The sequence below is a fragment of the Chenopodium quinoa genome, unplaced genomic scaffold (genome assembly GCF_001683475.1).
Source record: "Chenopodium quinoa cultivar QQ74 unplaced genomic scaffold, ASM168347v1, whole genome shotgun sequence".
In the NCBI taxonomy this organism is placed as follows: domain Eukaryota; kingdom Viridiplantae; phylum Streptophyta; class Magnoliopsida; order Caryophyllales; family Amaranthaceae; genus Chenopodium; species Chenopodium quinoa.
Window position 1 is genome coordinate 5,311,898 of NW_018744502.1, and position 72,089 is coordinate 5,383,986.

General features: G+C 33.5%; 4 protein-coding genes across 6 annotated transcripts in view; 3 read left to right on the plus strand and 1 right to left on the minus strand.

Annotated features, from left to right (window-relative positions):
- The window catches only part of LOC110698033 (adagio protein 3-like), a 5,419-nt gene extending 3,763 nt beyond the window's left edge, over positions 1-1,656 (minus strand). The window contains exon 1 of the mRNA XM_021875439.1: positions 1,194-1,656. Coding sequence (XP_021731131.1) covers positions 1,194-1,513 — 320 coding nt within the window. The 5' untranslated portion in view covers positions 1,514-1,656. The remainder of the gene's footprint in view (positions 1-1,193) is intronic.
- A 35,385-nt stretch (positions 1,657-37,041) lies between these two features.
- On the plus strand, positions 37,042-49,955 carry LOC110698035 (AMP deaminase-like). Of its 3 annotated transcripts, none has more exons than XM_021875442.1 (19): positions 37,042-37,871; positions 38,258-38,361; positions 41,806-42,019; positions 43,383-43,555; positions 43,693-43,744; positions 43,832-43,959; positions 44,051-44,230; positions 44,454-44,521; positions 44,602-44,744; positions 44,875-44,936; positions 45,556-45,669; positions 46,410-46,550; positions 47,074-47,226; positions 47,619-47,672; positions 47,754-47,864; positions 48,330-48,503; positions 48,579-48,659; positions 49,524-49,622; positions 49,708-49,955. In XM_021875442.1, the coding sequence occupies exons 1-19, from the start codon at positions 37,364-37,366 to the stop codon at positions 49,777-49,779; spliced, it is 2,631 nt and encodes an 876-aa protein (XP_021731134.1). In that variant the 5' UTR covers positions 37,042-37,363; the 3' UTR covers positions 49,780-49,955. The 3 variants fall into 3 exon arrangements, with proteins under 3 accessions (XP_021731134.1, XP_021731133.1, XP_021731135.1); XM_021875441.1 differs by having other exon boundaries at positions 37,043-37,871; positions 38,255-38,361; XM_021875443.1 differs by having other exon boundaries at positions 37,044-37,871; positions 38,255-38,361; positions 41,812-42,019.
- An 8,516-nt stretch (positions 49,956-58,471) lies between these two features.
- On the plus strand, positions 58,472-64,276 carry LOC110698036. Its single transcript, XM_021875444.1, has 4 exons — positions 58,472-59,319; positions 59,420-59,622; positions 63,490-63,564; positions 63,648-64,276. The coding sequence occupies exons 1-4, from the start codon at positions 58,617-58,619 to the stop codon at positions 64,035-64,037; spliced, it is 1,371 nt and encodes a 456-aa protein (XP_021731136.1). The 5' UTR covers positions 58,472-58,616; the 3' UTR covers positions 64,038-64,276.
- An 841-nt stretch (positions 64,277-65,117) lies between these two features.
- Positions 65,118-66,004, plus strand: LOC110698037 (thioredoxin H2-like). The gene is made up of 3 exons (XM_021875445.1): positions 65,118-65,373; positions 65,458-65,580; positions 65,678-66,004. Exons 1-3 carry the CDS (start codon positions 65,269-65,271, stop codon positions 65,807-65,809), a joined length of 360 nt encoding a protein of 119 aa, XP_021731137.1. The 5' UTR covers positions 65,118-65,268; the 3' UTR covers positions 65,810-66,004.
- Positions 66,005-72,089: the final 6,085 nt, after the last annotated feature.

Consider the following 72,089-nt stretch of genomic DNA (forward strand, 5'->3'; position numbering starts at 1 on the left):
CAACTATGTATATTTTCTTTGAAAGTTTTTTTGCTCCAACCGGGATTGACACTTAGCTTAGTAATTCCCCCATTCCAATAATATTATAACAAGAATGAGATTACGCATCCCAAACCACATTTTATATGTTAAATATCTATAATTGTAAAACAGTAAAAAGTGATATTGTGAAAGTATTTTATGAGACAAATCTAAGAAGATCCCACGTGACAATATTTTGCTTAACATATAAATCATATTATACGGTCAAACAAGAGGAAGTATATGTTTATTAAAATTGATCATTACACACTTAGCTTAGTATGTTTATTGATTAATTTATAATAACAATGTAATAAATAAAAATTGATTTAACTATCGCCAAAAAAAAAGGGAAAAAAGTCAATTAAATTTGTATAAACATTGTGCCGGTACGGATGGGGTTTATAAGTACATTGTACGGATAGTAATTAACATAAATTTTCATTCTTATATAAAACCTATGATCATTAAATAAAAACGTTTAACAATGATAAATAACTTTTGACATCAATATACATATAATATTTAAGTTTTTTTTTTAAAAAAAAAACAAATTCAAGTTATTTTGTTTCAATTGAAAACATTCGGTTTTTTTTTTCAAATTATTGTTAAAAATTAACATTGTAATTCAGGTTAAAAAAATCGACGGTACTTAAGCTAGTAATAATAATAAAATTTTAAAAAAAAAAAAAAAAGACATATCTTCCCCTGCATTTTTCATATTTAAAATACTTCCATTTGAAGCATAAAACACTAATTTCAGCATAATACACAGCGCACATTACAACAAACAATTAAATCAAACACCAACTAAATAAATCATGCAATTAAATAACCACCAGCTAATACATTAATTTAAAAATTAAATTCATAACTATCCCATAAAATAAATCAAAGAAATTTAAAATCCACTAACGAAATTAAGAGTATACTTCTTCCGTTCTAATAATATTAAAACAACAATGAAATTACACATCTCAAAACATATTTTATATGTTAAAAATCTATAATTGTGTAAGAGTAAAAATTATAGGAAGTTGATATTGTGAAAGTATTTTATAAGAGGAAACTAATAAGATCCCACCCACGTGACTATAATAATTATATGGTCAAACAAGACTAATAACTAGTGCAAAAAAGTATAACATAAAAGCGAAAAAAAAAAGACTCACCAATTGTGGCCAAGAACTTCATTAGCACGATAGCCAGTAAAGATCTCGAAGGTAGTATTAACATAAATGATAGGAAATTCAAATTCAAGCGCATCACACACAACAATTGAAGATGGTGTTGGTGGTGTAAAATAATAATAGTTATTATACAAATAATCTTCATCATCTTCATCTTCATCTTCATCTTCATCTTCTTCATCATCTTGTTGTTTGATTTTCTGGGTAAATTTTCTGGGTTTTTTTGCAGAGCGATTATTGGGTGATTGTGGTTGTTTATCTGAGTCTTCCAACATAGCCATGGAAGTTAGATGATTATGCATCTTGTTTGTGTGTTGTATGTTGTGTTTCTCTCTCTAAAAATAAGGATTATTTGTGTTTCTCTCTCTAGGTGGGTATGGAGAAGAGAAGTGATGGTCTTTTTTGGAGTTGTAGTTGTATCTTTTACTAGAGTATATGATATTGTTGACAAATGTGTTGGTGGAAATGACCTCCTTTGGTGAGATATTTACAACAATGCCTAACAACAGTTTTTTCTTTGATTTAGCATAATTTTTAGGTAGGGTGTGCTCCAGTTCTATTTAGGATCTATTTGGTCATTTTAATTTTACTTCGACCCTTGTAGGTAGGGTGTGCTCTAGTAACACTAATTTTTAGTGAAAATTTTAAGGTACAGCCGCCTATATTTTGCTTGGTACAGACAAAAAATGCGGAAAGAACATGTACTGTTTTGTAAATAACATACGGCTGTTTTGTAAAGAACAAGTTGTTTTGTAAAGAACAATCAATTTTTATGTTTTTTTTTAATATCTAAAGAACATGGTAATATTATGTAATGAACATTATTAATATATACCCATCATAATTTAAACACAAAATTCAAAGAACATTTCACAATTATCAATTAACATTATATAACAAATAAAAGAACATTACACTGACAATCAAATAACATGGACATATGTTCTTTTCACTTTTTTTTGGTGCAAATATTTTTTTTTACATTAGGTATATGTTCATTACATTTTAATAGTATGTTCTTTTCACTATAGCTGTATGTTCTTTACATTTGTATAATATGTTCTTTCCGCAAAACGTCTATACGAGGCACGGTACAAACGCATGTAGGAACCACACACTAAGTTTTTAGGTCTAAGTGTTGCTCCCAGATCAACATATCTTCATTGATTAAAATTTACTTTTACAAAAAGTAATATCTAAAATTTGAAAAAGATTAACATGCTACGTGATCTCTAATGATTATAGTAAACCATTGATATACTAACTCACGGTCTCACGGTGTATACTATCAAAATACTTCATATATACTCCCTCCGTCACTTGTTTTTTGGCACATTTTCCTTTTTAATCCGTTCTTTTAATTTTTGCCCCATTCTATTTTTGAATATATAGGAACACAACTTTATTCTCACAACCACAGACCACCTCAACCACTTTTCACTCTCATCGTTTTTTTTTCAACCATAAATTAATAAAGTGACATTACCTCTATACGGAGCTAAAAAATAAAGGATGGATGTATCAAAATGAAACCTACAAGTTGGTAGATTGTCTAGACATTTTACACATCCTCTAACAACTTGGTATGTGTATGCTAACAAGTAACAACCTACCTCCCATGTGGTTTGGCTAATTCCATAGGTGAGAATTGAATTGAATTTAAACCTCTCTTTAGCTTGTTCAAAATTAAATTCTACATTTTCTTATTTATTGTGTTCAACTCTTTTTTATGATTTTGGGAAGAATGGATCAATAATCTTCATTTTTTTAATTGAAGTTAAATACTACTATGATTATTATTATAAGCCCAATTAACACCAATCACTTATTTCAAGTCATATATAGGTTCTTCTTTTGCATTGTATGATAATTGATACTCATGATTTTTGCGCATGTGGTTCTTAACCTTAACATTTAAGCAACATGGATGATTGATGGATTGTATTTGTAGCATGTGACATGCATGGGTCATTTGCCTACAATATCGCAATAGATACTATTTTTATCTTTTGTTTTATTAATTAGAATTTAATTGTCGCATATATGATATATTATTCATTATTTCTTAAAAAGCATTTATTTTTATTTTTTTTTTAAGTGGTATACTTTGCTCGGGAGTCGGGACATAGGTTTAGGTGAAGTTGAATATAAAAGGTAGAAAATTGATAATTGGGATATTAAAAAATTATAAGAAAAGATAGTAAAGTTAATATTTTGTTGAAAATTAAGTAATGTGAGAGGAAAGAAATAACAAAAATAGAATAGAACTTGAGAAAAAAAAAATAGTATAACACTGTAAGAAAAAAAAAAAAAGTGTTATAAATTATAATGTGATAATGAATAACCTGCTCGTAAATCATAATAATCAAGCACTTGTAGAATTGTACTTCGTATTTAGATTTTTTTTTTTTTTTTTTTTTTAATATCACAAGTTAAAAAGGTTAGATATTTGAAGGAACATAGACTACATAGTTAAAAGAGTAATTAAAAGCAAAGGTAGAGGGTAAAGTGGGAAATAAGCAGTCCACGGTGTGTGTAGTGACAACCACGTGTAAAAAAGGATATTTTGAGAGAAAATATCTAATCTCCTGATGAGCCACGCAACAAAGTCCACGTCATCGGAAGGAAGATATTTATGAATTAGCAAAAATGGGACGGTGCCCTAAAATAGAACGAGACTTGTGAATATGAATAAAGGGAGATTGCACTTTTGCCCCTTAACAAAGCCGCAATCTAATAATCTATCATTATCTGCAATTTGTCATATGGACATCATTTTATTTTTCGACTAGATTATAAGCCGATAGTAGTAGTCTTTTTTCTCATAATTAATTTATAATATAATACTCTCTCCGTCCCCGAATGATAGTCACTATTTTCATTTTTGGACACCATAAATGTTAGTCACATTTCACAATTTTAGGTCCCATACAATAACACAAAATGACCTATATACCCTCATTTTTTTGGATGTATTATATGTGCTTCCCAAAATACCCTCATATTTGCCTTTGTACTTGTGCCTTAATTGAATGAGTTGTCTCCCTTTTTAATGACAATGAGTTTCTCTCTCTTCTTTTTGTTTTGCAAATGATTGAATTTTAGTTCCCATGTACTTTATTTATTTCTCCTTAATTCCCGTGATTTTCACCCAAAAGTGACTATCATTCGGGGACGGAGGGAGTATATCTATTAACTATTACTAAAATAAAACGTTGTTGATGTCTTCACCGTCCATGTGCCACTCTCATAATTAAAAAATTTCCTGTCTAAATGCAAGGATGGTGTTTTTTTTTTTGGGGAGCTATTATATTTAACAATTTTAAAATTATATTAGAAGTTTCTACATTATAACTACAATCTTTCAATTTATCCATAAAAATGAATCAATTGTAAATAGCACACTTATAAATGAACTCTTACATTGAAATATATATTAGGCGACGTTGAACATGTATTATATCATAATTTTGATGAAAATCTAAAATTTTAAAATTACAAATATTTTTGTACAGGGTGCATAATTTTTATTTTTATTTATGCATTTTTTTTTAAATGTACAAATTATAAAAATAGATTTTATATAAATCGTGCATCACACGGGTTCTAACCTAGTATAAAAATGAGGCAACTCATGTGGAATAAACAAATGTAATGCATATAAGAAAGATGAAATCAAAAGGCAAAGATTATTAAAACTACAATTGAGAAAAAAAAATATTATTTTTGATTAATTGTGTTGAAAATATTTAAACATAATATAGTATACATTATATTACATTAATGATGAATGTAATTCCCAATAAAACTATACAATGTAGAAGCCGTATGATCTTTTATTGATGGATTAATTTAGTTTGAAAAAAAAAATATATACTATAAAATAAGCTAAGTAGATTAACCTGTTTTTCAAAACAAAAAATAAAAAAATAAAAAATATATAAATAAATAAATAAAATAAAAAAAACCCTTAAAGATGACATCATATATTGTATTGGCGAGAAATTTTTAAATGATAGTTTGACATATGCCTAAAATGATCGATGTAAGCATGACCTGTTTTAGAACGATTTGCCAAATTGGTGTTAAAAAATAAATAAATTACTAAAATAGTGTTCGCTTAAAAATATTTCTCAATGTAGTGTCCATGTAGGTTCGGAAATTACAAAGCTAGGAGTTAAAAATTAATGGCTAATACAATCCAAATATATATGTATACCATCAAATTCTTTATCTTTAACGCTTACAGTATCTTGACTAGAGTGAATACGAAGTAATATAAATGTTTAAAAATTTTCTAGCATTTTTGTTATGGTATAACCTTGTAAAAAAATGTATATGTAACATGATACATAATGCATTATTTAGTCGAATTTAAATTATCAAAGGGCACTCAATCACCAGTCTTGAAACCAACTGCTAGTTCTACAATGCAATATCAATTTGGAGATGATATTACTTTATTACAAAATAACTCAAAACATGTCATACTAGCTAAGTAAGAAACTCAATTTAGCACCAATTTTTATGAATTCGGAGATGATGATCGGACAGCCTTCAAGGTACAGATGTGTGCTCATGCTTCAAATGAAAATTTGAAGAGTCATGTTGGCGAAGAAGTAGAGTTGGAAGCTCCATTTGATCTGTTAAAGAGTAGACATGCAACATTGTTAGTAAGAAAAGTAATTCCGTTTGAACAATTATATATACATATAAGAAAATTATCTTAAAAAATTAGCTAACCTTGATGAACAAGTTTTTTATTGTGTCCCTTTTGTCGACAAACACTACATGTCACCCTTGCTCGATTACCTTCATCCATCTCATTTTGTAACCTTTGGAAAGGAGGTCGTCCAGGACTACGCTTGTGACTAGCATGGGCAACAACTTTTGGTCCATTATAATGTGTCCAATAGTCTTTGTCAGGGATAGGATGAAATGTAGCTCTATATGTTCCCATATATTCACCACTTGAATAAAATGGGTCAACAAATTGAGCTAGTGACAAACTATATGACCTACATACAGCAAGAACATGGGAACAAGGAATTTTGTATGTATGAAGCTTCTTACATGCGCAAGTTTTACGACTAAGGTTGACTGTATGGGTATGAGAACTCTTTTTTTTCTCTATTGCCACATCCAGTTGTCACTTGGTAGATGCCATCGCCTCGGTGATACATCTCAACCTTGTGATGAACTGCTTTAGCATCATTAGCTTCTATGTCCTTCGTTGTTTTATCGCTATACAAATGTCCATCAAGAAACCTTTTTTTTCGATGATTCACATCTTTGTACAAAATATGTATTCACTCGAAAGAATGTCAATTTGACTAATGCTGTAATAGGTAAAAAAAAAACGAGCTCCCTTAAGCACATTATTGAAGACTTCAGCTAAGTTGGATGTTTTTAGCCCATATCTAAAACCACCATCATGGCAAAGAGACCACATACTAGCATCAATATTACCTAAATATCGACGAGCTTCTACATTCATCTCACCTATTTTTTGCAATCCATGGTCAAACTTTTTCTTTTGATGTTGGAAAGCTGTCCAACCAAATATTTTCTTCAGCTCTTTGTTCTTAAATTGAGTATGAACATTTGAGGCCAAGTGACGAATACAAAATCTATATATGATACGCATATGGCTCTCTCCATCCGGTGTTTTCTTCCTTCATTGCTTTCATAATGCCACCATGTCTATCTGAAATAACACACAAGCCAGATCGTTGTGTAACAAATCTCCTTATACATGCCATAAACCATGGCCAAGTGTTGCCATCTTCACATTCAACAATGGCAAAGCAAGTGGAAAAAGCTGGTTATTAGCATCAACGCTCATTGCAATTAAGAGAGTCCCCTTATATTTTCCATATAAATGAGTCCCATCTATGGTGATTAGAGGGCGACAATGCTGAAATCCCTCTATAGAAGGACCAAAAGCCCAAAAAACTCTCTGAAAAATATGAAGGTTAGGATCCGCGGTTTCACGATTGGAAAAGTGAACAATGGTACCGGGATTTGCCTCCACCATAGCTTGCATGAATTGTGGAAGAACTTCATATGACTCTTCCCAATCACCAAAGATTTCAGCTATAGCTATTTGTTTTGCACTCCAAGCTTTTTTGTACAAGATAGTGTAATTGAATAGATTTTTCATCACCTCAATCAAAACACGAACCTTGACGGATGTATCAACCTCTACAATGTTGTGTATATGATGAGCAATAAACTTAGATTTCAAGTTAGAGTGATCCTTTGTAAGAATGTCACTAACACAAGTGAAAGTATGAGGACCCTTGTATGTGACAATTGTAAATTTATCGGAGACTAAAGTCTTGCGTGTAGCTCTTAACTTCCAAGAACAATTCACAGGTTTCCTATCACAAATAAAGGTTATTGTGGTTGGTCTTGATTCACTCACTTTAAAACTTTGATTTCTTTGTACAGAGTAACTTGTCATTGCCTCAATCATTGCATCTTTGTTTGCAAATTCTTGACCAATGCAAAATTCAACCCCTGACTTGTAAGAAGCCACGGAAACCCATGACACCCACTTATTAACTTTATCTTCGTCAATTTCGTTAATTTGTGTAAACTCAGGGACTGGAGCACTAGAAGATACTACATCACTCTGCTTATCTTCGTTACTTTCGGCGGTTATGTCACCCTTATTCACCATATTTAATTCCTCATTAGCTTCATCACTTTCTCTATCACCCTCCTCGACGTCAACATCATTACAAGTGAGAGATTTATATTGAGAATTATGACCATCCTCTAATGTATGGGCATTAGTAACTTGATCAAAAAAATGTTGGTCATTTGTGAACAACCTAGTATATGTACTATTTGATGGATTTTCAAATGACATTTTCCTACAAATTTGAGTAAAAAAAATTACTATATAATCATACATATAAAAAAAAAAAAAAAAAATCAAACTAGCTACTCCCAAAACTCAATACATCTAATGTCGTCTACTCCTTTTCACAGTACAATTAGTCGTTAATATTGTAAGCATTATTTAATCATAGCTAAATTAATTACATCATAATAAGCAATAACCATTGGATTAAGTAGTAAAGATATTCATACAATTGTATATTAAGTATTGTGACTCTGGATCTCAAAAAAAAAAAAAAAAAAGTATTGTGACTCTGAGCACTTGTAAGTGGTGCATGTCTGACATATTCAATTGCAAAGTCTAATTCACCTACCTTATATGAGTATAATCAGACGATACCCACGAATAATTTTTCATAATTAGGTTAAATTTTACCAATTTACATTGTTCCATTAAAGTTTAATCTACTTGTTATGTAAGCCCATAGAAATTTCAATTGAATTTTAATTAGAAAAGAAGGAAAACATACCTGATTATAGTGATGCCAGAGATTGACTATGCTTCCTTGCAGATTTTGCATCTACCATCAACATCTATAACAATAGTGAAGTAAAACCTAAGAGAACTAGTTTTGCCCGAAAATAAATAAATAAATAAATAATAAAACTAGTTTTGAGACTCTAATTTTTAATTTAGACTTTTAAAACGAAGCAATACTATTAACTCCTAGCTTTGTAATTTCCAAACCTACATGAACACTACTTTGAGAAATATTTTTAAGTGAACACTATTTTAGTAATTTATTTATTTTTTAACACCAATTTGGAAAATTGTTCCCTGTTTTAGTAATAATAAATAGATTTTTTGAAAAAAAAAAGGTAGTTGGTAAAATTATTACAGAAAACTAACTCAATTATTATTATTTCATAATATTTCAAATCAAAACCATGAATAATTTTTTTTCCCCATTGAAACCCACTATTGTAAAACTATATAATGATAATTTAAATGTTAATATTGTATTGTGCAACTATTTTAAGTAAATATATAGATTACGAAATGAAAAGGAATATAATTATTATAAAGATAATATATAATATTAGGAATAATGTATTATTATAGTTGTATTATTATACAAATATTCATTCCAAAAATAAAAGATTTTTTCTAAAAAGGGAGGGGGAGTTTTGGAGGGAAAAAACAGCATCCATGAAGTGACACGTGTCATTCCTGGTGTCTGTTTTAGTATTATGTTATTGATTGATTGATTAGGATAGATTTCATGTCATACACGGTAATTTCACTACTTTTAATTAGAAAAGTAAAAATATTTTTTAAATAAAAATATCATAGACGAAATGTAACACTCCCTCCGTTATGTAATAATCGCAGTACTTTCTTTTTACATCCGTTTCATAAGAGTTGCAACACTTTCTATTTTAGTAAGGACCCATTACTATTTTATTATTTCTCTTTCCCACTTAACCCACTTGCATAAATATTTTATTACTATGTATTTCTCTCTCTTACAAACCCCACTTATACTATGGAGTACTTTTTTTATTATTTCTTTCTCCTATGAATAATAAAATATATTTCCATTAACTATACTTTGGCCCTGTTTGGTGGTAGCGTTTGAGGTAGCGGTTAGCGTTTTGACCAGTCAAAACACTTCTAGAAAAAATTTGAGAGTGTTTGGCAAAGTAGCAGTTCTAGTAGCGGTTAGTGATAGAGGTAGCGTTTAGGTAACTTTTCTCAAACGTTAAAAATAGTAGTGTTTAGAAGTAGCGGATAGCGTTTAGCAACTTTTATTACTTTTTAAATATATTTATATGAATTTTGATATATTTTAGTATTGCAACCGCTACTTTTGCCAAACACTCATACTATCAACCATTACTTTGACAGTTAACCTCTACCCTCTACTAATTGACACTACTAGAAAACAGTTGATTTACGAGGGAAATATTCTGTCGGTAAACCTTAAAAATCCGTCGGAAAGTCCAGTTTTCGACGGAAATCCGTCGGAACACGCTGTCGAAGACCCCTTTGTAGGAAATTTGGGTTATACCAAGGGATTTTCCGTCGGAAACTTCCATACCGACGGAATTTCCGACGGATATTAGTTTCTCGGAACCTTAGTTTGACCAGAATTGGAGGTTCGTCGCAATCTTCCGATGGAATAAAATCCCTCGGAATATTCCCCTGTTCCGACGGAATTTTCCGTCGGAAGGCCCCACCTTTTCGAGGGAATTTTCCGTCGGAAGTGGGGAATGTTACGAGAGATTTATTCCGTCGGAAGGTCCCCTTTTCCGAGGGATTATAATTCCGTCGGAAGGTCCCCTTTTCCGAGGGATTATAATTCCGTCGGAAGGTCTCCTTTTCCGAGGGATTATAATTCCGTCGGAACTTTTCTTCTTTGCGACGAAATAAATTTCTATTTTGGCTATATATTTTCCTTCGGGACAAACCTGTAATTCCTGCTTCTTATATTATATTACTCACTGAATAATTTGTGCAAATATATATATATATATATGTATATATTTATATATAGATATGTATATATATATATATATATACATATGTATATATATATACATATATATATATATATAATTCCAATGTTTACAATAAACACTAAGTTAATATAAAATTACAACTAACAAGCACTAAGTTCATCAATGCTATACAACAGCGCGAGAGCCCTGGCCAGCTCCACCAAAACCCGGGTCGTCGTCCCTGGGATCTCAAAATGGAGGTCGCACGTTGGAACATGGGTCATTGGCGTAACGACCCATCATCCTTTCTTCCAGCCTCTTCTCCATTTCTTCCATTTGGGCTTGTAGTTGGGCTTGAATTTGGGCTTGAACTCGGGCTTCCATGTCGGCTTCCATTTATTCCCGAAGAGCCTGGACCCTGGTTCCATCTGAGAAACAAAGGAGGGCGTGTATTGCATGGAAGAGGTGGAAAGTCGGCGACCTATCTGGCTGCCATAGTACATGTCAGCACTTTCGCCTAGTCCCTTCATACGTCCTTTTTTGTTCCGACCACCCACTGTCTCCCAGTACAGCTCATTCGGACTCTTCTGAGTCCTTTGAGTGCTAGCCGCCTCAACCCTCTTTTGGTAGGCCTCCTACAAGATAAACATATAAAAGGGAACAAACGAGGTAGTAAGTTATACAAATAAGCTAAACCAAATTGAGCCAACTATGGCCTATATGACCTATTCTTTGCCCATTTTCTATGTTTTTGACCAAATAAACAATTTCTTTCTCTAAACATGCATATTTTACGTATTGTAAGGGGTGCAGGCCTTGAAATCACAAAAAACTACAAGTCCCTAAGGTTTGGGACGCATTTTGAGCCAAATGGAGCCAACTATGGCCTATATGACCTATTCTTTGCCCATTTTCTATGTTTTTGACCAAATGAACTATCTTTTTCTCTAAAAATCTCTATTACAGGTAGTTTAAGGGGTACATGCCTTGAAATTCCAAAAAAATAAAACTCCCTAAGGTTTGGGACGCATTTTGGAGCCAAATTGAGCCAACTATGGCCTATATGACCTATTCTTTGCCCATCTTCTATGTTTTTGACCAAATGAACTATTTTTTTCTCTAAACATCTCTATTACAGGTATTCTAAGGGGTACATGCCTTGAAATGCCAAAAAAATACAACTCCCTAAGGTTTGGGACGCATTTTGGAGCCAAATTGAGCCAACTATGGCCTATATGACCTAATATTTGCCCATTTACTACATTTTCGACCAAATGACCTATTTCTTTTCTCATAACATGTCTATTATAGGTATTCTAAGGGGTTCATGACTTGAAATCACAAAAAACTACAAGTCCCTACGTTTTGGGACGCATTTGGAGCCAAATTGAACCAACTATGAAGTATATGACCTATTATTTACCCATTTACTACATTTTCGACCAAATGACCTATTTCTTTCTCATAACATGTCTATTATAGGTATTCTAAGGGGTTCATGACTTGAAATCACAAAAAACTACAAGTCCCTACGTTTTGGGACGCATTTGGAGCCAAATTGAACCAATTATGACCTATATGACCTATTATTTACCCATTTACTACGTTTTCGACCAAATGACCTATTTCTTTCTCTAAACATGCATATTTTAGGTATTGTAAGGGTTTCATGACTTGAAATCACAAATAACTACAACTCTCTAAGGTTTGGGACGCATTTGGAGCCAAATTGAACCAACTATGGCCTATATGACCTATTCCTTGCCCATTTACTACTTTTTCGACCAAATGAACTATTTCTTTATCTACACCTATTCATGAATAATGAACCAAGGAAAAAAGTTTAGGGAATTTGTTACCGCAATTTGCTGAGTTGTGGGGTTTACTAGCACTGTGCCTTTCCCAGGCAGCTCCTTGAAGTGTGTCTTCAGAAACAGCTCAGGAGCTGCTGGTAGCTGGCCCTTGTTCTTCGCCGCCTTTGATACAAAAAAATAGGAATAATCGTTAACCATGTCAAATCCTTGTTACATTGAAATACACAAATATGTCTTGTAATGTAAGATATTTTTAAATAAACTTACCATCCTTTTTGCATGTTGGGTAGCTGCCAACGAACCCTGCAAGTGGGTCCCTCGGACGGGATTTTCCATAGAACCGCCCCTTCTATTCTTCTGGTTTTGCGCCGACCTCTCCTTGTAAGTTGGATCGTTAGCAACAATGTCCATCATCTGCTTGTGGAGCTCCGCACTCAACCAACTTGGCCTAGCGCCTTTCATCTTGTGCGTGATGGTGTGGAACATGTCACGTAGGCGTGTGGCTACCCTCCTCCGAAATGTGATCTTCACTAGCTCGTCCATCTGAGGTGTCCATCTGTATTGTGCCTGCAAATGATAAAATACAAAAGTTATACACAAAACTAAATCAACACAATAGCTAAAACATGTATTAACCAAGACCCAAAAATATCATACGGTGAACAAGTTCCACCAGTGTTTCTTCGTAGCTGGAGGCACTTCGGAGAAGTTCCTCCAAGGGGCTCGGTAGGTACCAGTAATCGTACCGGATACCGCACTCCGAACCTTAGGATCATCAAACCTATAACAAAGGGGAAACAAAAATGTTAAACAAGTTCGAAATATGTAATATAAGCCTTGTATCTAATCATCCATATCATGATATTTACTTACCACAGCGTAGTAGGGTCCAAAAACGGGAGCTGTGACTCATCCTGTGGCTCGTCCTCTGACTCATCCCGTGGCCCATCTTCTGCAGGAGTGGATGGCCCCGTTTGATCCTCACCCAAATCGATGGCCTCCGCTTCGTGCATCTCCTCATCCTGGTCGTCGGTGAACAGGGTGCGGGCGGTCTCTTTCTCTTTCCCCTTTGCTTTCTTCGACGACTGCCCACTTTTTCCACCCGCCATGACTACCTGAATCAGATGTTAGTAAAATGACAAGATATTATAAATAAGGAGTGTAGTGCAACGTAATATGGCCTTTATACAAACACTAAATTTTTTTACATAAGCCTCATTAATATTTTGATTTTACAATAAGAAGCATACGTTTAAAGGAGATAAACATTTTCTCCTATTCAGTACTCTCATCACTACTTTCACTACTAGAGTCATCACTACTATCATCTAATACTACATCTATGTCATCATCATCGTCACTATCACTGGAGCCGATACTAGATTCATCGTCTTCATCGCTTGATATCACAAAGCCATCGTCATCGTCTTCATCATCATCATCCATAGCGTAGTCTGGAATGTCACTCGGCGGGCAAAGCGTTGCATGTAATGTTGGGGATGGTGATTGCAGAAACTCTAAGTCCACCGGAGCATCAACCACTAACCTTGCATGTGTTTTAAACACAGACCACCATTGAACTCGGTCCCGTTTCAGGCTAGGCTATGATGCGTAGTACACTTGAGTCACTTGATAAGATAAAACAAATGGATCATATTTGGGGTATTTCTTAGTATGATTTACTTCGATTAGCTTGTATTGTCCGTGTATGTTCATTCCCCTACCACAATCCATCCAATTGCACTTAAACAAAATTGTCTTGTACTGTCTCTTGGGTCCCGTGTAGACAAGTTCAATTATGTCGTCTAAGATGCCGAAGTACTCTCCGCCATCCTCACTTGATACACACACCCCATAATTCATGGTGGATTTGTGCTTGCCATGGGCATGTGTATGGAAATTAAATCCACCTACAAAAATCTGGCCCCAAGTACGAACTCGCCTGAAGGGACGCATGCACAACGCTCGCAGGACATCCGAATTTGGCTTCTCTTCGACCACCTATAAAGTGGTTGAATATCAGCATCAAGGTTCCTGAATTCAATGAATTGAAATGTAACATGTAAAATTCATTATTCTTTCACGGTTACACCGCGTATATCACCTTGTGATGAAACCAATCAAAAAATTCAGTTTCGAAATTCTCCATGACATCTTCTCTACGCAGGAAAGGTCGAGTACTAAGAATGTAGTCCTCAAACTTCCTACGAGGCCAAACACACAATGTAAATCTACAAAGTCATCATTGTAAATGATCGTAAATACGAATACACTGAATACCTGGGCCTAATATACCTTTCGTATTCGCCAAGAATGCCGGTGTTTTGTAACACGAACAAATGTGCACACTCGAGTTCTTTGTCATCTAAGAACCGAGTTCTACCCTCATTTGACACACGACCACTATCCTCTTTGAACAACTCTGGTATTTCAGCATCGTCCGATGTGGACTCAACGTCGGCATTCACATTTCGACCAAGATCTCGTGTTGTAGTGTCAACTGTCGACTGAAAGTAATTGGAGCAGAAGTTTGCTATCTCTTCAGTGAGATAAGCATTGCATATGGACCCTTCAACTCGAGCCTTGTTCCCAATTTTCCGTTTCAAATGATTGAGGAAACTGCAATTACAGTTGTTATGTAACTGTATGAACAATTGATTAGGATGTAAAATAAAGGATGTGAAATAAGGGTATTTGATTTACCTTTCGAAGGGATACATCCACCTGTATTATACAGGACCACATAACTTCCCCTCGTATGGTAAATGTGTAGGCAAATGCTGCATGGAGTTAAAGAATGCAGGAGGGAAGATCTTCTCAAGCTTGCAGAGGATCTCAGGTATGTTTTTCTCCAACCGCTCCATGTCACTAACTGATGTTGTATAGCAACACAAGTCGCGGAAGAATTGGCTGATCTCTGTAATTGCATTCCAATTATGGCCAGGGAGCAATTCCCTCAAAGCTGTGGGCAACATCCTCTCCATGAACACGTGACAGTCATGGCTTTTCATTCCATAGAGCTTACACGCTTGCAAATCTACGCATCTGCTCAAATTGGAGGCGTAACCATCAGGGAACCGCAGCTGTTTAACCCACTCATACAAAACTTTTCTCTGAGCCTTGTCAAGAGCGAATGGAGCCTTTGGCATTACCTCTTTTCCTCTATCATCCTCTTAAGATGAAGCTGGGGACGTTTACAATATTTAGCAATGTCATTCCGAGCTGAAGGGGTGTCACACGTAAGCCTTTTCACATCCATTACAGTGTGAATTAACTGATCAAAGAAGTTCTTCTCGATGTGCATGACATCTAAGTTGTGACGAATGAGGAGATGCTTCCAATATGGGAGCTCCCACAAGGTGCTTTGCTTGAACCACCCCTTCTTTTCATTTTTCAGCCTTTTAATTGAATCGGGTCCATCTGTAGCCTTCGGAAGGTCCTTAACACATTCCCACAGCTCCTCTCCTGACATGATGTGTGGAGGGGCTCCTTTCTCTACTTTGTTTTTACAGAATGTTGTTTTACTGTTCCGAAAAGGGTGATTTGTCGGCAGGAATTGTCGGTGGCAATCAAACCAAGAAACTTTACCACCATGTTCAAGCCAAAATGTTTTGGTCTTCTCCATGCAATGTGGACAACCTTTCTTACCAGCCGTGGCCCAACCAGACAACATGCCATAAGCCGGGAAGTCACTAACGGTCCATAGGATGGCTGCTCGAAGATTGAAATTCTGTTTCTTCAAAATATCATAAGTAGCCGCGCCGACTTCCCACAACAGTTTCAACTCCTCTATCAACGGTTGCATGTAAACATCCAAGTTGCCCTTAGGGTTTTTAGGACCAGGAATGAGCAACGAAAGGAACATGAATTGTCTTTTCATGCACATTGAGGGAGGCAAGTTATAAGGGGTCAAAATGACAGGCCAACAAGAATATTGACCCCCAAACTTACCATGAGGAGCAAAACCATCTGTACACAAGCCAAGTCTCACATTACGAGGCTCAGAAGCAAACTCTGGAAACCGACAATCGAGGTGCTTCCAAGCTGCGCTGTCACTAGGGTGTGCCATTTTGCCTTGAACTCTGGGATTTTTCGAATGCCATGTCATTTCCTCAGAAACGTTCTTCGTTGCAAACAGTCTTTGCAACCTGGGTGTGATCGGGAAATAAATTAAAACATTCAAAGGCACTAGGCTACCTTTGGAAGTCTGCTTGTATCGGTCGCTGCCACACACCCTGCATTCAGACAACTGAGCATCATCCTTCCAAAACAACATACACCCTTTCGGGCACGCATGAATCTTTTGATGGGACAGTTCCAACCCCTTCACAATCTTCTTCACCTCGTAGAAAGTGTCGGCCATATGATTGCTGTTCGGAATCGCCTCACTTAGCAAAGAAGCAAACCCATCAACACATCTGTGAGGCAAATTATACTCACATTTGAGACTAGTGATTCTAGCGGCCATCTCTAACACAAACAAAGAACTCCCTTCGTATAATGGCCTTTCAGAAGCCTTCAACAAATCCAGAAAATGCTTAGCAGTTGCATTAGGCTCCTCCTCTGATGAAACACTAGCCTCCTCGGAGTGCCCCTGATCTTGACTATGACCAAAAGCATCCAAAACCATGTCATGGTATTCATTGGACCGCCATTCGGGAACTCCCGGATACCCCTCCCCTTGACACATCCACACATAGTAGTTAGGTACGAAACCCTTGTCATACAGATGAATTTTAACCGTATCCGCATTCCAAAGGCGTTTGTTCTTACATTTAACACATGGACACCTAACCTCATCCGGATTACTACTCTCAGGATGATCTCTGACGTACTGAATGAATTCATCAACTCCTTTCACGAAATCTGGATTAATACTTTGCCCAATCGTCCTTTTATACATCCAGCTACGTTCTCTTCGTTTCATAATTATCACTTCTACACAGCTCACGCATATGTACAATCACATTAGTCATGAATGGTATTTCGCAGTCATTATCCACCACAGCGTTATGGAAATGCAAATGAGATTTGAAATGCTTCCAAAGGGTCCTTATCACTCCAACCTAACCCATCCTTGTACGTTTATTCTCACTAGTGAATGTAACCCAGGTTTTCAATTCTATGGAAAATCCGCCAGCATTTCCCTACAGTTCTCCAAGTACACGATGTAGGCGATTATACACACCTACATATGTACCCAGAGAACACGGTAGAGAAATGCATGAAAAGGCAGGATTTTCCCTAGAATAAAAAACAAGGCTTACATTCACCACCTAAGTGAGAATAAGCGTACAAGGACAGTCCCAACCGGGGACTATTCAAGACATACTCCTAATGTGTATGCCTTGAACGGGTATCTAGGCATATGATTATGCAAATGATTCATTTATTATAATATATATAAAGTGAAGAACACATGCATTAAACTAAACAGAGACATATCATAATTAAAGTAAACTAAGCAAATAAATAATCAGGCTTATTAAATATTGTATTAAACATTATATCAAACATAAAAATTAAACTACATACACTAACATACACTTTATTAACCAAAACTAAACCAAATTTAAATAAACTAAACTAAATATAAACAAACATACATATCTTATTATATTCAACTGAACTAAAGAAAAACTAACATGTTATAATACAATAATTTAAAACTAAACTTAAATAAACAAAACTAAACTAAATTTAAAACTAAACTTAAATAAACTAACATACTTTATTATATTAAACTTAACTAAACTAAAATAACATGTTATAATACAACAATTATAAACTAAACTTAAATAAAATAGGATAAACTAACATTTCATAACACAAACACATTCCATTCAAACATTTAAACATATAAATACACTACACTAATAACAATAATAAACTACAATTTTTAATACAATAATAAACGCTTTTATATGCTCTCTAACCTGTAGATCTGCCCTTGTTAATGCCAAAGAACCGATTAAATCTACAAATCCTACAAATAATTCAAATTAAAAACTTAGTAACTAAGTTTATGATTGCAATTTAAAATGAATAAATGTCAAAAATTAAAAAAAAATGCCCAAAAAATGGGAATACTACCTGCTGTAGGCGGCAACAGGGCGTTGTTTGTGGTTGTTGACCGGCGGCCGGCTGGTGTTCACATCAGAGGTTAGTAAAACTCGTTAAAAAAAAAGAAAAAAAAAACTGAAAAAAACCCCAAAAACAGTGAATTTTATAAAAAAAAACCACAAAACAAACACCACTTACCACTATTCAACGCCGCCGGCTTTGACTCTTGGTGGTTGTGACCCAAATCGGCGGTGCGTATGGTTATTTCCGGTGAACCTAGGTGAAATGGTGGTGGTGGTTAGGGTTTTTAGGAAAAAAGACCAAAAAAAAAATTACAAAAAAACCTAAAATCAAAACTTACCGGCGGGGACCTAGCGGTGGGGCGGTGGTGGCGGCGACCGTGTTCTTTCTACCTCTTCCTCTTTCTCCTTCTCCCTTTCTCTCTCTTCTTCTTTCTCGCCCTGTGTCGCCTTCTCTCTCTTCCTCTCGTGTTTTTTTTTCCTTCTGTGTTCTGTACAGGGTTGCGTTTTTTTTTTATTTTTTTCGCAGTTTCCGACGGAAATTATTCCCTCGGAAATCACAGGTTCCGACGGAAAATATTTTCCGTCGAAACCTGTGATTTCCGAGGGAATAATTTCCGTCGGAAACTGCGTTCCGTCGGAACCTGTGATTTCTGAGGGAATAATTTCCGTCGGAAGCCACTTCGAGGGAATATTCCGTCGTAACCCAAATATTCCGAGGGAATAAAATTCCGTCGGAAACGTTCCGAGGGAATATTCCGTCGGCAAGGACATATTCCGACGGATTATTCCTACAAAGTTAATTTCCCTCGGAAATTTTGAATTTTCCGAGGGAATTAAATTCCGTCGGAAGCATTCCCTCGGAAATAAGCTTATTTCTAGTAGTGTGACAGCTACTCGCTACCTTAACAACTACCCGCTAATCGACCGCTAAAATCTACCCACTACTGCTACTTTTGCCAAACAGGACCTTTATATTATAAAATTCACCTTATGACTTGCCCTATAAATTTCTTAAAACTTTGTGCAAGGCCTACTATTGCGATTAATACGAAACAAAGGGAGTATACTTATTGTTTTTTTTTCTTATTTTGCATATATGATAGAAATGAAACATGTAATAGAACAAAAGAGTCGATAAGGCAAAGGAGTATATTGAAACTACATCTTACACCATATAAGGAGTGATAAATTGGTACTCCGTATCATTTTTATTTTTATTAACCAAATAAGTTTTTAAACTTATGTATTACACTCAATGAGTAGGAATAATAACCTTGATTTAATTATATTTGGTCATTTATTTTAACAAAATATTGAAAATCTTTGAGATACAAATTTTAATCAAACATCGTGTTTTCTGTGCGGCTGGCCACACCGTGTAGCCGGCTGACACACAAATAACCCCTAATCGGGTAATTCTCGAACGATTGAGTAACCCATAACTGACCGAGTAACCCTTGACAAAGTAATCCCTGACCGATCGAGTAATCCTTGACCAATTAAGTAACCCCAACCACACGGTGTGACTAGCCATATATATATATATATATATATATATATATATATATATATATATATATATATATATATATATATATATATCCATCACATTGTATTACATGACTACATTCATATTCAAATATGAGAAATATATGAATCAAAATTATCACAATTATATGATTTGGTGAATATTTTATAGCAAATAGTTGATAGCATTGGCAAAAATAAACAAATAAATAACAGGGGCCGGGGAGATGGGGAGTTTTGGAGGCAAAAACAGCACCAAGAAATGACACGTGTCATTCCTAATGTCTGCTTTAATATTATATATACTTTATATAAATATAGATGGATTATATGATCCAAGGGAGGAGGTTGTGGTATCCCTTGAAAAGACCCTATGTACCCCTTTTGACTTATACTACAATATTATTAAAATAATTAAGGTAAAAAAATTAATAATTATTCTATATTTTCAATTCAATTAAAATGCTATCACATCACAATTATTGATTAAATCAATGTCATTATTTAATCTATCATCAACTATTACATAAAATAACTTCATAAATCTCTAGGGTTTTAGTTTTCTTGGCCGTTTAGGCCAGAAATAGTCTGATTTCCAACCTTTTTTCTTTAATTTAATTCAGTTTTTTGTTTTATTTTGCTTTGCTTTATTCTCCCCATTTGTGAGAGTATGTCCCATTTGTGGGTTTTCCCAATTTTCAATTCTGGAATTTTGATTCTCATCTATGGATGAGAATTTAATTTTAAGGCTTTTGATAATAATAGGGAAGGTAGGTGATTTGGATTCATATGGGTTTAGGGTTTGTCATCAACTCTATAATCAAAACATCAGCGTAGATTGCGAAGGTCTCTACTTAAAAAGATGCAAAATCTACTTGGAAAGATGTAAAGACATCGAAAATCATTGCTCGCGTCAAGTTTGAAGCAGTGAAGTGTGAGCTATGCCAAATATGCAAATTAGTTATGATTTTGATTGTAAAAGTTATGTTAATTTCTCTAAATTTGTAATTTACAAATCTTTATTATTGTAAATGTCCTATGACTATCTATATATTTATTAATGATATTATTTTCTCCTGTAAAAAAAATAAATAAATAACCCTTCATAAATCAAATAATTTAATTAATTCCTTTAATCAATAATTTTAAAAAATTAATTTCTCATTTCAATCAAATCACAAATTCCCTAATTATGATTAAAAAAAAAAATCTTCCCTCCATTGATCAACCTATGATGGGTATGAAAATACATACACTAACAAATCTTCTTTTTTATTCTCAAATTATGTAATTTTTTATTATAAATATTCTTCATGTTTATCGAAAAAACACTTTATAGCTAGTTAGGGAAAGCCTTCAACCATCTCCACCATCAACCACGACAATCACCATCACCTTTGTGTCAACCTTGCCGGCGCTCTTGTTACCTTATTCAACATTTTATTTTCGCATACAAAACTATTTATAATTTTTTACATGTATTTTATTGTATGCTAGATTTTCTACTCTAAATATTTCCATTTTTTTTTTAAAAAAAAGTAAATGTTTTGACTTTTTGGTATTTTAATTTAATCAACCTTTTTTTACTCTTAGCTCATTAACTTTGGTTATTTAGGTTGTTGTTTAAAACTAATGATATACACATTTTAATTACTGTTTGATGCACATATGGCATTCAAATAAAATCTAGTTTATTACTATGTTAGGTCTAGTGCCATGCACAATAATTTCACCATTATTTAAAATCTAATACTACATTGTTTTTATACAAATTATTAATTACTAGGTTAGGTCTCGAGTCATGCACAGTAATTTCACCATTATTTAAAATCTAATACTACATTATTTTTATACAAATACAAAAAAATCTTTTACATAAATACTATGGACACAATATAACATAATTTTTTTTTTCTTCTTATTTTGTGTATATATATATATATATATATATATATATATATATATATATATATATATATATATAATACAATGAAACATGGAATATAATAATGAAAGAGTGAATTAGACAATAAAGTGCATTAATATGTTTTAATGATTTATTGGTATTGATTTTTTTTTTCTTATTACTAAATAATTAAGTATTTTAAAATTTAATATATATAAATAAAGTAGGCATTTTTGGAGCATTCGGCGCGCCACATAAGCAAAGGCATTATTTCGACCAATTAAAAATTAGATTTCTATTTTATTTTAAAATTAAAAAATTCGTTTGCCACCTAAGTAAAAGTGACGAATGAGATTTAAGAGTTTTGCCACGTAAGTAAAAACAAAGAATATTTATTTATTAGGATTTGATTTATTTAAAAAACTTAAAGTTATCTTTTAAACTAATCATCTTTAGATATAAGATTTATATACCTACTATTATAAGATAAATTTTTATAGTGTTTATGATAAGAAATAAAAATTATTCCTTATTTATAATTAAATTAAAATTTGTGATATTTACCATTATAAATTGATATATCATATCACACCAACAAAATTTCGTATCAATACAAAACCAAACCAAGCAAATTTTGTGTCATTAATTTGTGTCGGTTTTATTAGGTCATCAATGACTGGGTAATTCTTAGCCTAATTTTTAAAACTCATGTTTAAATGTATATTTGTGATTATTGATTAAATTGTGTTTATATGGGATACTTAATGATTATATATTTATATTTTGTTTACTGAATTTTGTTTTTACATGCAGATCTAATTTAATCAGAGAATTAAATTCGAGCAAAAATCTTTGGAATATCAAAGTACGAGTTTCTCACTTGATAATCTTATTGGATGAGAAGGTATTATATCTTTATAAATCATTTACATTTATTAAATCTTTTAATGAACCTTTTAGTTTTTATCAATTAATTTTATGATTAAAACAATTTTTTTTGGATTTAGGTAGCTAAATTAAGTCATAAAATTAACCTAATTTTTTATTTTTAATTCCAGGGTGATTACGTTCCCTCAATTAAAGTCAACTTTGTTCTACAATTTTTTTTCAAAATTGATTATTATAATTTTATTTTTATTTTTGATTTTGTTCTACGAATAATGATTTAGGATTTAAATTATTTTTAAAATAAAAAATTATTATCTTTTCACATTAAAGATTTTATGCTAATATGTAATAAATGAAATATCATATTTACATTTTTTATAAAGATATCATATTATTGTCATATAACTAACAACAACGAATAAAATACAAAACAACAATAAATTAAATGGCATTATAAATTACATTAAAAAAATATATACTTTTGTAATTGGCAATATCATTTTAATTAAATTATTTTTTTTTTGTCTGAAATTATTAAATTGTAAAATAAATCAAATAATTATAAAAAAAAATATAAAAAAAAACTAAAAAAAAACTTAGAGTATATAGGAAAATATCTTTTCTTGAGATATATGTATGACAATTTGTGCATCGTAGGGTATTATTTCAACCAATTAAAAGTTAGATTTGTATTTTATTTTAGAATTAAAAAATTCACTCGCCACATAAACAAAAGCGACGAATGAAATTTAAAATTTTTGCCACGTAGGTAAAAACGACGAATAATGATTTATTATTTAAATTAATTTAAAACTAAAAATTATCTTTTTAAAAAGATGATCTTTTGATATTAGGATTTAAATTTAAAAAAACTATAAATTATACAATTATTATATACAAACACTTTAAACTTAAATATTTGAAAAAGGAAAATATATGTTCATTTTGTTTTTAAGAAAACGTTCAATGAATTTTTTTTTTTAAAAAAAAATTTAAAGAAATATAAATTATTAATATTTAGCTAATATTCTTCAATTTTTTTCAAAAAAATCAATATTCTTCAAAAAAAATAAATAACAATAATGTTTAGTCTTTATCAATATTCTTAAAAAAAAAAAAACAATAATGTTCAATATTTATCTTATCTAGCAACCCATTTCATGATTAGATTTGTATACATCCTCTCAAAAATATAATTTTGATTTTTTCTTCAATTGTAAATAGACAATATATATATACTATACAAAAAACACAAACATGTGAATATTATTTATCTACACTTTTTCATGGTGTGAATTTTTTTCAGGTCTAATTCGTTGATTAACAAAAAATATTGAAAATAATGTAAGTATATCAAGGCTTTCTGATGGTAAACAAAATAAATTGATTGTTATTTATTATTTTAAGATGTATGTTTTGTTTTATTTTACCTAATCTAATTATGTTACTTATCGTATTAAATTTTGTTAAACAACTTAATTGTAACTTAATATTAATTATTCTGTATTTGAAGGGATTATGTCCATGCGCCAATTGAAAGAAATTATTGGAAAAGTAAGGGTTTGTTCTCTTCAGCTTATTCTCAGTTCAGTTCTGTTCAGTTCCTAATTTCTCTCTCTCATAAAATATCCAATTTAGTTCAGCTTCAATCAATTCAATTCACCTCAACTCAGTTTAGTAAATCAGAACAGACCCTAAGTCAACTATAATGTTACAATAGTAGGAAAAAAAAATTAAAGATTGTAAGAGATGTCTCTGATAATTTTTATTTTTTGTGTATTATAGTTTCTGGTAGAATATCTATATTATTATTGTAAAAATCATTGTAGTAGTGTATGCATATAACTCTATTATTAAGACATATGATAATAAAATTTCATTATAAAGATTTAATTTTATTCAATTAGATTAATTTTAGTAATGCAACACTCTTGCTAATATATATATTTCGTTTAACTATTTAAAAATTTATAAAGTCATATCTTTTAATATTACTCCCACCGTCTTTATTTTAACCCTATAGTTTTGGGTTTACTTTATTAATTTTTCATTGTATAAAGTTGATACGGAGTAAAAGAATAATGGTGGTCTAAGTTATTGTTTGTGAAAGAAAAATAGTAATTCTATAACTATATATGTATAGAGGAACGTGTTTTCGTTATATAAACGAATCATATGTTAAAAAAATACGAACAAGATTATGATTTTATTCTAATATCTATCATACTTATAATTTTCATATAACTAATATTAGTAAATTAAGGCCGCATTATAAGTTGCATAAAAATAAAACAAATTATCCGTTTTCTAACAAGCAAAATAATAAAAAAAATTATAGGGTTTAATTAAGAAAAAAAATCTTTTTCATGAGATTTATGTATAAAAAGCCGTGCATCGCACGGGCTTCCATCTAGTCTAATCTAATCTAATCTAATCTAACATTATATATAAATAAAGTAGGTATTTTTCGAGAGCATTTGACGCGCCACATAAGCAAAGGTATTATTTCGACCAATTAAAAGTTAGATTTGTATTTTATTTTAGAAATAAAAAATCGCCACATAAGCAAAAGTGACGAATGAAATTTAAAATTTTTTGCCACATAAGTAAAAACGACGAATAATGATTTATAAGATTTAAATTATTTTAAAAGTAAAAATTATCTTTTTTAAAAGATGATCTTTTGATATTAGGATTTAATTTAAAAAAAAACTATAACTTATACAATTATTATATACAAACACTTTAAAATTACATATTTGAAAAAGGAAAATATATGTTCATTTTGTTTAAGAAAACGTTCAATCAACTTTTTTTTTTTTTTTAAAAAAAAACATTTTAAAAGAAATATAAATTATTAATAATTAACTAATATCTTCAATTTTTTTAAAAAAAATCAATATTCTTCAAAAAAAAAATAACAATAACGTTTAGTCTTTATCAATACTCTTCAATAAAAAAACAATAATGTTCAATTTTTATCTTATCTAAATATAATTTTGTTTTTTTTTCAATTGTAAATAGACAATATAAATATATACTGTACAAAAAAAAAAACAAACATGTGAATATTATTTATCTACACTTTTTCATGGTGTGAATTTTTTTCAGGTCTAATTCGTTGATTAACAAAAAATATTGAAAATAATGTAAGTATATCAAGGCTTTCTGATGGTAAACAAAATAAATTGATTGTTATTCATTATTTTATAAGATGTATGTTTGTTTTATTTTACCTAATCTAATTATGTTACTTATTGTATTAAATTTAGTTAAACAACTTAATTGTAACTTAATATTAATTATTCTGTATTTGAAGGGGTTATGTCCATGCGCCAATTGAAAGAAATTTCTTCAAGCACTTATAAATCCAAAAGAGAAATGTGTGGATTGGAAAAGTAAGGGCCTGTTGTCTTCGGCTTAAATTAAAGATTGTAAAAGATGTCTCTGATAATTTTTATTTTTTATGTATTATAGTTTCTGGTAGAATATCTATATTATTATTGTAAAAATCATTGTAGTAGTGTATACATATAACTCTATTATTAAGGACATATGATAATGAAATTTCATTATAAAGATTTAATTTTATTCTATTAGATTAATTTTAGTAATGCAACACTCTTGGTAGTATATATATATTTCAATAAACTATTTAAAAATTTATAAAGTCATATTTTTTACTATTACTCCCATCGTCTTTATTTTAACCCTGTAGTTTTGGGTTTACTTTATTAATTTTTCATTGTATAAAGTTGATACGGAGTAAAAGAATAATAGTGGTCTAAGTTACTGTTTGTGAAAGAAAAATAGTGATTGTATAACTATATATGTATAGTGGAACAACGTGTTTTCATTATACAAACGAATCATTGGTTAAAAAAAATACGAATGGGATTATGATTTTATTCTAATATTCATCATACTTAGAATTTTCATATAACTAATATTAAGTAAATTAAGGTCGCATTATAAGTTGCATAAAAATAAAACAAATTATCCGTTTTCTAACAAGCAAAATAATAAAAAAAAATTATTGGGTTAAATTAAGAAAAAAAAAATTTCATGAGATTTATGTATAAAAAATCGTGCAACGCACGGGCTTCTATCTAGTTGTATATATATCAAACCCTTATGAGTAGGAATATTAACTCATAACTATTTCTTTAGATAATTAGATTTAAGGTTGCGTGTTACACTGATTATGTATCCAATCACAATTAATTGCATTGTACGTCTCTTGTGATCTTGATAATTTTTTTCCTAAATATTTCATGTAAATTATGAATAGATTTTTGCCAAAACAGCTCAATTCACATGTCATTCATAGTTACTGATATTGATTTATTATTAGTAAAATTTTGTCAATAATTAAATGTCAAATGTAGTATCAGTATTTTTCTTTATATATATTATATTTGTAAATTCTTATTTTTATTAATTATTTCTAATTTTTCCCTTTTTCCTCAAAACATATGACTTTAATACTCCCTCCGCCCGAGGTTATCTGCAACAAAGGACAATATTTCGGACTCCTAGGCAAAACTTTTAGGGGAGTTTTAATTGAGTTTTGGTGGGTTTAATTAAGGTTGAAAATGGAGGGAAAAGGAGCGGTCCCACTTAATTTTGTTTTGAGTGGGTTTTAGTTAGTGGGTTATAAGTGGTGGAGGGACCACTAACCAAAAAAGTGGGTAATAGAGGGTAATTGATAGTTAAATATTACCCAAAAAGGAAAGAAAAAAATTTGTTGCAAATAATATAGAGCACCCATTTTAGGTAAATATTGTAGATAATTACGGGCGAAGGGAGTATCTAAATTTGAAGTTACAATGTATTTATATTGTTGTGTAAATAGTATTACAATAGGATTTTATGTTATTTTAATTTGAATACTGTTTGAACACATGTTAAGGTTTAGAGTCTATGTATGATGTGGATTAGAGACATCATGATTAGAATTTTAATCATTTTCTTTAATTTTTGCTCGAGTCGTCTATTAGAGTTGGTTTTTTTTTTTTTTTTTTTTTTTTTTTTTTTGAAAACATAGGCTTAATTTTTTCTTATTTTTATTTATGAATTCTGTCGCATATGAGAAACTTATATCCAAAAGAGAAAGGAAGTTTAAGGTTAATACTTGTAGACGGATTTAATTCTAAAACCAACAAGTTGTAGATACGTTAGTCATGGACTTGTTCAAGTTGTTCTTATAATCTTATAAAGTCTCAAGTTCCAAAAACCCAATCGGAGTATAACAACCATTTTAAAATAAGTTTTTCTCAATTTTTTTTTTGAATTTTTATTTCAACTAGTGGGTCCAATGCGTGTGATGCGCGTGAAATGACTAGTTCTTCAGAGAGAGTTATAGCAATTGGCGTTAATATCATAGGGCTGCGTGCATTATATTGTATTTTTTAAAAAACAATTTGCGTATTTATGCAATGTTTAGAACTTCGATAAAATAATTTATGCAGTGAGAAAACTGTAAAATAGTCACCTTGACAGTTGACATAGAGAATTCTAAATACGGAGTAATTTACAAAAATTCTCGACACAGTTAATGCAATTTATAACCATAAACTCATCTTATAGTTAGATTTAAGTTACAATTATCTAATTTCTTCAGAAGGTATTGTAATACACAGATAAAGGTTTTTTAAAGCATAATTTTTAAACAATGCATAATAATTGTCCAACAATTAATTTGTTTGGAGTATGATTAAACTTTAGTACCCCTTCTACTAATAATAAGTGCTCCAATTGGAAAAGAGCTCTAATAAGTTTGACATGTCAAAAACACTAAATTTCTCTTTGATTTGTGACTTCTTTACACTCGGAAGGACAATGTGACTACTCCAAATTCTTTAGAGGGCTGAACTATATACAAAGAAAAGCAGCAAGCTTAAGTTAAGATATGACATTGATAATATTAACGTGATATACTAAGGGGTCGTTTGGTTCGGGCAGGGGAATCGGAATAGAATGAACAAAGGGAATGAAAGAGAATGGAATGAAAAACCATTCCATGTAGTGTGTTGTTTGTTTTAAAAATATAAAGGGAATCACCCCCACCATAGCACCACCACCAACACCACCACACACGCCTTTTTCCTTCACTTTCTCACTTCTCCAGCCACCCCACCGCCCAGCCATCACCTTGTCGGAATCCCCCGGAGCCCGTCGCACCTCCCCTCCCCCGAAAATATCTCCCCCCTCCCCGGAAAACCTTCCCCTAATCCCTTTCACCTTTCCTTCTCCTCTGAACCAGCCATATACGTCAATTCCAAGCTCCAAACCATGAAAACCCCAAACCCCAGAAAACCCCAATCATCAATACCCTATTTTTTCTTCTATTCGAACTTTGCTCAATCGTAACAGGGGAAGTGATGGCCGACGAGGGGTCGGGGAAGGTTTTCGAGGGATGAGGGAGGTGCGACAACCTCCGGCAAGGGGTAAGGAAGGTGCAAACAAGGGCAGTGAGTTCTGACGAGGGGTTGGGGAAGATTTTCAAGTGAGGTGCGAGCTTACCGGAGGTTGGCGAGTGGCGGAGAAGGGACGGCGATGGCCGAGGGAAAAGCGATGAGGTGGCTAGGTGGTGGTTGTGCGGTGGGGGTAGGGTAGAAGGGTGGTGGCTGGTGTAGGCATGGTGGTGTAATGCTGGCTAAGGAAAGGGAATGGAAAAGGCTAGGGGGGGTGGGGAATGAACTTAGAGGGATTTGAGGGAATGAAGGGGGTAAAGGGGAATGGAAAAGTGGCCTAACAAACAACAAAGGGAATGATTCCCGTTGATTCCCATTCCCTTTGTTGAATACCCCCAACCAAACGGCCCCTAAATAAATAGGCAAACTTAATTTAAAGGGAAATCATATATGAACAGTACTCCGTACTTACATTTTTTTTTAAGGGAAATAAGTAAGCCTTTTTAAGGGAAGTTGCATAGAACAAGAATGCATACAATATCAGTTACAAACTCAAGTACTTGTTGAGTTGGATTTTAATTAGAATTGAATTAATGGCACATAATGAATATACGGAATATGAAAGTATAATAAATTGTACAAAGTAAATGACAATAATTGCTAATTATTCAACTTTTATACATTATAAGCTTCCTTTGACATATTGATAACACAGTATTTTGCTTAATTGAACTTCAATTGCAAGGTGGATATTTGCCAAAGGAATAATTGAACTTCGGCAAAGTTAGTGTTAAAATCCAATGGATGAAGTTCAACACCAATAGTAGTTGTACAATCAAACACTCTCAATCATCAATTATTCACCTCCCTAATCAAATAAATAGCAATAATAATCAATAATTAACATAACTTACGCTCCTATATCTTCTCAAATTCACCAAGAAGATACTTGTTAACAAATGTAGTCTTTCCTGCACATCTAATCAATGATATAACCATGATTTGAATCTTTGATTCAAACTTCAAGCAATTCAACTAAGTTGTTTAGCAAGGCAATAGGATGGAGGTAAAAGTATCCTACACACCTACACTTGTATTCTTTCCTATTCCACTTTAATTGTGCTCTAGATGATTATGCTCACAAAAGAGGAGCTACTGACTACTATCAAAAAATTATCACACCAACACCTCACAATATGTTGGTATTCTATATAGATATGATCAGTGAATTTTAACTACGTAATATATAAAATTAGCAGAAAAATTACCTATACCACCATCACCAACAAGAACAAGGTTGAAGCTTCAACATTTTGCTGATTCGGCAAAGCCTAAACCCAAAAATTCAAAAATCAAAACCACCATCAAAAATTCAAATGAAATTCAAATGATTGTATTAAAATTTCATTTTAATAAATACATGTGGATTAAAATTTGAGTCATAAATTATTGTAGTGTACTATCAAATTGATTTAAAGGCCACCAGACCTTGTTGATAGCAAGAATACAAATCAACCTTTATCTTGATCGTAGCTTGCAATTGCCGCCTGACGACCAACTACTAAAACAGAGCCATCGACTCTCTCAATTGAATTGGACCCAAATTTCAACATTCAAATAATCTTCTAGAACATATGAAATCAAACATTAATATCAAAAAATTAATATTAAAAATTAAAAAATTAAATAAAGTCGAAAATCTAGTACTAGTAAAAAAAAGGAAATAGGCACCGCACTTTTAGCACCGGTTTTTGAAAACCGGTGGGAAAGAATTGGGTGGGATTGGGAATACAGACTTTTGGCACCGGTTAACTGGTGCCAATTAAAAAAAAAAATATTGAAAGCCGGTGGGATTTCGCACCGGCTCAAGCCAAACCGGTGCCAATTAAAAAAATTTAATAAAAAAAAATTCGGGCTTCTTATATTCCCTCAGCCCCTCACTCTCTCATATTCATTCTCTCTCATCAACCCTCCTTATTTTCTGATCTCTCAGCTCGTTCTCCCTCATCTCTCATCTCCCTTATCTCCAGAATCCTCATATCTCTCTAATCTATCGTTCTCAGATCTCTCATCTTCTTCCTCATCTGTTCTCTCATCTTCTTCTTCCTCATCTTGGTTTCGAAACCATCGCCGCCGCCGTTCATGCAATCAAAAGCCGCCGCCGTTTTTCTCTCCGTTAATTATTAGAAAATCAAAATTTTGAGGTTAGGGTTTCTGGTTTCTTTAGTTTTGCGTTTTGGTTTCAATTATTTATGTTCAATTGCCTTGATTTTGGGTTTTTTCCGTTAATTATTCAAGTTATCTTCGTCAATTATTAGAAAATCAGAATTTATGTGCTTTTTTTTGTTCAAAGTTTCCGGGTTTTTTTGGGTCTGGTTCGACTTTTTTAGGTTTTTTTTTTGGGTTTTTCTGGGTTCAAAATATCTTGGTTTGAGGGTTTTTTTCGGGTTTTGATGGTTTTTCTGGGTGTCTTGGATTATTAGGTTTTGTTTGGGTTTTTTTTTTATGTTTTTTTCTGGGTTTTATGATCTCGATTTCTTGGTTTTATGGGTTTTTTTTTTTTTGTTTTTTGGTTGAATTTATCTGGGTTGAATTTTAGTGCCTTGTTCGATTTTGTGGTGGTTTTTTTTTGGTTGAATTTGAGTGATTTATCTTGTTTTGGGTTGATTTTTTATGTTGTTAGTAGCATTGTTATCTGATTTTATTGTTTTAATTGATGCAGGTTGGAATTGAAGTTTCTGATTTTTTAATTTTCGGTTTGAAGGTTGTGATTTTGCTGAGTTTGAAGTTCGAAGTTTCTGGGTTGTAAATTGTAAAATTACAAATTCAGGCAATTTTTCTGTTTTTTTTTTTTAATAAATTGTAAAATAACAATTTATTTGATGAATATATATTTATATGTGATTGTATATTACGATTTTGGTACCTTGTTCGATTTCTTGTTTTGAATTGTATGCTGAATTTTTCATTGAAGGCATAATTGCGAAGAAATTGCAATTTTTTTTATTGTTCGAAGGCATAATTGGCACCGGTTAAAATTAAAAAAAAAAAGCGCGGCATTTACTTTTATAACCGGTGCCAATTGTAGTTAAAATTAAAAAAAAAACAGCGCGACACTTACTTTTATAACCGGTGCCAAATCGTGTAGTTAGCACCGGTTAACCAGTGTCAAATGCTTTAGTTGGCACCGGTTTTGAACCAGTGCCAAATTTTCATGGATTTGGCATCCCTCAAATACCCAACGGTTCAAATCCGGTGCCAAAGGGGGGGGGGTTTGAACCGGTGCCTTTTTATCTTTTTCGTCTAGTGTAGGCTGGAAATGACCAAAGAGAAGGAGAAGGTAATTAAAGATGAAAGGATGTGCTATGGAAGAGTTGGGTATGAGAGAACAGAGAAAGGAAGAGAAACGAAGAAACGTTAATGAAACATGAATGGAGAAGATGAAATAGATAGCCACACAGGGGAGAAAGAAAAGGTCGAATGTATCAAAGTTTTAAGAAGGGCAAATATGTAATTAAACATTTTAAGGGGTATAATTGTCTTCACACTATTCATAAGAGTATTCTTACACTTTTTATAAGGTAGGGATGAGGTAGAGCCAAGAAACAAGAAAAAAACAAAAAAACCAAAAATAACAAGACACATATGGAGGGATTAGACGTGGGAGAGCCACACCTCTAATGTCCTCCTCTAAAATACTACTAAGGTTTAACGGAATAAAATTAAGCATCTCAAAATTAGTTTCAATAGTGACTCCACATTTGGCCAACCAATTCGCCACGCGATTGCCCTCTCGAAAGGTATGAGCTACCTTAATCTCCCAATTATCATGTTTTATTAGCATGTTCAAGCATCGATTGATTTCATGTACATTCTCGTCTCTAGGAGCCTGCCCCTGTTTCAGAATTTGTACACAAGCCAAATTATCAAGTTGAACCTCTAACTTCTCAATTTGCAAGTTTCTCGCCAATTCTAACCCACGAGTAAGGCCAACACTTCTACTCTAAAGGCTATGCATCTCCTAAAATTTGCAGCAAATCTAGAAATGAAATTACCTTCATGATCTCTAATTAGAGCTCCACCCCCTGCTGACCCCGGATTGCCTTTAGCATCACCATCATAGTTGAGAACATACCAGCCGTAGTTAGGAGCTTGCCATGAAACGAAATGCTGCATTATTTTTTTTCCTCCTTGAGGTGGTTTGTTCTTCATGCTTATTCATGCTACGAAAAGCCTCATCAATTCGAATTCGAATGAACGCTCCCAAGTCAATTGGAATTTCATCTCCTCGATTAAACACATAACAATTTTGCCAGCGCCAAATCCACCAAACAACAATGCCAAAAAGAGTCGGCCATCCTTGATCATCTTCATTTCCAGAATCCTTGAGATTATGAGAAATCCACTCCTTTAATGGTCATTGAAAGAAATTCTAGAAAAGAGATGGAGTTAACACAATGCGCCATATGTGCTTAGCTGCTGGAAAAATATGAAGGGTGCTTTTGTGGCTGCAAATAAAACACTTAGGATCGTGATGAGTGTCATTTCCGACACTATTTTATATTTATGTAGAAGTGTCTTTATTTAAGTTTTTGGTATTTTGTGGCTTATTTCTCTTTTATGTGTTTTTATAGGTTATTGAGTCATTTTGGATGAAAAAATTATGAACCAAATAAAGGAGTCAATGTGGAACACGAATGGAATTTCCTGTAAAGGAACTTGGGAAACTGATGAAGCTGAAAAGAATTCATTGAGTACATTTTGTTTGTCTAGGTTCATTGAATCCACGAATTTGGGAAGTCTTGAGGAATAATTTACAAGATCTACAGCAGTTAGAAAAGATATATTTGATTAAAGAGAAGATCTTATTAATTGGTTAAGATATGGAAAGAGATATATTTTCCCAATCTTATCTTGCTAATTAATTTCCTTATCTTTGAAAGATTTCATCTCATCTCTTAGCCTATTTAAAGCCACAAAACTAGAGAAGGAAGGCAGACGCTATAGAGGGGATACTTCACTCCAAAACCCCTCAAGGGTTAGGAGTCGTTCGTCACTGTTTTTAATCCATTGCGCGGCGGAGGAACTCGGAGCAGCCAAAGAGGAACTCAGATCTGAATATTTGAGGAACTTGATGGGTTCTTGTTTTGTTTTCCTTTCTTATCTTTGTGTTATGAGCCCTTAACTTGTTATACCCATTAACTAATAGTTTGAAGCCATGCAAAAAGTATTTGAGACTAGTATTGTTGGTTTTAATGATTAATGCTTTGGAGTATTTTTGAATTACTACTTATTTCTATGAATGATGATTTCTTATAAGTAGGTGTACAACTATTTGTTTGGGTCTGATTTCTTTCTCTAATTAAAGATACTAAGTCTGTAATTTCTTGGGAGCATTAATGAAGTAGCAACCAATTGTAGAGAAGGACGTTCCACTCTATTAATTGTAAAGTAATTCTTGATATAGGTGAAACTATGATCCAATAATGTCATGGTTGTCTAGGCTTGATGTTTTCCTAGTTCCTAATGTTGTCAACACGTTAAATTCCTTGCTCGTAGTATAGGGGTTATTTGTTGGTTAGAGTTAGTGAAAGTCGTATGGGATCTAACCATTAATAAGGGGAAACAGAGGAACTTGTTCCATAAGTCAAGCTATTCCAAAGGGTTAAGTAATATGTCCGAGATTATACATATGCATGGTGGTTTTCTATATATATATAGTTGCTGAGTATATCGAGTTCCTTTAGTGTTTATGTTCTCTGTTTGTGTTCTTTGTTCCTGTTAGTTGAGACGAACTACTACAAGAGGGGGGGTGAATTATTATAGTAAGTTCCTAGTGACTACTTTTCGCGGAATAATAAAACAAAATATAATAGAAACTTGCAATGCACACATGATTTCATGAGGAAATTTTTCAGGGCCCAACTAAAAGTAAAACCTCGACCCTCCAAGGGATTTCAACCAAACCAATCCACTATAATAGGGCAACACACCTAGTTACCATCTATTACAATCACATACCTTTCTCATAAGTTTCTGACTGAACTTGCTACTCGATAGGACCCTATCTTACCCAACCTAAGTCCCAGACTTAGATTCCACTCAGCACTCCCAGAGTTCTAATCACTCGGCTTTTCTCTCAAGCCTACCACACTGTATGCAATTAGCTAATCACTCACCCAATACCCAAAACAATGCAAACTCTTGACTCTAATATGTGATTGGAAAACTACACATGAAATCCGAAACTAATATGACAAAGTTATGAACATGGCAAACTTACTCTTAAGTACTCTTCAAATTTTCATGCATAAAACTCACAAGTTATTTCAATTGTAAACACTCCTTTATATACACAAACTTATGTATGTAAAGTAGGGTTTTTAAAAGATAGAATCTTAAATATACACAAACTTATTTATGTAAAGTAGGGTTTTTAAAAGATAGAATCTTAAAACTACTGTTTTATAAATCCATTGTGAAATGAATCTTTTAAAGAAATCTTTTGGAAAACTTAACAACGATAGAATTTAGAAAAAGATTATAATTTTGCAAACTGGATTTTATAAGATAAAATCTCTCTAACATCTTTTCCATAAACTAAAACTTATCTTTTTAAAACTTTCCATATTACCAAGCTTGCCAAGTTTTGTCACGCTTCTAATAGATTTCATGGTTCGTTAACCAACTCATATGTACAACAATCCTAACAAATATAAACTTAACAAAACCTTATTAAAAAGACTTAAAGTCTATTCTAAACTGCCTCCTCTAGCTTCGCATTGTATGAATACTTGGGCTCTACGCAGACCAGGACCGAGTTCCTGCTGTCTTCAACTCTCCAGCTCCTTGTTGGAACCCACAGACCAAGTTCTCGTGGAACCTGCTGTCTTCAACGCAGTCCAAGCTAGTCTTCTTAGCTTGCTGTCCAGCTCTTGTTAAGAAGCTTCTCTTTGTGTTCTTGTTAGGAATCACTTCTAGTTCCAATGAGGAACTCTTCTTCTATTCTCTTTATCTTTCTTTTATTTTTCCTTGGATCTTCATAGACAGATTACTCTTCTACTTCCAAAGTCTAACTTCACTTGTTCTAATTCAATACTTAGAGAAATCACATTAGTTGAAGTTTGCCTATACTCATCATCATCAAAACTACTTAAGGTTCAACAGTTCCTGTTAGTTTTAGTTCCTAGTTAGATTTAGTTGCTAGTTGTTCCTTATCCTTAAACTCCTCCCCCCCCCCAATCGTTTCTTTTATTGTTTGAGTCTTAGTTAAGTGTTTTGGATTTTATTCTTAGTTAATTGCAAACACATTCTTCGTGGGATCGACTCCTACTTCCGCTAATTACAAGTTAGTAGTCTTAGGGTAATTATTATTAATTTGTGTGCATTTCGACACTGCAGCAGATTCTCAACAAGATGACTCTTGTACCTATTAAGTTTTCCTCAAATTAAGTTCAATAATAATTTATATTATTCAAGGTTTAATAAGCTGTACACCATACAACACCACATTATAAAAAAAAAAACAAAAACAAAAACAAAAACAAATAAACAATCAATTAAAAGGAAGATCGAAAGTATCTTAGCTAACAACATCCTCGTCACCATAGTGAAAAACTATATAAAGAAGTCATTGTTGCTTTCCTATTGAAAAAAACATCGTTTATAGGATCATATCATAGCACAATTTCAAATTATCTAATCCAAAAAAAGTCAAGTGACAATACACAAAGCCACAAAGGGCCACATTTCACCTACTGTATAATATAAATCTATAATTTCAACAAGTGGCACATTATAAATCAATGCACTCATGATCTATACCTCGTTACTTCGTTAGTGGTCTGTAATTTGTAACTATTATAGTACTTAATACGAAGCGATTTATTTAATAAATTAAACCTCTGCAAATTCAGGGTTCTTGTTGTCTGCACACGTACACTCCCATTAGCAGTTTTCGGATCCGCAGTTTTCGGATCCGCAGTTTTCTTCTATACTACAAAAACCCTCAATTTTTTGTATCAAGGGTTTAGTCACTTGAAAATGCCGTAAACCTAACTAAAACAACCCAGAAAAATTCCTCCATTTTTAACCTATCTGAGCACAACCCATTTCGATTCAATCAAAACCAACCATAACCCAGAAATTTTAACTAGAGTTAGCCATGGAACCTTCACCTTCAATGGTTCATTTGGCAATGGCGGCGTTCTTTGGCGCTTCATTAATGGCGATATCTGCTTTGTTTATTCACAAGCGCAGTGTCGATCAAATCCTCGAACGATTAATCGAAGTTCGGCGTCGGAAGGTGGTGTATCGCGACACTCGATTGATGGATGGTGAGGTGGAGGAAGTTGCGGTAGTAGAGGAAGAAGAAGAAGAAGAATTAGGGGTTGAAGATTATGGAGGAGATGGGAATGAAGGGTTTAATTTGCAAGATGATGATGAGGAAGAGGAGAGAGAAGTTAGAGGGCAAGTTTGGGGTGTTCCAAGTAAAAGTGGGGTGGAAGAAAATTTGGATATGAATTTGATACCTAGTTATGGGATTTCTTCATCAGTGCCTAATTTTGGAAAGTTTTCTAATGATTGGGTTGAAGATGATTCCAATATTCATGGTTTATCTTCTTCTCTTGATAAATCACACTTGCCCCTGCTTCATAGATATCTCAGAAATGGTATTTCTCTTCTTCTTCTGTTTGTAATGATTGATTAGGAAATTATAAATGATTACATTATATATGATTGATTATTTGATTGTAAATTGAACTAGAAATTAAGCATTTGAGGCTTGTATGTTTTAAATTGAGTATGGGTTTAATGCCAACTAGCTTCTTTGGTTAAAGTTATCGGGTAGTTTCTTTGGTTAAAGTTATCGGGTAGTGTATGCTGGTATCCAAGACTCGGATGGAACTCCGTCTACATTATTTCCCTTAGCTGCTCCCTTTACGCCAACAAAAAAAAAAGGTGTGGATTTGGAGCTAGTTGCATAGAGTATTGACCCGTGAACTTGGTTAGATGCTAAGAGCTTGTTTTCTGAGTGTTATTTTTGTATCTGCAGCAGATGGTTGCTCATCCGTTCCTTTAGGAGATACAGTAACTTCCAATGGGCAAGCTAAAGAGCTTAACAATGGAGATCCAATTTCTTCCCAAGAGAACAATAGTCCTGTAAGTATTTGTGTATGCTAATTTTAGCTTCTTCTTGGATTGATGCTTTAGAACCTGGTTTATTTAATTGTCGAGCAGAGTATCGAGCTTGAGCTAGCTGATTTAGTGGCTGTTGAGCTAGCTGCTTGTCAAATTGATTGATTTGGTAAAATCAAAGTGTAAAAGGACTTTGCGGTGCATTTTAAAATTTTAATTTTTTCACAAGGTTTTTAGTAATCTATGTTAATCTATAATATTGGATTGTATATTATGCAGATAATAATTGTTTTCTTCGTATAGTTATAAGTAAATATATGCTTGGATACGTCATACATCACAAAATTTATATCGTCATCATGAGCAAGAATCATTCAATTTCATCCCTTTATTTAAATTCTGGTAAGTCAAAATGTAAATGGACATCAATGCTCAAGAACAAATTTTCAGGGCATGGGGCATGTGGAAACTTAAAACACCAGTTATATATATATATATAGGGTCAAATGTGAAGGACTTTATAATGAGAAGATTGAGAAGTAATCTCATACGTTCAAATAAGATGATCTAATGGCTCTCATTATAGGCTTTATTAATGGCAAATTTGTAAATAATACTTTTCTCCATTTCTCTTTCTCCTCCACATATTCCTCTACTCCTCTTCCTCTCTTTACTCCTTGTTCATCACTCATCCCATTATTTTTTTCTTAGAGTTCAAAAGAAGATTCAATAACTTATGAAATTTTCCCCATTTCTCTCTCCTCCCTGTTCCTCTCCCTTTCTCTTCTCCCTAATTATCTCACCCCCCACCCTTTTTTTCTCTCAGATTTAAAAATAAAAATAAAAATCATGACTATGATCAATATATCGTTGACAATATATAGTAACAGGGGAATATCAAAGAGCGAAGATTATATATGCATAACTTTTATGCTATATTTGCATTTTTTATGTAAAAAATGTGCATATATAACTTACAAATTATGTGCATATTTATTAGCAGAAATTTGCAAATCCTCTATACTAAATATGCTCATTTTTATTAAAAGCACATATTGTTGAATATTCAATCTCTAAATGATTAAGGTATGTCTATTTATGATTTAAAGTCCGGCCAATTGCTTGATGATTTCCATAATTCATCGTTTAATAACGATATAAGTTCAGGAGTGCAATTGACATAAGAACTCACCTAAGTAGCAAAGCTTAGAAATCTGACCCTTATTACGAGGTTTGTAATTTGCTCATAACCATATTTACTTTATTATCTATAAAATTAGAAGTTAGAACTTTGTATAAGCTTTAATGGAGGAGGGAGAAAGAATATGTTTCGGTGAAGAGGAAAATGAAAGTAAAAAAACGAATGTGCATAATTTTTGAATTAAATGTGCATAAAGTATGTGCTGAATGTGCATTTTACAAAATTTCTTCTTATCCTTCTCATTGGATTCCAACCCTATATATATATATACACACACACACACACTATGTTTTTTTAGCTGAAACATAAGGTATATTTTATCACTCTTGCCAATGCATAATTTTAACAATTAATATCTTTAATTATGAACATTGTAAAATTATTAAAAGTGGATGTTAATAAAATTTCCATTGAGAAGATTCAAACAAGATCTTACATGACTATGTTTTATTGTAGCCATTAATCACAAAAGGTAGTCAAAATATAGTTTGTGAATAGTGCAAAAGTCAAAGTGTATCAACTAAAAAATAGAGGAAGTATGTAAAAGCCATTTTTATATTAAGGCACTGTACATTTCACCACTGAATTGAAATTAATGTTGCCGATTAAACTTATTTTTACCTTAAAGTGATTCTTACAGATTTTTTTTACTGATTTTGCTTATTTAAACTGTTTTTTATTTTTATTTTTTAAGGGAATATTAAAATTGATTTTTAATCATTCAATAGTGTTATTTGTTAATTGAAGTGAATATTTTTACCGTCTGAAACTGATTTTTACTGATCAAATCTGAAATTAACTTATTAAAACTGAGTACTATTGATCACGAAGTAATTTGAATTGATAAGAACAAAGCCTAATTCTTGGGAAAGAAATTAATGAGAAGGTAAAGATCAATTACTTAAAATTATCAACTCATTGGGATATTCTAAAACAAATAATATATATATATATATATATATATATATATATATATATATATATATATATATATATTATTGAAGCAAAATCTATTCTGCCACCATTGATTCACTAGTTTCAATGTCTTCTTGTAGTCTTCTGACGACAAATATGCATTAGAAAATTGTACTTTATGGTACATTCTATAATCTTTTTTTTGTGAAATTTGTCACTAGTTTTCCCATCAATGGATTCTGAAGGACAAGATACAGAAAAAATATAGAAGACGTTTTCTATTTAAAGAAAATAAGGGGAAAATAAGAAATAAAAAAATCCCTCTCCATCCCTACTCCATTTTTCTCCTCCAAAGCTCCAACCTTCAACCTTCCAATTAACCTTGCTGCCCTTTTGCCTACAATGACGTCATCACCGGTCAAGGAAAAACCTTTATGTGGTTAGCTATGCATGTCCTCTATGGTGGTCCCTCACTCACGTCCTTTGCACTCTTTCACCACCACCAACAGCCACCCCACCGTCCTCTGTATTCTCGTTGCTTATCCATACACAGCATTACACACTAACACCTTCATATAGGAATTGACTTTGGAGCCATTCCCCGTATTTGAAGTGAGCAAAGTATAGTCATCTCTTGGTCTTTGACGTAGGCTGGGAAGGGGAGGAGTTTTATGTAGAGTAGAGGAGAGAGATTGAAAGGCAGAGGATTAGGAGAAAGACTGTGATGCTGGTGGATCTGGGGAAGGTTGTGTCTGGGGGTGAGTATGGGAAGGTGGCATATTGGGGGATATATAGGGCTGATATACAGTGATCATGACCTCGTTAGTGGAAGAAGGGAGAGGATGGTGTGGTTGGTTGGTAGCAGCACCATGTACCTTGTGGGTTGTGGGAGGTACTTAGGCTGGCAAAGCTGGTTGCAGTTTGGCTGGTGTTGGTGGTGGTTCCCCATCGTGGAAAGGGATGTGCCAGGACGTATTGTAAGTAGATGCAGCTCATATGGTGAGCTAAAAATCATTTATGGGTTTCCCATCTTAAGTATTTTAGGGGCCATTGAAATTCCCTTGCTTTGGGGGGGGGGGGGGGTGGGGGGTGGGAGGGAGGTGGGCTATTTGGGCATCTTTCTCATAGACCAATCTTCATGGGGAGGAGAAATTGTGGAAGGTCACGGTCTGTTAGTGGCCCCCCCCCTCCCCATATTTGTTGAAAAGTCCACCCAAAACATTGAGTTGTTTTTACTACCAGCCACAATATCTTCTATTTGGAATTTGGATTATTTTCCGCCATTCCACAAATTGAAAATGCTTTAGTTGTATATGATTGAGACTCCTTTTTGACGTTATCTACATATGGAGTTTCAGGATAGTAAAGTGATAGTTCAAAAGTCACCTGCTTTACCTATTGGATACGAAAACCACAACACTATGCAAGATCAGAAATCCAGAGTTGCTGCTTGTGAGCGAAAAGCTATTTTAGATTTGCCTGCTAATGTAGAGATAGACATGCCTTCAACTGTTGCTGGAGGCAATGATGCTGAAACCATTCTGCCGCTGAAAGCTCCAATACCTGGTTAGCTGATTATCCTGAAACGTTAATGCTAGCTTCTTTAATTAATTTTTGTGTTTTACGTGTTGGCTAGAGGAGGGTCTCCGCAGTCCTCCCTCCTTTACAAGATATGAATCTTCCATTTAAGTAGAAATGCAGTATAGTGTTTGATAATGAAGTATAAAGCAGACAAGCTGTCAGATTAGAAGGAAAAATTCATTCCATTAAGAATGACTTTTTGAGATTATAGTTTTGGTCTCCTCTTTCTTTCACCAATCATGTAAGTGGCGTGGATCAATATTGTTATGACCACTTTGGCTTGTGTTTTTTTTTTTTTTTTTTTTTTTTTTACTTATAATCCCCTGAACTTATTCAAACTGAAATTGAAGTTATTGGCCATTTTCTATTTTTTATTTAGCCCTTGACTGAACTTATTTTGAGGTGAAAAGAACGACCCCCAAGGCCTCCTTTGTTCCTCGAAATCCTTGTTCCTGTTCATGTCACATCATATGCCCCAACTCTTTTTATTTTTCCGTAGTACCAATCTGAAAGATATAACTTATTTAAAATGATCAGCTTTAAGTGATCTTGCAAAATACAAAGAGGTAGAGAGATTATTTACCTTGTTATTCACGTAATTAAAGCACCATGAAGACTACATTACATAGACTATGAGAACCTTATTTATTTGCTGTTGTTATTACAAAGTATTACTTTTCTTTGATATGAAAACCTTTTGAATTTTGTGAAAGGCAAATCTGAAAGTGCTCACTAGTTTACCTGAAGTTGTTAAGTTGTAAAACTGACGAAGTTGTAGTTCCTAGAAGAAATATACTAGAATATAATCAGGAATATCTATCATATGCTTTTAGGTTCAGATCTGATAAGACCTGACGCCATACTAGGCTAGTCATATTAGTTTGTTGAAGAAAGAAAATGTTTTCTTTAGAGTACTTGAATCTGAAATAGTTTGACAATTAAAGTGTGCTTGGCAAGCTGAATGTAATTTATTTGCTGGTGGAGCTTTCTTGCAAAGTTCTGCACGAGGTCACTTTTAAAGCTCTTCATTGATAGTGTCGTTTTATTGAAGATGACTTGCTACTGGTTGTTAACTCAAATTTATTTGTATTACACAGGTCATCTGCATTTTATTTTGCCTCTTTTTTAATGCTCTCATTACCTTGTTGCAATATTCTGTGTATGCCATTTATGCATGTGCAATCAATTTTATATTTTTCGTCTTTATGCATTACTAACATTAACCAAATGAAATGCCAAAATATATGTTTTTCTGTTCAATTTGGTTTTCTATACTTTATTCTGCAAGAGGGTATTTCACCTCCCTCTTAATCTAGCTTGATATGGTATTTATCTAAAATGTGAATAGTGCCTTTAAACGTGGAAGAGGAGGAAGTCCAAAGACTGCTTCGTGATTGTTTAGAACTACGGGAGGCTTATGTTTACAAGGAGCAAGTTGCACCATGGAACAAACCAGTAGATTCTACTGCGTCTGGAAAGATTGAAGATCCTTTTCACTTTTCTCCAGTCGAGAAGACTAATGTGAGTTTTTCTTTTCTAGTGAAGTAATTGCATATGTTTAAACCCTAATTTACTTACTAGTCCTATTTTGAAATACTTTAGTTGGCTGGGTTTATATACCTTGAGCTTTGACTGAATTTACTCCCTTTTTGAAGCAGCATGATTTTAGGATGGAAGATGGTGTCGTACATGTTTATGCAAGCAAAGACGGTGAGCAGCATAGCTTTATTCGAGAGAGTATCTCTATGGACTCTATCTTTATCCTCTTATATCTTTATCGTTATCCTCTGATTTCAGATATGGAAGAGCTTTTCCCTGTTCCAAGTGCAACACAATTCTTCACTGACATGCATCAAGTTTTAAAGGTCGTTTCAAACGGAAATGTCAGTTCCGCTTGCTACCATCGATTACGGTTTCTTGAGGAGGTATTTTTTTAAAATAAGTTTGTTTCTGTTTTTGCAGCCATTTAGTGTCTGTCTTATGATAACATGCATCTGATATCCTAACCCTATGCAGAAATTTCGTCTTTATCTGTTAGTAAATGCAGACAGGGAGTTTCTGGCTCAGAAGAGTGCACCACATCGTGATTTTTACAATATTAGAAAGGTTGATACACATATCCACCATTCTGCTTGCATGAATCAGAAACATCTTCTTCGATTTATAAAGTCCAAATTGAGAAAGGAACCTGACGAGGTAGTTTAATTTTCTCTCTTGATATCTATTGATGTGTTGCCTTAGTAAAGTTTCTTGGAGAACTTCCCTGTGAACTGTTTGTGTGTGTTTTGTTTTTTTTTTCCTTTCTTTCTTCTTTTCTCATTGTTTAAATTTTTTATTCTTTTTCAATGGGTGAATCCTGTAAGATGTAAGTCTTCATTTTTGTTGCAAGGTGGTTCACTTTTTGTTTGCCTTATTGCAGGTTGTCATTTTTCGGGATGGAAAGTACCTTACTTTAAAAGAAGTTTTTGAGAGCTTGGACTTGACAGGGTAAGTTAGGCCTGACTCTTCTGAAATGCTTCTTTTCTTTCCTGACCCTTCCATATCTTATTTTTAATTTAACTTTTCAGATATGATTTGAATGTTGACTTGTTGGACGTGCATGCTGATAAGACTACCTTTCATCGATTTGATAAATTCAATCTCAAATACAATCCTTGTGGACAAAGCAGACTCAGAGAAATCTTCTTAAAGCAGGACAATCTCATCCAAGGTTTATGCATAATTTAATCAGTACTTTTGTTAACTTGGCTAGTCAAAGGATACTTTGCATCTCTGTGGAATTCAATCAGGATCAAATTTCAATGCCATGTCTTAATTATTGCTAATAAAGAATTTTGCAGGACGTTTTTTGGCAGAAGTAACTAAAGAAGTTTTAGTTGATCTCGAGGCTAGCAAATACCAGGTCTGATCCTGGCCAAAATATTAAATATTTTCTTCTAGAAGAAGATATTGTACTTGGTGTTACTTAAGGGTGCTTGAGCTATATATGACTTATTTGAGCATTGACATGGAAATTGCACTGCAACTTTCTGTGTTTTTTATTTACAAACATGCATGATTCCATTGTGGATATTAAGGTCAGATTAAGTGGAATTTTTTGAAAGAAACCACTTTACATCAGTCTGGAGTTACCATGAGTTGATGGAAATGGCCCTTGCACTCTTATTCCACTTAAATTATTTTAATGACTCAATTGTTACAAGGTCATAAACCAAGAGAAAGTTACTCAGTTTCTATATAATTTTGTATCACCAAGTATTATTTTATTCATTAATATTTCATCGTGTGCTGACATCTTTAGTGGTAGTAACTGGTAAGGAAAATTAATGAAGAAAAAGCAATTCTGAAATGCAGATGCATTACCATGGACTTTCATATGGTATATCCTGTATAAACTTACGCAAGAACTCATTGGAATATTATTGATTTAAAACCTTATATCACGTTGGGTGTAAGTGTCATGCTTGTCAAATCCAGATTTGTTAGAGAACTTATAGATAACTTTGTGAGTTTTTTCTCAGATGGCAGAGTATAGGATCTCCGTATACGGGAGGAAGCAAAGTGAATGGGACCAGCTAGCGAGTTGGTTTATTAACAATGAGATATATAGTGAAAATGCAGTGTGGTTGATCCAGGTATAGTAATGTGTTACAGCTTATTTGATGCTAGCTTTGTGTAAAGTATGTACTTTATATGTAGGTGGTAGGCACTTGACAGTCTTACTACTTGTTAATGAAACTAATAACTGATAAAAAAAAAAGTAACAATCAATCTGCTGATGTTTGAAGTTCATCCTTAGCATGAAATCACTTTAAGCAAATGGCTGAAGTATCTTAATCATACATTCTCTAATTTTACATACACACTACATAGTGAATTACACTTAGTAGATATTCTTCTTTTGAGTGAACTGTTCATGCCATCATACTTTTGGCAATTGTTGTGCATCTAATATATGTTGTCCCTTTATAAACGAGTAACCTTAAGGACCTCATAAATGTGCAAAGTTTAACTCGAGTATGCAGTGATACTCCTGTGAAATGCCATAACCACTTGAAGGAGTACTTGTCTCTTCAGTGAATTAGCAAATGTAGGAGAGACGTCACATTGTGATATGAAGAAAGGCATCAAAAACCACTGAACCACTTAAAATATGTGTATTTAAATTTGATAGCATGTGTTTTACAGGCACATGCTGCTCCTAGGTGTAGATGGCTATTGGCTAGCTTAAGATTAGCATATGTATCATTATAGTGGTCCAGATGAAGTTTTATTAGTAGTGTTGAGATCTATTCGTTATCTTGCTACTTGCTTCTGTATAACCAGTCTCTTGACCAAGAATTTTTATAATTAATGTCTAAATTATTTTGTCTAGCTTCCAAGGCTGTACAATGTGTACAAGAACATGGGAATTGTTACCTCATTCCAGAACATCATTGATAATATATTCATCCCACTCTTTGAGGTCACAGTTGATCCAAATTCTCATCCCCAGCTACACGTGTTCTTGATGCAGGTCAGTTCTTTTGCTCATAGTATTATTTATGGAGATATAATTATTACCTATGTGTCCACTGTTTTAATTTTAAAAGTGCTGCTTTTCTCAAGTTAATGGTAAGATTAGCTGGCTCTTTTCAGCTGGCCTCAGAATCACAGTGTACTTGTAAGTTGTGATTGTGCCTAGTTATGATCCCACTGGAATTATGACGAATCCCTGCAACAGTTTTAGAAGATCATGTTCATTGTTTATAGTAGCTATGATTAGATTGTCACAATTTTCATTGATCCTTTAAAAAACCCAGTCATTTTCCGTGTATATGCAATAATTCCATACAACATTTAAATGGGTTGTTCAGGTGAAGCTTTTCTTGTTATTCAATTGAGGCTCAAGTGCTTGTCACTGTGTTCAAACTGAGTTATATGTCAATTGCTTGATTATGTCGGGTTTAGAGCAGAAACAAAAAAAAGGAGACAATGTTTAGGACAGAAAATTAGGAACTTGCATTCTGCTTCAATTCTTTCTGTTTGTTTTTCTGCAGGTTGTTGGATTTGATCTTGTAGATGATGAGAGTAAACCAGAGAGGCGACCAACCAAACATATGCCTACACCAGCTGAGTGGACTAATGAATTCAATCCTGCATTCGCATATTACACATATTACGTTTATGCGAACTTGTATACTCTCAATAAGGTTTGTTCTCTTAGCACGTAAATTGAGCTTGCACTCAGGGTGGCTTCATAAATTTTTGCTGCTTTTAACTCCCCCCCCCCCCCCCCCCCCCCCCCCCCCCCCCCCCCCCCCTTTTTCATTTCTGATCTTGGCCATATCTGTATGGAGTATATATCACTTTAGGATAACATTGTTACATTGGATCTTATTAATATACTTATGAAGTAAACTTGTGAATTCAGAATTACAATGCGTTAATGCTCCTCATATAGCCAACATACGTTAGCTACTATTAGATTGAAGTATTTGATCTCTGCAGTTTGATTTTTGTGTTCTTTCATTAGTCATCCTTTTCATTGCTTGTTTAAACTTTTGTGGGATTCTAAACTTCTCTTTTCTTTCTTCATTCATAGCTTCGTGAATCAAAAGGATTTCCAACCATCAAACTTCGTCCCCATTGTGGAGAGGTTGCTTTCTACACTCATTTTGGTTTGTACGATTTTGTCATGTCCTTATAATTAATTGTTTTAGTTTCTATTCTTCTACAGGCTGGTGATGTTGACCATTTGTCTGCTGGGTTCCTTTTATGCCATAATATATCACATGGGATCAATTTGCGGAAATCTCCAGTACTGCAATATCTGTATTATCTTGCTCAGGTTAAGTTTTACTACTTATATTTTAGATTAGTACTCTTACTAGTGTCTGACCCGAGCCAAGCTCAGAATATTGTTTATAAGCACCTTTTTTTTTTTGTTGAATTTGCATATTAAAATTTTTTCAATTAATTGATAAAGGAAATTAGGAATTAAGATTATCAATGCCTTAAAGGTATTGCTGATAATCGATCTTTTCATTATTTTAGCATTAATATAATATCCTGCAGAGTAGAACTGTAGAAAAACTTTTAGGCAGGAAATATTCTAATGAAGAGTTGACACATGTAATTCTAGGTTGTTTTATGTTTCTGTTTTAGTATGGAGTATAAATTAAACATGTATGCTTTCTAAGACATGGAAGGTTAGTTTACTCAATAATTCCTGCTTACTCTTTTTTATTTCTTTGTTTTCCTGTTTTTGGTAGTTTCTCTTATCAATTGCACCTTTATTATATTTATTGTGCAGATTGGATTGGCTATGTCTCCACTGAGCAATAACTCCCTTTTCCTTGACTATCACCGCAACCCATTTCCAATGTTTTTTCAGCGAGGTCTAAATGTCTCTCTCTCGTCTGATGATCCTTTACAAATTCATTTGACAAAGGAGGCACTTGTTGAAGAATATAGTGTTGCTGCACAGGTATGCATCAGACCTGGTGGCATGATGGTCTTGATTATATTTGCACACTGTTGTTTACTCATCTTCTCCCTCCAGGTTTGGAAGCTCAGTGCTTGTGACTTGTGTGAGGTAGCCAGGAATTCTGTCTACCAGTCTGGATTTTCGCATGCAGCAAAGGTGATAAACCTTGATTTTTGTTTTCTTTTTTTTTTTATTTGAATTAAAATTGGTATACAAGTGCAGACCACTTATTAATAAGGCTTCTTGAAACTGTATTCTGTAGAAATAAAATGCTCTAAAGAAATTGAAGAGTTAGAATGTGCTACATTGTTTGAACTAGGAAATTTGTGCCCAGAACATTTTCTTGTTTTCTAGTATGGAGACTATTTATAAGGGAATAATCAATGCAATTTTGCAACGACAAAAAAAAAACAGCTGTTATTATTTTCATCACAGCAGGGAAAGCATCCCGAGTAGGAAAAAAAATAATAATGCAGAGTTGCTGTTAGTGGATACAGTTTTCTTTGATTATTTGTATTATTTTGCTCATACTGTTCATACTCATTGAACATTTTGAGTCAATTTTCCCAAAAACAATACCCTACTAATCAAATTGCTTATTCAGTTTGTAAACTTAAGTGTATTAGATTGATTAGGATCAATCAATCAAAGCCTTAATCCCATAAGTGGGGTCGGCTACATGGACCAAAAATGATTATTCCGTGTAGTCATTCACAAAAATCTTCCTCCTCCATCCCTTACGATCCAATGCTTCATCCTCATGCAAATTCATATACTTCATATCCTTCCTAACTCCTTCCAACCAAGTCATTTAGATTGATTAGAAGAAATACAAAAATTGGAGTATATGTAACTTTTCTTTTTTGTTTAGTGCCCTCCAATTACTCCAGTTAAAGGGATCATGTTTTTGAGAATTCTGCTTCTTGGTGGCTTTAGTTATGATGTATTTGCTACTTAATTTATTTTCTTATGTAACTACAATTATCCTTTTAACCTTGTTTATTCTGATACTTGTAATAGCTGCATTGGCTTGGAGGCAAATATTTCTTGAGAGGTCCAGAAAGTAATGATATCCACAAGACAAATGTTCCAAAACTGCGCATAGCATTCCGACATGAAGTAATTGTTTATTTGCAAACTTGCTGTTCTGATTGTACTCAAGTGTGATGAATTAAAATTAATATGCTTATATTTCTTTCTACAGACCTGGAAGGAGGAAATGCAGTATGTCTACTCTGGAAAAGCAAGGATCCCTGAAGAAATCAATGATTATTGAGGGGAAAGATAATTGTAGATTTGAAATCTCATATTCGAACACATCATGTTGGTGCTCACCATATTGGTCTTACCATCTAAAAAAAATGTCCAAAATTTTGGAAAGATTGTTTGTTGCATTTTGTTCAAGTATATATTTTATCATTATATGGATATGCTTAAAATTTCTTGCTGTTATTTGACATGTTGCCCCCCTTCCCTTTCATTATATTAAGGTCCATGTATCATGCTTTCCTCGGACTTTGAATATTCGATAGGAGCATGTATAAGTAGGTTGTACACAGTATATTTAGATCAGTATATCTGGCTGCCATATGAATCTATTCAAATCCACGCCTTTTTTTGCATTTTGACCACTTCCACCTGACCAAGTCAATTGACATGGATTTTAAGATCCTTTGGGGCCATAAAAGTACCTTTCGGGTTTCTAGCATTATCCAAAACTACAGCTGCTGTTACGAGAGATGATACTGCTGCAGTGTACTTTTTGAAGAGCTTATGGAGCCTTTAGGTTGCAAGAAATGTGCAGGTGTTTGGAGGGGACCAAGGAACTTCAGATCTCATGTTACTGTTTATATAATATAAGCCCTTTGATCAGCATACTTTGTTCCTTGCTCAACTAGGACCTAATTTAGGTTTCCTTCTGACGTAGGGCAACCTAGAGCCAAACAAAATTTATAATCACTTAACGAACCTAAATACAAGTATAGAGGTAAGTCAAGGGTCAAACCACTAGGAATGGTTATGTTCAAGTGCTTTCAATCAATGCTAAGTTGGGTCGAATCAAGGGTGAAGAATAGAGTAACTAATACTAATTGACTACCAAAACTAAGAAGCAAACAAATGAGACACTAGGGAATGGGGATCAACAAGTAATCATGATAATTGCAACTTGGGAAGGTCATGCCAATCAATGGTTGTGAAGACTAATGATAAGAACTATCAATTGGAATCAAAGAGCTATCTCCTAATCGTTAAGCTAGGTTTCCTTTATGAATAACAAATTAGAAGAATTACAATTCAAACCAATCAACAATTGCAAATCTTAATTCAAGTGGTCATGTCATTAGGAATCACAATGCAATCTAGCGTAGTTCTTAAGGCTTAATTAAACTACACACATGCAAATTTACATCAATCACTTTAATCTCAACAATCAATCAACATGATTCCCAAATCCATCACAAACAATCATCCATACAAGTTTCACCCAAACCCTAGCAAAACAACTACTCCATAACAATCATCATCTAATCCAAACAAGTAATTGCAATCAAGAATCAATCAAAATATCAACAACAACTAATCTAATCAAGAATCAAGCAACAAACTAAATCAAACAAACATGAAATTAAAGAAAGCATTAAGATGAGATAGAGTTAGAAATGCTCATTGATAATTGAGAAGATCTTCAATACAATTGTCACCCTTGTACATCAATCTCCCAAATCACCATTGAAATCTCTCACTTTCTCTCTCTAAATCTACTCCTAAAACTACCCCTAAAACTAGAGAGAGAAACTCTCAACTAAGCTAAAATTATGAGGAAAATAATGTCTCCAAACTCTTCTAAAAATCGGTTAAAATAGGTATTTATAAGAGGCGGGAAATCGAGCTTGAAATGAACCCGGTAGCAAGGTTGCGCGCCCGCACAAGGTTGTCTGCGCTCCCTCTCCACATCAAACGCGCTCGCGATAAAAAGGGTACGGAATTGACCATGATTGCGCGCCCGCGCAAGATGAAGGTGCGCGCCCGCGCTCGCTGAGTAGGACACTTCTTTGGTGCATGCATGATGTGAATGGTGCACCCCGCATGATAGTCACTAAGCATGACAGATTCAAATGGACTTTACGGTGGGTTCAACACCATGGTTTCATGAGAGCGCAAGAGCTAGAACTTGGAGCATGCCACTTTCTTACTTCTTGAGCTTTTCCAATGCTATAAGCTTGCTCCAAAAGGCATCTTCCAACTTAGTAAGCCACCAATATCAAGACCCGAACCTCATACAATACCTACAACCACGAAAAGAGAACAAAAGAAGGAGAAACACTAGAAAATCCACAAAACACAAAATAAGAGAGAATTAGGAAACTAAACAGAAAAATGAATAAAACTAAGCATTTATTAAGAAAGAAAGATATAAAAGGTAAAAACAACCTAATAACTCATCAAATGAGTGCCATAAATGACACTCATCACCTTCACCCATTGGAATACAAGATGACCTTCCATCAGGTTTCTTCCTTGCAAAGCTTGATAGGATCCAAAGGGATATTACACATTTACATGGCCCTTCAAAGGGAGAGGCAGCCTTTTGTGGTTTTGTGCCTTTTGTGTAGCTCACTCCGCCTTGCATTTTAGAGAATCTAGCGTGTCCTCTTTGGTCTATACGTTACAACTTACAAGGTAGTGATTAAGCCTCACATGAATGATCAACTGAATTCTAGTTAGCTCCCCGCTTCCAATGATGTATTCTCAAAGTTGGCCGAACATATATGCAGCATGCCCATGATATTGCTTTGAAATTCTTCTTCAAATTTTTTGTTACTCCACTGTCCCTTTTATAGTGATTGTTTGAATTTGGGATTTCAACTCTTTATTAATAATTCTTCAAATTTTTTGAATGAAAGAAAAAACACTAATTAATGCTAACACTTTTCTAAGTTTAAAATTATTTGAATTATGAAGTGTACAATTTAATACTCCCTTTGTCCCTAAAAGAACAACCTTTTTGGCCAAATTTTAGTCCCAAAATGTTCATCCCATTTACATTAAAATACCCTCCAATTTACAATAATATTTGTGCAAAATTAGCTTTCCCATGTAAATTTTGCTTTTTCCACGTACTGTTATTACTTTCTCTCTCTACATTTTTGCAAATTCCATGTAAATTTACCTTTTTAATGTACTTTTATTAACTTTCTTACACTTGTATTTTCCATTTAATTTTCTTAATACCCATGAAAACTCCCCAAAAGGGTCGTTCTTTTAGGGACGGAGGGAGGGTACATAATTATAATATTTAATATCCTAGTTTTCATTATAGTTTTTTTTTTTTTTTTTTTTTTTTTTTTTTTGAATTGAGCTTAGTTTATCTAATGAAAAGGTTTATTTAATTTTTGTTTTTGGGAAAATTTAATGAGAAGGTTCACGGTTTATTATATTTTTAAAAAAAATAATTATACTAAGTATTACACATAAATAACAAAAAATATTTACTAACCTTGTACTCCGTAAGACCCCGTTCACTTCACCTTATATTTGCTGAACCGAAATTTTTTTTACTGAATTGAAATTATTTTTGATAACTAAAATTATTTTTACTAATTCTCTATTATATTTTTTTTAAAGTTACTGATTTTTACTGAACTGAAATTATTTTTGCTGAACTGAACTTATTTTTACTGAATTGAATTTTTTTTTTAATGAATATTATTTTTTTAAGGTGAAGTGAACAGGGCCTAATAGTTATTGTTTTATATAGACACTTGTGTTTTTTTTTTACTATGTTTTAAAAAAAGTCTATTATGACCAAAATTGTACTCCATAATAGCTATGATTGTGGCTAAATAGTTTTTGGAATTTACAACAATATGGAGTAGTATTATTTTAACAAGAATAATCCAATCTTTGCTCCGTTCTCCTTAAATAATCCAACGTTTAAATCTTCCCAAACTCCCTTTCCGCATCCCCGGGGGCGCTACTGTAATTCGTATCCCCGCCGGCCGGCTGATAGGCAAAAGAAAATCAACTAGTTTAGTTCTGCTCTGAGTAGGCTCATAATAGGGAATACTCTAACCCTGGAACCGGCACTTGGCCATCCTTCGTTTGCGGTTGACGTTCCGGCAAAGTTTTTCCATCGACAGTTGGAAGACTGAAGTGTCTACTTTCGTTAATTTCATCCATCAAAAAGATGCTTTAATAGCTATGAAGGTGGTTTTAAATATGCAAGGTCTAAATGATCCTATTTACACCGTACATGATAATTTTATTAGTAATGTCTATTTTTGCCAACTCTTACCGCGAATATATCAGACTGTATTTACAAGCCTGGGTCCACTCCTGAGATTCATTAATAATTTTTTGTCCAAGTGCAAATCCAATCTCATCACCGCGACATATCTTCATATTCACAACGGTAGTGAATTTTGCGTAAGATCCAATGGAAGGATAAGTATACAATATAAGCAAATCCTCAATATTTTTATATTGATAGGGATCCCAATTCATTCCATCATTCCCGTCACTACGGATTGATTGTCTCTACCTAACTACATGGTAGTGGTCTAGAGAGCGCAATTGCTAGAGCACGGGAGAATGAAGAGTAATGATTTCAGCAAGAGCAGCCGGACGAACTAGTATAGTGAGTCTAGTGACTACTAGTCAAGGAAGGGGGGAAGATTGCTCAACTTCAAAAGGAGGATTTGGAGGCTATGTCTAGCAAGTGGGTTACATCAATGGTAATGCGATTTGGGCGAGCCGCCCCTCTTTTTGGGCGAGCCGTCCCTCTAATTGGGAAACTCGCGCCTCTAACTGGGCGACCCGTGTGACACCTTATCTGAACACGTTATAAGCGTCTCTAGCCCTCTAGAGGGGATTGATTACCACGTTCTTGGGGTTTGGGGTGGCACCACCATAATCACTTTTTTGTTTCTATGACGAGCTTCCAGTTCTTCTGGATTGCTAATGTGGTTTGATGACGCCGATGGAAGGAACCACTGGAGATTCATCCAACTTCGATCCCCTAAAGGCAAGTACGTAGTCTAAAGAATCCCAAATATAATAGAATAATCAAAAGAGCTCCTTCGGCTCTAAACAGCTACTGACCTAATTGGGAGCTTTTCAGCCAAGGTCGTCGGAGCGCCGAATCAATCAACAAGCAACCAAATTGATCTATCTTTAAGGCTTCAGGCAGGCTGCGAAGGCGCTGATACGAGAATAGAGGTTAAAGAGCGGCCAGAGTGACTAGGAACGTCTCTCTCTGATAGATCAAGTAGCCATTACGAGAGAAGCAGAGGGATCCGAGGTACTCCTCCTGGGAAGTACTACTTCTTTGTAAGAATCGCTAGATCCAGTTGCAGTGCGACTAACTCACTTCATCATCTTGATACCTTACTTAACCACGGTACAAGATTATATGCTTTTGGAACCAAAATAAGTCTAAGTTTGTAAAAAAAAATTTCTCTCTTAGTAAACCTAAATGACATGTTACGTGAACAACTGAACTTTTTTTTTTCCTTTAATTATCTTTTTTAAATTATCAAAATAAAATATATACATATAAAAAAAAAAAAAAAAAAAAAAACTCAGACCACCCCACTTCCAGCTCCTCTTCCCCCCACCCCATTTCCAGCCACCCCCTCGGCCAACCCACCTCCTCCCTTTCCTCCTTTCCCACCCAAAATCGCTGCCTAGAACCCTAAACCACCTTAAACGGGTAGAACTGAAACCCTCAAACTCGTTCTGATGGTTTTGGGGTGGATATTTTGGGCTAGAGGCGACATTTTTGGGTAGAGGAACGGGGATGGGGTCGAATTGAGGTGGGGGAAGGGGAAGGGGAGGGGGGCCATTTTCGGTTGGGGGAAAGGGGGAGGGTTGGTGTCGAGGGGTAGCGGGAATGGTGAAAAGGGAGGGCTAAGCTGCCGTGGGTGGGGGGGTGGGGTCGCCGATGCCAGGGGACTAGGTTGGGCGTTGGCCGCCGGCAGGGGGGGTGGCTGATAGTGGTGTTTTTTTCCTTTCAAAATTATCAAAAAATTTAATAATTAAATTAATTAAATTTTTTTAATTATCAGAATTTAAAAAGAAAAGGAAAATTTGTCAGAAAAACCTTTTAAATGCCTCATTTTGCAAGAAAAAACGTTTTAAAAGGATATTTGTTAAAAAAAACTACCACGATTTTTTTGTTAGATGAAACCTACTCTCCTTTTTCCGACATTGACTTAGCTTTTCTAGCGTTGACCCCTTATTTTCTCTACTTGCAGCCAAGTCTAGGGTAATTTTCCCTCCTTTTTTTGGCTCCCCAAATTTCCCTCTATTTTTTAGGGTATATATACTACATTGAAAGGTGAATTAGAGCAAAACTACCCAACTCATTCAATTGAAAGGTAAATTATTAGGGTTTCAATTCTCTTTCTTCCACCATTCTATTGGTCAATTCTCTTTCTTCTACCAATGTAGTGGTCAATTACCTTTCTTCATCTCCCTAACAATTCCTTATTTTTGTCCAATTGTGTAGAATCAATGGTGATTTGTGGATGTGTTAAAAAAAAACCCATTTTTGATACTATTTACAACAATAATTTCATGAATTTACACTTACCTCAGAAAATTGTTGCTCAATTAATGTTGTGAGGGGGAGAGAGAGAGCCCAAATGATGTGATTGAAGTGCAAAGCATTCATGGAAGTAGAGGAGATAGAGGAGGGAAAATAAAAGGAAGGAGTGAAAATGTAAACTTAGGTGTAAGTAGAGAAAATAAGGGGTCAACACCAGAAAAGCTAAGTCAATGTCGGAAAAGGGAGGGGAGGTTTAACAAAAAAAGTGACCGTTGTGGTTTTTTTTTAACAAAGATCCTTTTAAATAGTTGTTTCTAGCAAAATTAGGCATTTAAAAGGTTATTCTAACAAATTTTCCAAAAAAATGAACTAATGTAGACATCTAAAAATGTCTCCCCAAAACCAAACCCGATGATGAACAACCTTTCACCGCTATAATTGGTCGGGTCAAGTATTTAATCTCGGGAGTGCTTAAAATCCATATTTTGTCAAACATATTCAGTCCACAAATCAGTCCAAGCATTTATTCAAACTCAGTCCAACTCACATTTCAGCCCAAACCCTTTTTAATTCATTTCGTTATATATATTAATTAAGCCCGTTTAATAAATATTAGAACCCTAAACCTGAAATAAGTCCGGAACAGCTGAAACGACGTCTAAGTAACACGTGTTTAATGTTAAACAGAAAGATAAAAATGAATTTGGACGGAGTTCTGGAAAATAGAATTGCTGTGTCATGGTAGAAATGTCGCGCCACGGCAATCTCTGCCGTGTCAAGGCAATTTCTGCCGTGACGCGGCAATTTTCTAGGGTTTCTCCGTGGCACATTTCATTTCTAGGGTTTCGTGCATCACCCTGCTCATTTCCTCTATAAATACGAGGCTCATTTCTCAGTTTCGGGGCACCAAAAATCATTCTCTCTTTCTCTCTTATGCTCTAGCCTAAACACTAGCCTTCCCTATTATTTCACAATACATTTCTTAAGCACTCTCCGGAGTCTATACTTTACCCAGAGCTCTACGCTTAAACCAAGGCGTGAAAGGTAGAACTGTTTGAGGGTTTGGCCCCAAATTAACTCTACTTTAATTTAATTTAGTTTCTATTGTTGTTTATTATTTTCCTTGAAGTTACTAACCCGTTTTATTGTTTTATAGTTGCAAGCAAACGCAATCAAAGTAAGGAATCATATTCCTTTTGTTCCTATTATATTTCTAACAATTTTTATTGTGTTTGTCACTTATTAATCGTTGTTATTATGGTTAAATTGCTTCTAATGTTGATGTTTATTATATTGTTTATTGTTGATCACCATATTGCATGTTAAAGGGAATATGTAATTGAACATAACGCCTAATAAGATAATTTGGACGACCGGTTTAGGTTCCCTTTTTTAATCCTATTGTTTAATCAAGTGATCACGATGTTTAGAATTATTTGTTGCATTAATATTCAACCAATTTAGCTTAATAATAGTTTGGACCAAATTGAATATTTATTTGTGTGCCTTTGAGATCGCAGGAATACTTTTCACAATAAGAATCGAGTAGAGGCCAATACGGGCGAATGTGACTCCATGACTCACTTCGTACCATCATCCCCAATCCTCCTTTCGTGGTTCCGAACCATATGGAGTTAGTAATTTCATGGATTATGAATAAGGTGTAACCTTCACGGGTCAATCGTTGTTGCCTATCGTTGTTCCTTTTCGTGGTTACCTTTTAATGATCCGTGAACGGTTTAGAAGTTCCTTAAAAATTAGTTGGCAGCTCCCTACTTTCCTTGTCCCTAATTGTATAGTGTCAATTCCCACTTCCTAAGAGTGCCAAACATATTCACAACATGCTTACGTAGGCGCGCTTAGAATGACGCTTACAACCAATGAAGACATGACATGTGGATTGTAACTTGGTATAACAGGTCGAGTGACTTGCTAGGGTTGCTATGGGAGAAAAATTACAAATTTAAATTTATTTTGGACAAATTTATAGGTTGGATTATTTTGGGAGAATGGAGGCAGAAATTCTTGCGTGGACTTGGTCCCTGAGATTTATATACACGCAAAACTAACGTTATTTGGAACATAGTGACCGTAATTTTAAAATAGTATCCTTATTTTTTAACATAGTAACCTTTATTAAAACTTGTGTGACCTTTAATGTTATTTCTGTTTACATCCCAAAAAATTATCCTCTTATAGCTTTTATAATGTCACAATCGCTTTTATTTCAACATAATAACCTTTAGTTTTATGTAGTGACTTTTTTTTATTTTTTTATTAATAAATCAATCATAGTACCTCTAATGTTAGCGGTCCACAATAAATTTGTGTGAACTAGGTCTAATTTGTAGAACGGAGGAAAGATTGGATTATTGAAATTGCCATTCGATAAACGTACTCCGGAGAAGATAAACTTAGAATTTGTACAAGTATAAGTAAGCCCATCAAAAGCTGTCTCCACTCCCCACTTTTCCTCCAACCTCCTCATCGCCGCTACCCTCCTTCGTCCTTTCCCTGAGGGCGAACCCTAAATCTCTCTCTTTCTCTCTCTTCCACCACCTCCAATGGCGGCAACGTCCACCTCCTCCGAACCCACCTCCGCCGCCGAAGGCCCTGTCCTCAGCGTCATGACCAAACGTCTCCGCGCTCTCCGTAAGAAGCTCAACCGCATCTCTCAAATGGAGGACTCCGTTGCTCAAGGCAAAACCCTTAACAAAGAACAACAAGACGTTCTTCGCTCTAAACCCGCCGTTGTCGCTGTCATCGACGAGCTCGATAAGCTTCGCGCTCCTCTTACCACTGCCGTTGAGGAAGAACACTCGCTCGGTATCGCCGCCTCCAAAACGACGCCGTCTTCCTCGCCGGAGGAACACCAGTCGCCGGAGGTAGTTGGGCCGGAGGTAGAGGATCATCGTTCGTCGGAGAATAACGACGACAACAAAGAAGGTGTTGTTAAGGATCTGTTGTATTTGATGTATTTTGGGAGTTTGTTTGATGTGAAGCCTCAGGGTGACTTCACTTCATTGATGTTGACGCGCACTCATGAGCGTGGTTGCTGCTTGACCTACGATTATGTTACTGATGATGCTACTGATCTCCTTGTTGAGCGCGATTTGGATTTGATTTCGGCGCTGCAGGGTTTGATGGTTTCACGGCCGGCGAATTCGGCTTTGTCGCATCAAAATGCGTTGGATATGTGCGTTCAGCATGCTCAACTCTGGTTAAACAATTCCGATCAGACTATTGATCCTCAATCCAATATTACATGTAATTTTTTGCATAATTCTCATTCGTTTTGTTTTGATTGGGTTGTTTGATTGATTGTTTTATGGAATTGATGGTTGGAGTGTTGTTTTGGTTTGTTTAGATGCTGGGTTGAAGGAGAAATTGAACAAGATTATGGCTTCGGACTACTTCACTGCCACTCCGCAGATGAAGGGGCCTGGGGAAGTGGCGGCTGCCGCCGCTGTTGGAAATTTCGGTTCTTTCCAGGTTCCGATGCACGAGAATATGGTGCCTGTTAAAGTACCCGTCCACATTGAGGGATCCGCTGAGCAATATCAGGATACGGTAAATTACTAAATTATTGACTAGTTTGATTCTTTTGTTGCACCAAATCATCAAGTTTAATTATTTTTTTGTGATGTGCATAAGGTGTTGACGTCATTGCAAAATATGAGAAATTAACTTATTGATTTATGGTAATAGTAATCAAAAGATTTTGGATTCTCCTTCATATTTCAAAAAAAGGGTTTTATTTTAGGGTTTATGAGAAATCTCTGTATACAATTTAGTATTAGATGATCAAGCTGCGGGTGGGCAAGAATGGGTTATTGTCATATTCATGTCATCAGCTATATGGAAATGTTAAAATTATGGAAATGTTAAAATTATGGAATATAAGTAATGAGGATAGATTAGATTAAAATAAGTGAAGCATATATTGAATTTCTCTCATTTGGGAACACAGATAGCCTTGTTTGCAACTATATATATATATAGAGTATTATATTTTTTTTTGTACCATGCAATTAATTTTTTAGAATATTGTTGCAAATCATAAAGATATGCCTTTGCAAACTTCTTGTGTAACTCTATGACGATTGTTAGATATGTTATCTTGTTGATTGATATATGCCTTTGCAAATGTTTTGTATAACCCTATGTAGATTGTTAGTAATGTTAGATATGTTATCTTGTTGATTGATATATGCCTTTGCAAATGTTTTGTGTAACCCTATGTAGATTGTTAGTAATGTTAGATATGTTATCTTGTTGATTGATAGTTCAAACCTTGCTTGTATCGTTGTATGTGTATGACACTATGATGTGCTTTGGGATCCCTTAATCAATTTATTCCCTAAATTTTGGTGCTTGTTTGCTGCCGCTTAGTAATTTTAAAATCTTATGTAATGTCGTGATCATTTGGTGCATCTCATCTTATGCTTTATAATTTAAATGCAACAACTATGTAAACTGCACAACTTGATATATTAATTGATTTGTGTTCATATTAGGAGAAAGATTGAGGCCTGATTTTTCGGTAAAGAGTGGGTAATTGTGTTTTACTTGTGAAGTGGCGTTTTATGCCCTGGTTTTCTTGTTGTATAGGTCTATAGGGGTTTTTGGCATGTCTCAATTTCTTAGCCAATGTTCCACTTGGTGTATACATGAACGATATAGATAACATCAATAACAGGAGAGGTTGCTAGCTATTGCTTTGTCGCTCTTTACAGTATATATATATAGTTCGAATGAAGAATTAGTGTTAAATATGCGAAGTATTACATTTAGATTATTTTTCCTTTCAATTTTTAATATATTTGGATTTTAGTTTTATACTTTTATGCCACTAAGGGCACTAAGTCGTATATAATTTTCTTTTAGTAGTGATAAACAATGGCACCAACTAATACAATGATGCTGGATAAGTACTTTTGATGATGCCTATACTATCTAAAATATGGCCTTGGCAAACAAATGGGGACATTGTTGTTTGTTTACTGGCTTGGGTCCTTGCGACTTGTAAGTTTGGGATGTTTTGATATTTGGGGAATGCAATTTATATAAAATTCTGAGCAAAGAGTGTGCATCCAACCTAAAAGGGTTGCATTTGATGATAGGTTCCTGGTTTCTCTGTTACATTCTTAAAACGAAATTACTTCATACCAAAAATATTGCAAATAATAAGAAAGTAGGTAAAAAGCTGGCAGGGGACCACGAAACATGTGAATTACATATAAAACCCAAGTATGAAAGGAACGAACCCTATTGCACTACTTTAAACATTACCATCTTCAATTTTTTATAATTAAAATTTTTAAATTGATTTGAAAGCATAAATTGAGGCATATTAATGAACTTCACACATGACTGTTGTTTCTTATCTAAAAGTCATAGTAGATGGGTGAATGGAAGGGAATGAATAGTGTAGAAACTCCATTGTTGTAATATTTTTGGAATGGAGGAAGTATTTTTCTTTTGATAATCTTGTCTAAATCTGCCCTACACCTCAAAGTCTGGCCATTTCTTGTATTCAACTATTTTTTGTTCCTACTGTACAACCTTAGAGGAAATTGACTGTTTCTCTTGATTACTCTATCTTTAACCTCATCTGAATAAGTTTGATGACCTTCCAATTTTAATATTATCGACATATTTCATCCTTCTAAAGATTCAAACTGACAACCGTAATATAAACTCAATGTGACCTACATCATTGGATGTGATTAGTGACTAATTAAGATTTTCATATACTCCCTCCGTTCTTTTTTGTTCTAGTCACTCTCTGTTTTAGGCCGTTCTTTAATGTTCGACCCACTTTACTTTATTCTATTTATGGCATTACCCTTTTTACCATCTAACCTGACCCACAACAATTATAATTATACCTTTACATACTCTCTCTCTCTCTCTTTATTCACCTTTTCCGTACACAAACCACCTTTTTACATTCTTTTTCCTATTTGATTTACACCCACCCATATTGTTCAATAATTTCTTAAATTGCGTATCTATAGTAAGTGAGTAGAACATAAATGAAGAATTGAGGTAGTAGTTGGTTTTGGTTATGTGTCTTTTAGTGTATTAATAGTTGTGTTAAGTAGAATAGGTCGTGGTTTGAGTGTGTGTCATGTGTTTATTGGTCAATTTATTGATATATCTCCTTTTTATAAGATCTCTAGTTTGCCATTGATATCATTTATTTTTTTATTTTGAATATTATTAAAGTTGATCTTAAATAAGTCCTACGCTCCCTACCTTTTTCATTTTACTACCAAAAGTATCTTAAGATAACAGCTTCAGTTTAGTTCAGATAAATAGAATTCAGGAAAGAATGAAAATTTAGTGGGTTAAGATTTTGTGACTTTCTGTGTTGTCACCATTGGGAAATCCTATAACGTGCTAGCAACTAAGGTGCTCTTTTCCTTGTCGTAGAATACTTAATATCTCTAAGTTTTGTTCAAATAACTTCTATATGGTCACCAAGTCTGAATGTAAACCTCACATCAGAAGTATGCCACATCCCTTGTCTTTTTTTGCTAGTTGGCATCAGGCGAATGTAATATCTTACAATTAGGTAGTCATTACCATTTGAAGATGACTTTTGCTGATAGGTTTCCATGTAGTACTGTAGTTGTACTGGACCTACTGGTAACTGTGGGAGAGCAGAAATAGTGCTGTGACAGGAAGTGTTGGCTTTGATCAGGAAAACTGAGCATCATTGTTGATTTTGTACTTGGTAGATGTCTTTGGGTTTAGGCCATACCTTGAGGGATTAGGCATAAAAGGCTTCTTAAGGGCTGCTTTTTTAGTCGTGAGGAGCATGTGTCTTTCAAGTTTGGCTAACAGAATTAATTGTGAAATGCTGTTTCGTCTGCTATACCATTTAATTTTTGTTTGCGTTTAGGGGGGTGGGGGTGGGGAGGGTGTTTAAAAAGGTTGGCATGTTGGGGGTAAAAATGATGTGGTTTTTGTTCCTGTTTAATGGTGCTATTGGATTTCGTTGGTGTGCTTGAGCTGATGTAGGATTTAAAATTTCTTTTTTTTGTCTCTCCCCCCCCCCCCCCTTTATTCCAAAAATAAATAAATAAATAAACCACTGACATTGGCAGCCCTTTTTTTTTGGGGAGAAAGATGAAGCTATATCAGTAATCCTAATATATTTTTTAATCACTACTCTCTTAAACATTGAATCCCCAATATCAGTGCTCTCACTCAGAAAATTTAAATGTACTGGTATACAACCACTCTCCCCAAAAACAATATAACACCAAATTAAATTAACTTCCCCACAACTACCACTTCTATCGCCAGTATAGTCTTTCTTAGTAAATTGGGATATATTTTGTGCAGTGGCATACTACACACACTTGTTACGATGTTTACAATGTTAGTCTAGGAGCTTTACTGACTTTGATTATTGGACAATTACAGGAGGAGAATTTGGCTAATTATGAAGATTATGGAACAAGGGAACATCAAGTTGGCAGTGCTGAGGAGTTTCAGAAGGTCTGTTATTGGCTTGACAGCACTAATTTGTTCTGTTTAATTGTTTATCAGTGAATTTAATATTTAGTGCTTTTGTTTCTTAGGATGACTTGGAGGCAGGAAATGCTCCTGAAACGAACTCAGCCCAACGGCCCCAAACAGAACAAGGACAATTACAGGCTGAGGAAGAGCATGGCTACAGAAATGTGGACTTCAGGGAGCAGCAGTACATTCCAAGAAGAGGTATGAGAGGAGGCCGTGGAGGTGTAGGTGGTCGTAGAGGTTACGCTAATGGCCGAGGTGGCAGGAGTAGTGGCAGGGGAGGTGGGCCTTACCAGAATGGACGTGGTCAGTATTATGACAACTACAACCCTAGGAACTTCTACAATAAACGAGGTGGCAGGGGAGGAGGTGGTAATGGTGGGAACCCATACTACAACCATTCTGCAGATCAAGGCAATCATGCTGAAGCAAATATGGGGGTTGCATCATAACACGTGCAAAATAGGTTGTCTTTTGGTTATTGGCTCATTGTTGGTGGGTTCTGGTGATTTTGTTGTGCGCTGGGCATAGTAGCATTTGTAGGTCTATTTATGAATTCACCAATTAGTTGCCTCCTTTGGGCACTGCTCTTTTGTACTTAACCGAATGGATGGTTTTATCAAAACCCTCTAATATAACATGACCATGAGAAGTCATCATCGTTTGTCTAGCAAATTTCTTTGCTTGATTATTTCTTTGTTTGCTTGGGTGTTAATATGCTCTATGCGTTATGTTAAAAACTTACATCTTGCTTGCTGAATCAGACCACATATTCTAATTTACAGGTGCAGAGGTAAATATAGAGTTACCTGAGGGTGTGATGGTTGTTTGATTGGACCCAAGATGTTGCATAATCAAGGGTTTGCGACTTTGTGGGAGTTGCACTTCCTGGGAAGTGTACTTGTGTAGGTAGTTTTTGTTGAAGTAGTAGATGCTCACCTATGTAGTAGAAGCAACTTCTATGTTGCGCAATGTCTCTGTCTTTTTGTTCCACTGTCTTTTTTGCGTCTTTTTGTCAATAAACTTGCATGTTTTTAAGCTCTATTGACCGCATACTTCACTATTTGATTCTATATACATTCATGTCTATTGTCTTATGTACCTTGATCTGACCATAATACTTGGTATTCTTTATAAGCGAGATTATAATATGAATCATGTGGCACTATTAAAATTGAATTAGGATGCTAAAACTGAGCAGTATCTGTGCTTTGTGATAACAAAAGTGGATTCTAGTTAAACAGAGTGGGTTGGCCATCGTTTTTCAAAGATGCCTTCATCGTTTTCTTTCCTCGAGCATCATTTCGAGGAGTATGGTGTAAGCATATGTTTGTGACAATTCTTTTTGTTATTAATTTCGCGTTATTATCCTAGTGGCAACAATTGAAATTCTGTAGTTGTTTTGGCTACAAGACCCAGTTTCTGGACTAAAAGCTATATTCTTTCTAGTGATTAAATTCATTCGGAGACATGTAACATATATTCCAAAACCAAAAATTTTACCTCTCTTTCATCATAAACTATAATATATGTCAACTTCAGAAATGAAGGCATCTGATACCAGGTTGGAGAAGGGGAATCTACAATGATCATCAACTTATTATCTCTATAAATTCCTCCTTCAAGCTTATCATTCACCAAGAATTACAGATTTCCAAACTTAGCTTCCACCTGCATCCTGAAATGGGGATTCGCATTTCCCGTGGCATACCACCAGCAGTCGTCGAAATTCATTCTACTGACCAATGGAGTTCACATTTGGAATCCTCGAAGAATTCTGACAAACTGGTGAGTTCTGTTTGCTGTTAATTCTTGTTTCTATCAGCACCTGTATTATAAGTTCCAATTCTTGTTTCATTTTGGGAGCTGCAGATGGTGGTAGACTTCTCAGCTTCTTGGTGTGGACCATGCCAATACATGGAACCGATTGTCAAAGATCTCTCAACAAAGTACAGAGATGTTGAGGTTGTCAAAATCGATGTAGATGAGCTTTCGGTAAAGATAATCAGTCCTAAATTGATGCTCTTTGTTTCGAATCATTTTTTCTTCTGTAGTGCTCGAGAATTGAGTATATACATCCCCTTTGTTACAGGATGTTGCCAGTGAATTCGGGGTTGATGCGATGCCAACCTTCGTATTTTTTAAGAAGGGGAAAGAGGTTGACAGGCTTATTGGTGCTAATAAGGGTGAACTTAAGGAGAGAATCTCAAAACACCGAAATTAACAGAAAACTTATTTACAAATTTGTAAGAAATGTAATCATTGTGTACCTTATGAACTGGCTCACTGCATGAGTATTCTGCAGGAGAAGTTTTCTTTTTCGTTTCTTCGATTGACTTGTATATTCTTGGTTGATTCCGAATTGAAAATCAGTACCGAATGCTGATCGTACTTAAAGCTTGATGTTATTGAAGTATCATTGATTTGTCTAGTCCAGATATATCGTAGATCAAACTCTCCGTCTGACGGATGGTTTCTTTCGAGTCCGGTAAGAGAGTATCTTTTATGGGCGAATTATCTTAATGAAAGCCCTCTTTTTGGCTCTCGTTTGAGGGTTGTCATAACTTCTGTCTATCTGCTGTTAAATGACTTTCGTCAGTCCGAAGGGCAGTCTAAAAGATAAGGGATTCAAGCTTTAAATACTAATTCAATGGATAAGCATAATCAGCAATCATGTTTCATACTTTCATTTGGATGCTTAGACAAAATTGTAATATTTCCAAATATAGTAATACTCCCTCCGTTTTTATGCTCCATTTTTCCATGCGCGGGGTTTTAGAAAAAATTGGAGAAAGTAATAAAATATGGAGGTAATGGGGTATGTGGAAGAATAAACAATTAAAAAAGCAAAAGTAATTGAGAGAATTAGAAGAGAGAGTATAAAATTAATAAAATATGATTTATGTTGGGTTTACTACTTGAGAGAAATAAATTAAATATTGTAAAAGCTTTCCAAATAAGGAAATGAAACAAGTATTTAAAAACGGCCATAAAAGAAAGTGAAACAAGTATTTAAAAAAGAAGGGAGTAGTATTATTAGTATATAATGAGAATTCCTATTATGTCACTATTGTCTAAGCGATGGGTAGAATTATAGATATGGCCAACTGTTATAAAGGTTTGTCAATCAAATTTATCACGTGCCTGATTATCTTAAATTTGAGAGGGTAGCAACGGATTAGAATACTCCAAAGTACAATATTATCTAACATCCAAAGTAGCCATATAATATTATCTAACATCCTCAGTGGCTACAACTTTGATATTTTTGTACTATGGAGACATTTTAAAGGGAGGAAAATTATTTACTTATTAGTATATAACAGGGGCATAATGATAATTTAGTATAACAAAAAGGTGATGCGATCACATATTATTACTTTAATTTTTAGGTTTTAATTGTACCACTATAGTCATTTTAATACCATTACCCTCCAATAGCATAATTTCACAACCTAGTGGTACATATATTAGCTTCAAAAGTATACAATTGTAACAATCTTTAGTGTAATTTTAACTATTACAGTACTATTGTAATAACAATGATATATTTCATATCTCAGTGGTACTAATGTTAATTTTTAAAATATTTACGAATTGTTATGTTATGTACCAACAAATACGTAACATTTCTCCATTTCTACTTCCTCCAATATATCATTCTTTGTTCTGAACTTCTGAATACTACTTCAGATGATTTAATTAAAACATGCTAACTCTTACATACATGGAGTTTTGCTTTGGTTCTTGTTAAGTGTAATTGTGAGTGTTGTTTGTCCACATTGAAAAAAAAACATAGGCCTTTCAGTTTATTACCCAAGCGTCCGTAAAAAAAAAAAACATAGGCCTTTCATTTTATAACCTAAGCGGACTAAATCTCATATTGCCAATTGATTTAGAATGAAACATTGTTTGGGCTTTGACAATGGGCTTCTAGGCTTTTTTGCGCTGTTTCTCTCTCATTTGTTAATTGTTTAAACCTACACCCAAGTGCAGGTACTAACACCAACACCCCCTCCCCAATAACTACTATCAGGTTAAAAAAAATCCAGCTTATCTCTCTCCTCATATAAATGGTAAAAAAAAAAAAAAATATATTACTACTACATTTTCTCTCTCAAATTTTACCCACTTTCCTCATTTTTTCACTCTATTTTCTCTCTCCTAAACTACCAAAAATTTTCAAATTTCTCTTGAAAAAAATCAAAATTGTCTTGATCTCAACTAAAACATTGGATTTAAAGGATGAAATCACAAGATCGAAGGAAATTTCATCAAAAGAAAGATCGAAAATCAAATTGTTAGTTATTTTTGTTTATTTTTGGAAGAAAAAAAGTACAAATTCAAACCTAACTTTTTGCCTTATTCTTCAGTTATTCTCTTTAGATATATTAAACTTCGGTAATAGTTTTTGATTTCTCATAATTTTAGTTTTATCATAAAAGTGATTTCTTATAATATATTATAGTAGAATGATGTTTGATATACTTGTTGAATCGATTTGTGGTGTGTTATTAGATTACAAAAATGTTGGACATAAAAAATGAAAATAGAGTGTAACTGTCTTAGTTTTCTGGATAATTTGACATATTTCGTAGGATTATAGAAATGTAAATTTAGTTCGTAGTGAATTTTTTTTTTTAATTTGATGAATGTTCATTTACAATTTGATGAATGTTCATTTTTATTTTGACAAATGTTCATTTATATATTTGTATACGGTTATTTATATATTAATATACGGTCATTGAATTTTAATAAATGTATTTTTTTTTCATTTTCTTCATAAATTTCTATAGATCTAATAAGGGATTTCAATAAGCTATATAAGAGTTTTTGATTTCATATAGTTTATCATGGAAGTGATTCTTATAATAATATTTGAATTATGTTATAAGAACTTTGGTTGATTATAACATGAGTCAATTAAAATTGATGTGAATTTTGACAAGTAAATTTAGTCTATTATAAATGTTCATTTTAGATGAACTTTATGCTCATTTGTAAAGGATTAATATTCATATTTTAATAACTAAGTTATAAACAAATTATCAATTTGATTTATGGAATTGAATAATTGATTCTTAATTAAGATTATTTATTTTGTTAACAAAACTTGTCATCTGGCGAATTTTGGCTATGAAATTTAATCAATCGTAAATATTCTTTTTTATGGAACAATGATCATTTTAAATGAAATTAATGTTCATTTATGGTCATTTTCATTTGAATATATGTTCAATTAAATTTGATACATATTCATTCTATTAAAATTATATGTTCATTCTCATATTGAAAGATGTTCATTTTCAATCTAATATAATGTTCATTCTCATATCTAAACATATTCATTTAATTTAATACTTGTTCATTCAATTTTCACATTAAAAGATATCTGTTTGAATTTTAATACTTGTTTGTTATCATATTGAGAAAGCTCGGTTAAATATTAATATTTGTTCATGCATTCTCATGTTGAAAGATGTTCAGTTGACTTTTAATAGTTATTCATTTTCATGTTGAAAGATGTTAATTTGACTTTTAATAGTTGTTCATTTTCATGTTGAAAGAAGTTCATTTAGATTTTAATATTTGTTCATTCGTATATTGAACTATGTTCATTTCTAACAGTGTGTTCAAATTTGTATATATAAATGTTTATTTAATTATCCAGTTTTGTTTATAGCGTGTTTTAACTGTAAATTTGTAACTAACATTTTCTGTAAAAAAATTGATCTTTTACATGATAATGAAATTAAAAAAAAAAGGGGTAAAGACGATTTATATATTGAGAAAAAAATGTGTATCAAGGAAAGCATAAAAACATCTATCATAATAGTAGAAAGGGTACAAGTGTATAACTAGGAGGATGATTCTATATACCTTTTATTTATACGAAATTTATTACATGACGATGTTCATTTTGTAAGATACATGTATGATATGTACATTTTTTAAGTTTAAGATTTTCACTTTTATTTATTTATTATTATTTTTTTAATTAAGCATATGTACATTTGGAAAGATAAAAATATTCCTTGTATGCTTAAGAAACAATGAGCATATGTTAATTTAAAATGAAGTTATTATGTAATTGAATTACTTTTATTCTATATTGAAAGATATTTTTTCAAACAAAGTCTATTAACTTAGCTAAATAGTAAGACAAATTAATAAAAATTGTCTAAAAATAAATATAATAATTTGAATATAACAGGTCGTATTAACAAGATTGAACATTTAATGATACAAAATTAAACATTTACATATACAAAAATGAACATTTTGTATGTGATTCTAAATCGAATAATATAGAATGACGTCATTATAAAGGAAAGGGGGTGCAGGTAGTAATACCTACACAAGGGTGTAGGTAAAAATTTGTACCCATTTGTTATAACACTTTTGTAAAAGGTTTTGTGTATACGATATTAAGGAGCTGTTTGGTTGGATTTCTTGAAATGAATTTCATGATTTTATTTATTCCATGAACATAGAAGAGATAGTTCCACAATGGGTCGACGACAACCAATTTCAACTGTTATTTCCGATGAGGTTTTTAATTTATTTATTTTTTGGTAACTCTTTATTTTAATGATATATATTTATAATTCCTATCAACTGTGAATTTTTCGAGAGCTTTATAGTAGCTTGATATGTGTATTAAAGATTTTTATTGTTTATAACTTTATATAATTGATTGTAATATGGTAGCTTGATGATGTATCATTTGTTTCTCTGTATGATTGTATCCACTTCTTTTAGCATTAAAATTTGATAACATCATTGTTGGGTATTGTTTGATTAATAGTACCCCACGACTCTCTAGCAATTAGCACCTAAAGTAGCTAAAATTTTAGGATTTCAATTATATACCATTAGATTAAACACACTTTTTGTACTTTGCTTTAATAGCTTGAATAACTATATATTATATGTAATTTTTTGTACATAAATGACTCCCTTACAACCGACTCTCATAAGGAGAAGGAAGAAGAAGCAAATAGAGTTACTAATAACAATTATGGTTGTTATATATGTAGCTACCATTATATATTTTGTGTTGTTTATGATGAGCGTGCAGGTAATTCATAAAATTGAACGACCAAAATATTGTAAAAGTCAAAATGGCGTCTTAGGCTTAAGAAGTTGAATGCTTTAATCAAATATAGTGATGTCATTTGTAAGAGTGAACTTTGTGTGAATAGAAGAACTTTTGGTATAATTTGTGAAATGATCAGAGATATTGGAGAATTGAGTGCAAGTCGAAACATGTTAATACAAGAAATTGTTGCCATGTTTTTGTTCACATTGGCTAATCATACAAAAAATAGGACAGTGGGAATTTATCAATCTGTCATCCTCGCATTCTTCTGCTATACCTATATTATAAATCAACCAAAATTAAATCATGTCAAACTTATACATCTATCTTTGTTATTTTTTTAGAATTGTTTAGGAGTCTTAATTAGACGGCACATATATTAGTGTTCATGTCCCGAATGATCAGCTGATATACCAAGGTATCGAACAAGGAAAGGTTCAATTGCTATGAATGTATTTGGAGTGTGTAACCCTAATATGTATTAGGAAAGGTTCTAATGAGTATTATTACCTTGAGGAACTTTTAAACTGTGAAGCTTACTAATGGCATCTCAAAAGACACGAGATCGATTACACAATATATTTTGATTCAGATGAAGAAAATAAAGTGATGTGAGTGATGGCGAGGATAGTGATGATGAAATGAAGTACATTACTATCTTGAGTCATCTGATGCTTGGACTAATTATCGAAACAATTTAGCACAAACCTTGTTTAATTGTTGGAGAGTTAGATGCAGTATTAACAAAAATATTTATTTATGTTCTTTTAAGGAAGAATATTAGTTGATACATTATATTGTGATGTATCTTTATAGTAATTTTTAGTATGTTTTGTTCGTGTGGCAAGGGGACAACATTTCTTGTTACATTAAGTTTGATTGTTTATTTTAATTTCTATTAGCAAATCTGATTATTAAGCTTATTTTTTTTAAAAATAATATGCATAAAAAGTTGTACAGAATGGATGTTGTTCAAATTTCTCATGGTGGCATGGGAAAAAAAAATGTTCATGAATAAAAGCTGTGGTTGTAAAGCTAATTCCCATATTGACAAAAATCATATGGTTCAAGGACATGTACAATGTGATTACAGATATGTTTTGTAATTCTGATTTGTCGTGGGATGATGAAAAGAAGATGTTATTGTGTGTGAGACAATCTTATGATGATTATTGCAGGGTAAATGGGAAATACACCCCTCATCATCATCTATTTCTATTTCTTTGCAAGCCTTCAAGATATAATTAATTTTTTAAAATACTTTGATCGCAGCACACAAAAATTCTCAAGGGTAATGGAATGTTCTTTTTCCTATTCTTGATCAATTATCAATTACCTTTTTTTGTTGTGATCGAGCTACTAGTACTAATTTCAAGACTTTTTTACAAGCTGTGGGTAA

Coding starts and splice junctions, on each gene's coding strand:
- LOC110698037 (XM_021875445.1), top strand. CDS start 65,269: ATGGGGATTCGCATTTCCCGTGGCATACCACCAGCAGTCGTCGAAATT. Junction 65,374..65,457: donor CGAAGAATTCTGACAAACTG/GTGAGTTCTGTT, acceptor TGGGAGCTGCAG/ATGGTGGTAGACTTCTCAGC. Junction 65,581..65,677: donor TCGATGTAGATGAGCTTTCG/GTAAAGATAATC, acceptor CCTTTGTTACAG/GATGTTGCCAGTGAATTCGG.
- LOC110698035 (XM_021875441.1), top strand. CDS start 37,364: ATGGAACCTTCACCTTCAATGGTTCATTTGGCAATGGCGGCGTTCTTT. Junction 43,745..43,831: donor TGTTTATGCAAGCAAAGACG/GTGAGCAGCATA, acceptor CTCTGATTTCAG/ATATGGAAGAGCTTTTCCCT. Junction 44,231..44,453: donor TGAGAAAGGAACCTGACGAG/GTAGTTTAATTT, acceptor GCCTTATTGCAG/GTTGTCATTTTTCGGGATGG.
- LOC110698036 (XM_021875444.1), top strand. CDS start 58,617: ATGGCGGCAACGTCCACCTCCTCCGAACCCACCTCCGCCGCCGAAGGC. Junction 59,320..59,419: donor TCCTCAATCCAATATTACAT/GTAATTTTTTGC, acceptor TGGTTTGTTTAG/ATGCTGGGTTGAAGGAGAAA. Junction 63,565..63,647: donor GTGCTGAGGAGTTTCAGAAG/GTCTGTTATTGG, acceptor TTTGTTTCTTAG/GATGACTTGGAGGCAGGAAA.